Below are 72,089 nucleotides of genomic sequence, written 5' to 3' on the forward strand. Positions count from 1 at the left end.
GGCTATGAGCACTGAAAATTTTCCTTTTTTGGGTCCAAGAAAATGGTCCAGTTTTGGAAAAGATGGAATAATTTTCGGGAAAATAGTCAACCTCAGTAAACAAAATTCTCAAAAACTATTTTTGCAAACGGTCACTGCTCAACGAGCACGGAACTTACTCTCGAGATGCACAACCTCGGATCAGAGGCAATGAAAAATTCCCCCCTTGCTCTAAAGGGCACAGCACGACAACAGAAAGTTGCCCCTGGTTTGGATGGCGACTCATGGCAACGGAAAGTTGCCCCTTGTCTTGATAACGCCGCATCATACTGTAGTCAGCCCTCATTAGTGATGATCGCAACCGAACTCTCGGATGCAGAGAAGACGAAGATGGTCAAAACCAATATATGGACACAGTCGCTTTGAAAGTGCGTGTGGCTGGACTTCAGGATAAAGTTGCCTACGTATCCCAAACATGGGAATCAAGCCTTACGTAGTTCAGGTTAAGGTACACTCGTGTATTAACCCTCACTTTTTAGGCTCTAACTTTTGCCAAGGCCGCCCTTCTGGTTTTCAACCTTGCGAGCTTTGTTCTTCTTTTCTTTTCAATTCCTTTCACCTCCTTTTTTTTTTTTTTTTTTTTGTCTTTTCTTTTTCAAATCTTTTCATTCTCTCTTTTTTTGCATTTTTTGTATTCTTTTCTTTTCTTTTTCTTGCTCTAACTTTTGCCTGAGTCGCCCTTCCGAGTTTTCGGCCCAGCAAGCCTCTCAAAGGGTAAAAGTGTAACAAGTCCATGCCAAATGGTTTTAAGATTTTGAAGCCATCCATATCCAGGAGAGTGGCTGTTGTATTGATTTGCAGAAGGATCCATTTTCAATTTTTCAAGCACATCAGACATTTTTGCCCCTAGTTCGAGGGGTGCTTCTGTTCTAGCTTCGCAAGCTTCTTCTGATGAGGTCTGATCTTCTTGATCTGACTTTCTTGGCCTCTTGTTCGAGGGCTGCTTCAAATTTGGCCACGCAGGCCTCATGTTGTAGTTGATTGTTGAACATTCTGAACTACGGTCCAAGGTTTGAAAGCACGAGCTCAAGTCTTGAGGCTGAGAGCGATCCTAAGCTGCACAATCTCAAGAGTGATTCCACACAGGTCTTCGCAGGACTGCGCAAAACATTTTGTTTTTGAAATTTTTTTAAGAAAACGACAAATTGCTCACGCTGAAGATAGTGCGGAACCAATTTGGATCAAGCCAGGGTCCTTCTCAGTACTCACGTTAACAAACATGATTTCAATCATTAAAGGCTTAGCACGCCTCTCTTTCTCTCAAATGATCAAAGTTTTGCAAATCCCGACGAATTCCTTCCTCTTCGTCTTCATCACCACAGTGTTAAAAAAAAAAGTTTTGAAAAACTTAGGTCAATGTAATGAATTCAAGGTGCAGAAGAGTAAGTGAGATGCTCCGTTATTTCATTCAAATGCTCTGGCGCAACTAGCTCAAAGTAGCAATAAGCACAGAAACATGATAGTCACAGCTGTTTCATTCAGATTTCCTGGTTGCAACTGGCTCCACAGTAGAGACAGACTCAAAAGAAAGCAAAAGGATAATTACAAAACAAAATAATGATATCCGAGGCAACAACCCTGGAATCACCTGATTTCTATACAATGGGATTGACTCGACACAACAAGACAAACCCTTAAGCAAAAAGACTGACTCAAGACAAAGAGATAGACTCAAAACAAGAAAACAGACAACGGAATCGACACCTAAGCCAGAAATCACAAAACTGCATTCGCAAATGCTCCCAACAGTGCGTGCCAAACGCCACATCTGAAATACACTGAGCGCCGCCCGCAGGTGGTCCAACACCTGATCACATACTTGTAGTATCCTCGAAATCCAACAATTCAGTGGTGACAGACTTCGCTGAGGTGGGTGGGAGGATGACCTCATTGTCGATCAAATCTTGCACTTCATGGCGAAGGCGGAAACAACTGTCGGTGCTGTGACCGGTTTGCTGGTGGTACGCATAGTACAAGGCTGCATCATGTGTGAGAGGGAGATTCTTCGGGAGAGGTCGAGGCTCGAGGGGTTTAAGGTGCCCCTTTTCAGCAAGGATCTGGAGCGCCTTAGACAAAGGCATGTAAAGGGCATGGAAGACTCTGCACCCTCGGGACAGGTACTTTGAGGTCTGAGGATTCTTGCTAGACGCACTAGCGAAAGGGTCGGCAGGCACTGCCTTGGTTTTCTGATCTTTTCCAGATGCAGAGTTAGGAGTAGAAGGAACTGTTTTGGCATGACGGGGCCTATCCCGATTTTTCGCCTGGCTTGAACTGCTTCGACTGGAGTGGGGAAAGCATCATCCACAGTTTTAGTCATGACTGCGAGTATTTGTTGCTTATTCATCCCCCCGGCTTTTAAAGCCTCGACTGCCCACAGCAGTTGTTCAACGGGATCAACATTTGTTCCCACTTTGTTCTTACCTCTAGCCTCAGCTTGAGCGAGGGTTTGGGTTGCTATATCAGAGCAAAACCCGATTGTTGTTGACATGTCATTGTTATAGCTTGAGACAACCTCTGGTTGGCTGAGGTCGATCACAATTCACCCCAGTAGCGGGGTCTCCTGCGGTGCAAAATTCCCGGCATACGATGTAGTTGGTGGCGAATTTGACATTCTGTAGGCGAGATCAGCCACAGACCTCTGAAGGTCACCAATCATTCCCATCAACTCAAACGTGGTGGGCTCACGAGCTTGATATAACTGGGGTGTTCAGATCTGGTGCGCAACAGGTGACCTGGGTGGATGCGGTACATCGACATTGGTCTCATCCTACAAGATGATTCCTTGGTCTAATGTGGCTTCCATAACCACAATTTCTTCTGAACTTTGGGTCATCATAAGTCCGCTGAACTGAACGGTGACTGACGGATCAGACATCTGTCTTGCCTCAGCAAAGAAGAACACTAAATCTTTAACCCCAAATCTCTGAACTGAAAGGAAAAACAAGCAGCATTTCAGCCCCAACAGAACAGACACAGGTGTAGCTGAATAACTGTACTCTACTACTGATCACTGTTCCCTAAAAATTACAACCCCAAAAACTGAATCTGATACCCACAGATATAACTGATTCTCAGATTTCGATACTGATGCCCCCAGGCCTGATATTCAGACTTGCAAACTGGTATATGCATTCCCTGTAGAGATACACTCTAAAAGCACATAGCAAGTAAATGAGGGTAAAAACACCCCTATATTGGGGTAGGGTTTCCCTGTCCTATTTTGTCAGGAGCTAGGGTTTCACTACGCACACAGCGGTTTCAAACAACCTATAATCAGGTAAGCAACCTGTCCTAGTTTGGAAAAGTCATTACGGATTCCGACATGCACTAGGTCGAATGGTCAAAAAGGGTGCCCCAGCAACAACCGGGGTTTGTGTTCCCATCGTGGCAAAGCCCGTAACCGGACAGCCTTATAGCATGCAACCTCAGGCTAACTGCTCAGGAATAACAGATGACAAACACGGAGTCCTAGGCGCACCAATGCAAATGCAATGCAAAGAAACACATAAGTGTAGTCAAAACAAGATATCATGAGTTCGAGTCAAGCTCTCTAAACTCCCCAGTAGAGTCGTCAGAAACTGTAGACGTCCTCGCGAACGACCCGGGAGGAATGAATCCCCACCGTTCTGTTCGTTTTGGGCTCACTACAGTTCAGGACTCAAATTTGTCACGGTTTTAAATCTAAACCAAAGAGTCCAAATCCGGCAAATCGTTTTGAGAAAATAGATTTTTAGAAAGAAGTGCCAAACATGGACTGCTTTGCCAGATACAGAGTCGCCACTTAAATATTTTTTATGGGAGAATTTAGGAAACCCTGACTCGTTTGCCTAAGGCCACGTGTCCGTCATCACCAAAGTTGCCTCGGCTCGGGAACTTGGGTACGATTGGGGAAGGTCAGCTATGAGCACCCCCTCTCGCCCGATCAAAGATCGGCCTTTACTAACCATGACATCTATTTTTGAAAACATTATGCGTTCTTATTCCGATTAATTAGCTAATCTTACTATGTGATGCAAGCAACACAAAAGTATAGACTAGATCGCCTATTTTGGAACAAAGTATCGCCTATCCGTTTGTTTGGAAATCGGTTTGAAGTTTGCTACCCGCAAGTAGGCTAAAACATGGATTTCGACGAGTTGTTCCAACTCAAACAATCCAACCTTCACCCGCAGGCATTCGGGCAGTAATATCACATAAGCACATAGCCACATGGTAAGCATGCTGTCATGTTAACACTCACACTCATGCGAGATGCTAAAGCATAAATACTTACAGCGTACTCCGAGCCAAAACAAAAAATCATGTTAGCAATCAAACGTATGATCCTAGTCCATGTTAAATGGCTAATGCGTCACAGGCAAAAATGCAATCTAGAGTAGGCTCGGCTAATCCTAGGATGGCATTTGAAATGCAACAAGTAACATGTATTCAAGTTAGATTTGAAATACTATGCAGTTAGCATGATGCGCCGAGCCCGGTGCATGCAATACTGATGAATGAATGCACGCATGCATAGCATAAGGTATGCTACATTGAATATGCCCTAATACTAACCATTAAAAGCTGGTAAATAAAAGGGAGAAAGGCGTGGGGTTGGAAGACATACACACACTCACGCACGCTTATTACACAATTGCCCTCGCTTGGAGGTTCCGAAAGAATAATACAAATTAATTAACCTACAAGCTAATTAATTAATTACAGACCAATTAACTAGTTAAGCAATTTAACTAAGATAATAAAGCAATAAAACCGCTTCGGGAAGAGGGCCCAATGCACGTATGCTCGGCTCCGCTCGGAAACCCACCGCCATGCACAAGTTGCCTCTATTTTCACTGTTTTCCTCCTCTGAAGACTGTAAAAGTCCCAAGGTACACCCTCTGAACACTGGGAAATGTCACCGACCATGAGGAATGGTCACCGGCCCAAGGTAAGTGGTCGTCGACCATCTATGAAGCCATCGGCGAGAAATGGATAGCCGACCGGCACTGGAGATGGCCGACCGGCCATATATTCCTGCAGGAACCTGTTTTGACAGCAGCAGAGGGCAAAACAAGGCATGGCAATGCATTTCAAAGCAATGTTTGTACCACCACACCCCTTATCATGTTTATGACTCAAAGGAGTATGGTACTCAATTCTCGGACCACCAATCACGCATTTCAATGCATGATGGCCCAAGAAACTAAGTTGTACATTTTGGTGTGGAATGAAATGCACATAAACAAACAATGGAGGCCCAACCTCTATCATAATCAATTTAAGAGGCAAGGCATGCATGCTTAGTGAAATGCAACCTAGGCATGCAAGCTAAACATGTAACATGAGGATGCAAACAAGCATGCTAAGATGAAAATATGTAACAAGTATGCAAGTTAACAAGCATGCAAAGATGCAATGTGAACATGCAAACATGCAAGACATATAACATGTTAAGCAATCAAAACAAGAGGAAATGCACGCCAAATGCAATGTGATTCAAACATGCAACACATGCAATAGGCCAAGTACGTAACAACATGCAAGGCTAGCATGCAAGAACACGCGAATGAGGGTCTTAGACTAGTTTGGGCAGCTCTCAAATAAGCCCAAAACAGTGGCCGAATGCTAAGGAAATGAAGGCCAAAATACACATAAACATGCATGCACACATGGTTCAAAACTTAAGCATCAAAGGGTAACTTTTAAGCACACTTAAAAGGGACAAACATGGACATATGGCATGCATACTAAGTTCTGAAAATCATGTTATAAAGGTGCCAAACCAAGTAAACAAGACAAGCCAAGCATGCAACAATGTCCAAGACTGAAGGGGGGGCTTAAACCAAAGCTATATGAAGCAAGCCCCAAAGGGCCAGGAGGACCTAAAACAGGTCCAATGCAGGTCTAAACAAGACCAAAGACGCACCTAGATGGCATCTAAATGGTCTAAACATGGAAGCACACATAAAGGTCCAAACATGGAGCATAAGACACAAGCCTTTTAAAGCATTAAAGGGGCATCAAATGCAAGCATACAAGCATACCACAAGGACTGAAATGATACTATAAGTGGTGCCAAACCACTGAAACAAGCAAGTAAAGCATGCTAGAGGGGTCAACACTCAAGGCTCACAAGGGAGATTACATGGTAGCTATACAAAGCAAAGCATGGATGACTCAATCAACCAAAAACAGACCTTGGGCACACTAAAATATGCGTAAAAGCTTCACAAAGCTAAGCCAAAACAAGTAAGCATAGTGGTCTAAATGCTAGGCACATGTTAAGGCGATTCATGGCATTATAAGACAAGTATGCTAAGCATGCATGGTGTCTCTAAACCAATTAAAAACAACGTTATATCATGGCAAAATAAGCACAAATAACACTTAAGACATGGCCAACATTCACTTAAACAAGATGCTCACACATGAGGCTAAAATGGCCAACGTTGAAGGCAACAAGGAGAGAGGATGGCCCTCTCCTTCTTACGACCTTAAAGCACCATCCCCACCACTGAAATCAGGAGGCCCAAACAAGGTGGTCCCGGAGCTCACCAAAATAGCACAAAATGGGGGCCAAACAAGGCCTAAGAGGGGTCAAACAACCCCAAACACCAAAACAACCTTAAACAACTATTTTAAGCACTTAAATTAGAACTTTTATATGTTATAAGTTAAGTTCAAAAACAGATGCAAGGATGGCTAAAAGCCTATGAAAAAATGGGGAATAAAGAGCAAAGTTCTTACCCTTGAAGACCCCTTTCAAGAACTGAGCTCCAGCCGCTTCCTCAAGCTTGAATCCACTCAAAAACTCTGAATATCACTCCTCAGTACCTCAGTAGCTAAAGGAAAGTGTAACACTAGGTGTTTGTGCACAAAAGTAAGGACAAACACACACAAATACACAAAGAGAGGAAGATATAGAGATAGAATAAATACACAACCCTAACCCTAATCTCAGACCCTTCCTTGAACTTTTGGAACTTTTGAGGAGGGAGGAGAAGGCCTCCTCTTATAGAGATTCACTCTTGCAAAGCTTACAAAACAAGCTAACCAAGAGTGAAATCCCTCCATACGTGTATGGAGGGGGTGCAAAGTGGGTGCCAGCTATCACAGCTGGCACAAAATATCTGCCAAAAGCAGATGCACAGTGGTCGGCCAGCCAAAAATGACAAATTGATCAAATAAATGGTTGACCGACTAGAAATTTGGCCGATGGCAATAAAACAATGGCCGGTGGCCTCAAGCCATGGCCGGCGAGATGTGGGGATGGCCAACAAGCCATTCCCTGCTCCTCAAAAGCAAAACACAAGTGTTTGGTGCAAAACCAAACACAAAACAGGCAAGTCGAGAGGTCTTGAGGCAAGATGCGTGGCCGAGACCTCCGAGAACTCAAGACAAACACGAACATGGATGATCACCGAGTGTTCAAACGGTGACGTCCAAGTCTTGAGGACGGTCAAAAATGGGGTGTCTACACCATGTCATGCAAAACAAGTATAAAGAACATTCCCTTGGTTACCATATTTTCCAGTAGCCGCAAGCAGGTTGCCTTTAAATCTACCTTTTAGAAAAGTACCATCAAGAAACGATAACGGACGATAGTGGTTATACCCATCCATGCATGCTTTGAATGATATGAACAGCCTATTAAAACGACGTGTGTTGTGTTCATCGAAATCAAGATTAATATAACTTCTGGGGTTTTATTCCATAACCGCATTACTGTACCAACGCAACTGGTCAAATGACACAGAATGATCGCCATAAATTTCTCCTCTGACCTTTTCAACCCCCAACCAAGCTACACAGTAACTAATTTGTAACTCGTATGCTTTTTTGAAATCATATTGGAAATTGGTAAGGCGAGTCAATGGTTTGTCATGCACACATTCCGCAATAACATCTGCAACAAGCTCGAACCCCATCCTCGGGTTCCTGTCAATGCGCACAGGAACCCCACACGTGTGGTCACGGCACCACTTCTTCAAATAAAAATACTCATTCGCATTCAACACCCTCGCATGGATGGACCACAAACACCCCATTAACTCGTTAAACATGCATTCCGCCGTAATACAAATCGAGTCATTCTTTCTGAACCTAAATTGAAACTCACATTCGATGGCGTATTTGTTGAGTATCTTGCGAAATTCCGCTAGTCCACCCTCGAAACATTTCTCGATATGAGTTATGCCACTCGCCCAATCCGCCGACAATAATACCTTACTAGCGTGTTGGCAAAAATTTGGTAACAAATCAGCCTCCTCATCAATATTTGTGACAATTTCTTCACTGTCCCCACCTGAGTCATCGTGCCCATGTGTCAAACTACCTCCATGTTTGACACCCCGAATTGCACCACGGACTACTACATCGACATCGGTATGATCTAGCTAAAATGACTTGGCAAGACATAACATGTTTTGGAAGTTTGACTCGCTCTCCATTTTGAAATTATTGTACCCTAGGATCTTGAATGACAGGGAAACCGAAGTAGGCGTCAGTCCATCGAAACGTTCGCACACATGAGTGGTCAATCTGCTAAACGTGAAATCTGCACACACCATAATAGCAACGTTTTTATTCTCGTATGAACACAACAACATTATACAATCACCCATTCCTACATGGAAACAAGAAAAAAAGTAAATTAAAAAGGCAACTCATGTTCATCAAGTATGCATTACATGTATACCCTTATTATACTTCCCGCTGGAGCGTATCAAATGAAATAATAATTAGGATAATGTGGATGTCGTAACATGATAATCACACACCCCACACCACCATTTCACCCCCCCAATATTCAAAAACAAAAGGAAAAAATAACAAATACATTAGCGTCGACGAACTCAAAAAATATTGCACCACGGACTACACAACACAACAAATGACTCAATACAAAACTAAACCACCCTTTGAACACCTTGCCTTCCCACTTCCTTCACTCCACTATTCAAATATTGATGAACCTTGCAATCCCTACAAATCTACCAATATATGATCTTCCATAACGTCCGCAACAAAACCAACGTAATCAAAGGGATTCATATCAAACCCTCCCAAAAACATTTTCAAATACCAAATATAAAAGGGTACAAATGTCAGAAATACCACCCTAAAAAAACTAAAATGGATCATGTGGAACACAATACAAAAAAAAGGACTCCCGCGTGTATTATTCTACAAGGAGGACTTATTGGCCTAAAACTCTCCTAAATGGGATTTTCCAATAATTTTCTCTTAAAAAATCCCTCATGTAAGAAGTGTAATGTTGAAAATCCAAAATTAATATTATTAATGACTAAGGTAAGGTCTCTCATTTTATTTTCTTCAAGTTATTAAGTCCACAAAAAATTTGTGAGACTAAATTTTGATCGATTTTGCCCCTTATTTTTTCACAACCTTTTTTACAATGGCGTTTCAGTCTGTTGTCTCTCCCTCCAACATGAATTCTTGTTATCTTTACCATTCAAAATTGATGGGTTACCATGCGCAAGCAGAGGAAACCTTTACGCAAAATCCTCAACTCACCGGTGTCAATGAACTATTACCTCTTCATCCATTAAAATAAGTGATTGGCTAGTTTCTTTTTGGTATCACATCTCAAATAAGTTAATATTTTTCCCCACCACTTGATAGTGTCACTATTGTTTCTCCATTCCCAATCTTCTTACCATTTGTTTTGCGGCATGAAACTAGTGCCAAGTCACTAACTGTGCATTAAAATCCCTATTAAGCGATCCAATTTGTGTAAAGAGTTCAGTACACGCAATGAAGCGAACAATCTTGGCAATTGGGCAGTCAAGCCATGTTGGCAAGACCAATGGAAAAAAAGATTAAAAGTCGAACACTATTAAACTTCTTTCATTGTTTTGCTTGGATAATAAAACTTTTTTTCATTAGAAGAATTTTGAGCTTTTCATTAGTTTGATAAAATTATTTCTTTTATATTTCTACATAGGATAGTAAACGTGGTGCTTATGGTGGAATTTTAATGTTTAAATGCTAAACTAAAATATTAAAATTTACTATTTAATCTAACATTAAACACAATAAAAGTTTATCATGTTGACGTTAGCTTAAACACTAAACATTCACCAATATCATTTTAAATATATACATATATATATATATATATATATATATATCCAAAAGGGATCCTAATTAATAAATCTTGATGAAATAATTCCAGTAATACCAATTTGTTGATCACTAAATATCATAATTGGTCATAGTTTCTTCTCTATCCAAGTAAAACCTCAACTATGACTATGAAAGCTGAAAGAGAGTTGTAGACGTGCCCTTGGGCCCCACGCTACAGTTCGGACTCAATTTGTGTCGGTTCTTAATTTGATCTCACAATGTGCAATGTGAGATTGATAAATTACCAAAGAGTCCAAATCAGGCAAATCGTTTTGGAAAATAGATTTTTGTAAAGAAGTGCCAAACATGGACTGCTTTGCCAGATACAGAGTCGCCACCTAAATATTTTATTTTGGGGGAATTTAGGAAACCCTGACTCGTTTGCCTAAGGCCACGTGTCCGTCATCACCAAAGTTGCCTCAGCTCGGGAACTTGGGTACGATTGGGGAAGGTCAGCTATGAGCACCCCCTCTCGCCCGATCCGAAGATCGACCTCTACTAACCATGATATCTTATTTTGAAAACGTTATGTGTTCTTATTCCGGTTAATTAGCTAATCTTACTATGTGATGCGCACAACACGAAAGTATAGACTAGATCGTCTAATTTGGAATGAAGCATTGCATATCCGTTTGTTTGGAAATAGGTTTGAGATTTGCTACTCGCAAGTAGGCTAAAACACGGATTTCAATGAGTTGTTCCAACTCAAACGATCCAACCTTCACCCACAGACATTCAGGCAGTTATATCAGCTAAGCATTTAGCCTCATGGCAAGCATACTGTCATGTTTAACATTCACACTCATGCGAGATGCTAAAGCATAAATACTTACATCATACTGCATGCCAAAACAATGAACTAGTCAGTAATCATGCATGATCCTAGTTTAAAAATGGCTAATGCATCGCATACAAAATGTCATTAGAATAGGCTCGGCTAATCTAAGGATGACATGTGAAATACAACAATTTTGATGCACGTATTCAAGTTTGGAATTCGAAATACTATGCAGTTAGCATGATGCGCTGAGCCTGGTGCATGCAAGACTGATGAATGATGCACGCATGCACAGCATAAGGTATGCTAAATTAAACGTGCCCTAATACTAACTATCAAAGCAGGTAAGTAAAAGGGAGAAAGAAGTGGGGGTTGGAAGACATGCACATATGCACCCACACTTATTACAAATTCGCCCTCGTTCGGAGGGACCAAAAGAATAATACAATTTAATTAACCTACAAGCTAATTAAATATTACAGACAATTAACTAGTTAAGCAAATTAACTAAGCTAATTAAGCAGTAAAAATTAGCCTTGGGAAGAGGGTCCAATGCATGCACGCTCGGTTTCGCTCGGAAATCCGCCACCATGCAAAAGTTGCCTCTGTTTTCCCTGCTCTGCTCCTCTGAAAATGACACAATTCCCAAGGAACACTCTCTGGACATTGTGGAACACCACCGGCCAAGGGGAATGGTCACTGGCCATGGAAGGGTGGTCATCGACCATCCATGGAGCCATCGGCCATCCATAAATGGTCGATCGGCACTTGGTGTAGTCGACCGGCCAAAGCTTCCTGCAGAATCTGTTTTGACAGCAGCAGAGGGCAAAACAAGACATGGCAATGCATTTCAAGCAATGTTTGCACCAACACATCCCTTATCATGTTCATGACTCAAAGGGGTATGTTCCTTGATTCTTGGACCACCAATCGCGCATTTCAATGCGTGATGGCCCAAGAAACCAAGTTGTGCATTTTCAATGTAGAATGAAATGCACATAAACAAACAATGGGCTCAACCTCTATCATACTCAATTCAAGAGGCAAAGCATGCATGCCAATGCAATGCAACCTAGGCATGTGAGCTAGTATGCAACATGAGCATGAGGGCAAGTATGCAAGCTAGGCACATAACCTAAGCAAACAAGCATGCAAGGTATGAAGCATCAATGCTAACCAACAAGCATGCAAGATGGAATATGGGTGTTCAAGCACGCAAACAAGCATGTGATAGGCCAAGTATGCAACAACATGCAAGGCTAATGGACATACAAGACATGATGCAATCAAAGCATGCAAAGTGTATGACATGTAACAACATGTGAAGAGTGGACTTAGACTAATTTGGGCAGCTCTATACTAGGCCCAAAATAGTGGCCAAAAGCTATGGGGATAGGGCCAAATGCACATACAAGCATGCATGCAAACATGGTCCATCACTTAGTCATCAAAGAAGGACTTTTAAGCGCACTTAAAAGGGGATAATCATGGACATATGGCATACATATCAAGCTCTGAAAATCATGCAAAGGTGATGCCAAATCAACCTACAATGCAAACAAGACATGCAACCAAGCCCAAGGACTTAAACTATGATCATATGACACATGAAGCAAATGACCAAATTGAATCAAAACAGTCCTGAATCATGCATAAGTGAGCCCCAAAAAACCACTTAGATGGCATCTAAATGATCTAATCCTAGAGGCATACGCAATAGCACAAGCATGGAGCATAAAACAACAAGCTTTTAACACATTAAAGGGGCATCAAATGCAAGCATACAAGCATGCTAAATGGACTGAAATGGCATGGCAAGTGGTTCCAAACCACTAAAACAAAGCAAGGATGGCATGCTAGAAGGGTCAATGCTTAAGGCCTACAAGGGGGATTGCATGGTAACTATACAAAGCAATGCATGGACGACCCAAATGACCAAAAACAGACCTTTATCATACTAAGACAAGCATAAAAGCTTCACAAAGCTAGGCCAAAACACATGGGCATGGTAGTCTAAATGCTATGCACATGTTAACGCAAATCATAGCATTACAAGACATGTATGCAAGGCAAGCATGGTGTGTCTAAACCAACTTAACATAGTGCTATATCATGGAAAAATAACACTAAATAACAACTAGGACATGGCCAACATGAACCTAAACTAGATGCTCACTCATGAGGCTTAAAATGGCCATTATTGAAGACAACAAGGAGAGAGGGTGGCCCTCTCCTTCTTAGGACCTTAAACCACCATCCTCACCACTAAAATCCCTCAAGATTTCAGTGGTGAGGTGGCCCAAACAAGGTGGTCCCGGAGCTCACCAAAATAGCACAAAAAGGGGGCCAAACAAGCCCTAAGAGGGTTCAAATAACCCCAAAGCTCAAAGCAACCTTAAACAACTATTTTAAGCAAGTAAAAACAAAACTTTTATATGTTATATACTAAGATAAAAAACAGATGCAAGGTAGGCAAAAGGACTATGCAAAAATGGGGAATAAAGGGTGAAGTTCTTACCCTTGTTGACCCCTTTCAAGAACTGAGCTCCAGCCCCTTCTTCAAGCTTGAATCCACTCAAGAACACCAAGAACAGCTCCTCAGCACCTCAGTAGCCAAGGTAAGGTGTAACACTAGGTGTTTATGCACAAAAGTAAGACACAAACACACTTAGAGCAAAAGAGAGGGAGAAATAGAGATAGAATACACACACTATGTAAACCCTAATCTCAGAGCTCTCTCTGGAATTTTTTGTAACCCTAGAGGAGGGAGGAGAGGCCTCCTCTTTATAAAATATCACTCTTGCAAAGCTTACAAAACAAGCTTGGCAAGAGTGAAATCCCTTCATACACGTGTATGGAGGGGGGAAAAGGTGTATGCTAGCTAGCACAGCTGGCGTAAAAATATCTGCAAAAGCAGATGCACAGTGATCGGCCAGCCAAAAATGCTATTTTGACAAAATAAATGGCCGACCGACCATCTAGAGTGCCGACCGGCCAAACATCTGGCCGATGGAAACAAAACACTGGCCGGTGGCCTCAAGCCATGGCCGGTGATGTGTGAGGATGGCCCACAAGCCATTCTCTGCCCCTCCAAGGCAAAACACAAGTGTTTGGTGCAAAACCAAACACAAAACAGTCGAGTCGAGAGATCCTAAGGCAAGGTGCATGGCCGAGACCTCCGAGAACTCAAGACGAACACAAACGTGGATGATCTCCGAGTGTTCGAACGGTGACGTCCAAGTCTTGAGGACGGTAAAAAATGGGGTGTCTACAAGAGTGTGCGAATGGAGATAGACTAAGCGGTGGAGGTAGGGTGGGAAAGGAACAAGGGATGTTGTGGAGGTGGCATGAATAGTAGGAGTGATGGAAATGGTATGGAGAGAGGTAGGTGTGGGATAGCGGAAATCCAGCGCGCCCTTCCATCTTGTTCACAAGTATGTGCAATGTGAAACAAGTGAGGGTCTAAATCTGACACATCCACCAATCTATCGAAATGCCAAACAAAGAATGTATCACTAGACTAGGAGTCGTCATCTAATCTTTTGGAAAAACCTAACTCCTACTAGTATAGGCCATTGTTCATCATAACTAGAAAGTTTGATCTGAGAGTTTAGGTATGAGAGGGGAAAATCATGAATTGAGCACTCCTAGCTCACTTGATCAAGGATCAGCTTCTACTAATTGTTGATATGAGAACCATTACCAAAATATTCATATTCTAATTATTAATGCTAACTTTACTATCTAAAACAAACAAATATAGAGTAATAAATCACCTATTTGCGAGAGCTTCTATCTTCTCTACGATGAAAAATGTTTTATTGAGAGTTCTCCAAGAAAAAAAAAATGGAAAACCCTTATGTGAGAGATAGAGTCACTTCCAACTTAGGTGAACTGCCCTCTAACCAATGAGCAAATATAAAGATCTTTCAGATAAGCAAATAGTCTCATGGTAGCATGTCAGGCATAGTAAAAAAGCAAACACAAGCAAGATGCAAATAAAAAGAAAGAAACTCATCTAGTACTCCTCTGCACCAAACCAAAAAGAAAGGGGTTAGAAAAAAATATATGATCCTATATGCACAAATCCACTAAATACGATAGAACTCACAAGAATGAATCCTACAGACCCAACTGCCACTAAAGTGTCATATGAATCATTTCAGGCATGATAGATCATTTAATCACATATGATTAATATAACAAGATAGCAACAATATCTAGAGAAAAAAAAAATACAATTAACCAAGCTTAGATGCATGAGTCAAGATAAGAGCATGCTAGTAAATGCAAGAAAATAAGCAAAAGAAGATAGAAGACATATGAAATCTATTTCTAACAAATGAGAATAAGCATGAATCTTATTGGAAGAATGAGACCAAAGCCTAGACTCATGATGCAATGGATTTAGGGAGATAAATTCCATCATCTTCACAAAAACTGTACTACAAACATAACTGAAAAGCTAATCTACACAAATAGAGAAAAGAAGAGGGAATAAGGTAGATGATGAGATGAAGCTACTCCTCAAGACATGTAAAGAGGCATGAGATAGAATCAAAGGCGTCAATCCATGAAGAAAGCAAATTCAATCCTTCAAATAGAGATGAAGCTACTCCTCAAGACATGTAAAGAGGCATGAGATAAAATCAAAGGCGTCAATCCATGAAGAAAGCAGATTCAATCCCTCATCAAATGGGAAACTGAACTCTTAAAAGAAAGCAAATAATAGTCAATATCTACCTTTCAAGCATGAAAATGAGTATAGAATGGCCAAATCCATGAACTAATGGATTAGAAGGATAGTTTCAACCATTATCAGATGGACAAATCATGTTTGGATGCTAAGAAAGTGCAAGAAATTGGAAGAAAAAAATGAGATAATGAGGCTACAATAATCAACTATGGGATTTGGTTAATTATCAAGCCCAACAATCAATATAATACAACAATATCAAAAGAAATAGAGTGTTAGGAAAGAGAGAGAAAAAAAAAAAGAAAAAAAGAAAGAAAAACAAACTTTTTACCATCTGCCAAGCCTCAAACAAGGGAAGCAAGGAAAGAAAACTCTAACAATGTAAATCCTTCTCCAAGTCTCCCATTTAAGCTTCCAAGAATCCTCCCAAGAAAGCTTTAACACTCAGCTACTAATGGAGGATGGGAAAAAGGATGTTTGGGCAGAGTTTGGGCAAGATAAAGAGAGAGACTAACATCTTTTAGTTTACATAAAGGGGTGTTTATATAGGCTAAGGAAGCCTTTGGAATATGTCATTTTGCAAAGATATTTGGAATATGTATGTATGACATATTCCAAGATACTAGGGGGATCACTCTGAAGAAATTGTTTGAGACGTCTGAAACCTGCGTCAGCTCAAATTTTTTTGCAAGCGCAAATATTACTTGCGGCAGTAGGAAATGAGTAACTACGGCCACGAATATGATCTCACCACATGATCACCCACGAGTATGATTGTCACCCACGGGAGCAACCACATGTATGATTTTTACTCGCGTGTATAATCTGCGACTTGGCTCATCTGCTAACCCATGGGTGGACCAATAAATTTGCGACTAACTATTTTCTTAAGTATTTTCCCTCATTTCGTTAAATTTGAATTAGTCTTCGCTCACTTTTTTGAAAGAACAAGAGTTTTTGTTTGCGAAAATGTGGAGTTGGACTAAGTCAAATGCTCAAAATGGCATTTTGTATCCTTGAAAATAATTTTTGATAACATTTTAAAGGTTTTGAAAATATTTTGGCAAAAAAGGGTTTAGGGTTAGGAATCCTCTCCATTTAAAAGGTTTTGCTTAAAGCTAATTGGAAAGCATCTTTGTTTCGTTATTGTGGGATCATCTTGGAGGTGCCCCAGTCTTGAGGTCGTAAAAAATGGGGTATCTATAGCAAGGAGAGTCCCCAGAACACTAGATGCATAGGGCAAGGCGATGACTTGAGTTATGGTAGCTGGGTTTGGGGTTAGGCTTAAGGTAAGGGTTAGGTTGTGTTTGAATCATGAAATTTAGTGAGGATTTGAAAAATAAAATGAAAAATTGAGGAAAATATGAATAAAATATAAATTAATTTTTTTCCGTGTTTCCTTTACCTTTTTCATTTCCTTTCCAAAATCATATCCATCTAAACACGACTTTAGGATTTTGGGATATTAGGAATAATTAAGGACAAAAGTGTAATTTTAAGACGTAGTAAAATTGTAATACAAAAAATATGAAGAGTGGGAGTTTAGATAAAAAAAGAAAAGAAAAATTTACCCATAAATCCCATATTGAGGAATGATGATCCGTTTAGTCCCAAATATTTTCTTATAAATCAATTAGTTCTACTGATTTTGGAAATGTGAATTTAATATGTTTTTTGAAAATTGGGTTTACGGTTATACCCTTATTTTCATTATTTATTTATTTTTTCTTTTGTGCTAGAAATGTAAAATACACAACATATGAGAATCAAATTTGGGGTGAATTTTAATATGAGAATCTTTTTGATTTGGAATGGCTTGAAATGTAAGATTCTTCAAACATTCCAAAAGGAGTAGAAAAATGACTTGAAATATAAGATTTTTCAGAAACCACTATGTAAGTTTTAGATAAATGTGTTATTTCGATTTGGAATGACTTGAAATGTGAGATTTTTCAAACATTTCAAAAAGAGTACAAAAACTCCTTAATAAGTTTTTAGGCAAATGTATAATTTCAAACTGCGCGGTTTTGATTTGGAATGATTTGAAATAAGAGATTTTTAAACATTTCAAAAGGAGTACAAAAATCCCTTAGTAAACTTTGGATAAATGTGTAATTTCAAATTTTGAGATTTTGATTTGGAATGACTTGAAATGTGGGATTTTTCAAACATTTCAAAAGAATTACAAAACTCCTGTGGGGATTTCAGTTATTTATGAGTATTAACTAGCATCCACAAGTATAAACTTTAGGGTTATATTGTCATTTCCATACAAATATAACTATTAGGTTCCTTAGATTATTTGGAGGACTTATTGATTATTAAGATATGAAAATAGAATTTTTTGGTGCTTCTTCCTAAAAAAAATAGGTGCTCTTAGTGTTACTCTTTTAGAATTAGGAAGTGTATAATGAGATAAAATACATATTTTAATTTTTGAAAAATATTGTAAATAAAAGGGGAAATAATAATTTGAAAAAATAATTTATGAGTAATAGAAAATTTTATAAATTTTAATGATTAAAATTATAAATATTTTCATGAATCCTTATTTTATTGTGTAAATTATAAATAAAACCCTGATGTTAATTAAAAATAAAAACTCATTTCTCATGTTTGAGAAATTGAGTAATGATTGAGGCCTTCATCTAAAAGATCCCCACAAATTTAGACCACTCATGATGTGGACCTCACACATATCATGAGTGGGCACCACATATATATGGAGAGCCATGATTACTTTGGGGGTGTGGAGTCATTCCCAAATGAGGTCCCAAACATTTCCCTTGAGAAATTACGGGTGTGTTTGATTTGTGTTTGTAGAGTAGTTTTTTAGATAAAAAGTACGAAAACTTGTTTGGTTTATCTTTTTTCAGACATAGTTTTGAAAAATTGTTTTGGAGAGAGATTTTTTAAAAAAGTGATTGATTTGATGTGTATGAGAGAGAGAGAGTGATTTTGGAAAGTAGGTAATCAAACAAAATTTTGAGATTTTTTTTGAAAAAATTTGTTTAGTTTGATTACTCTTAAAAATTTATTTGTAGAGAATTTTTCTTATATTTTTTTTTCTAAAAAACAAACCAAACAAGGCCTACATCTCACCTTTGAGATTTCCAATCACATTATAAATGGCCTACTATGCTAATTAACCGTTAAGTCAGACTAAAGTGTATAATGTAAACAATAATTTTAAAAAAATATATTTATAGTACTAATCTTTATGAAGTTAAACACTTTACTTATTTATTTTTCTTGTCAACTAGTAGCACCACTTTATCCAACCATGGCACTATGTTCTCTCACTTTTAATCAACACCACCTTTGTTAATGCCTACAAACATATTTAGTGTGTCATCCATGAGGATTAGAGAATATTATAATGATACAGAGAGATAAATTTGACAATAAATGGATGAAAATTAGAATAACATAATAATTTCATTTTGAATTATTTTTTTTTTGGTTAGGTTAGTTACACAAAATTTGTTGGTAAGAATATATTTATAATTTTCAAAACGTGAAAGAAAAATTTATATTTTTAACCAATTTAAAAAGAAAAAAATTGTCCTTACAATTTATCCTAATTATTTTGAAAAGACACCACACATTTGTAAATTTTAATAAAAAGTGGATCTAACAAGATAAAAGTGCAAATAGAAAGTGGAGGTGAGAGTTGAGAAATTTTTTTTATAAATACATGCCGTTTGGTAACACTTACATTTTTAATTTTCTATTTATATTTATAAAAATTTTAAAAATTCAAATAAAAATTTATTTGGTAAAATTTTTGATTTATAAATCAGTGGTCTCAGTTTATAAATTTGGCTAAAAAATGAAAATACAAAAAATGTGTTTCCGTTTTAAGTTTTTTTTTTTTTTACCACCTAACACTAGCCATCACCCGCCACCATTTTCTACCACTGTCTTCCGTCACCACCCCCACCACCACCACTCACCATCCACTTGCCACCACCATCACCCATCACCCGCTACCACCACCCACTTGCCACCCATTCGCCGCCACTACCACCCACCTCTCGCCACCACCATCACCACCACCCACTACCCACCTACCATCCACCCATCACCACCTACCACCCTCCACTACCATCCACCGTCCGCCATTACCACTCGCCACCTACTTGCCACTACCATCCACTACCCATCACCACCAGCCACCTGCCACACACCCGCCACCACCACCACCACCACTACCATCACCCACCTGTCACCACTACCCACCATCACCACTCGCTACCACCACCTACCACCCGCCATCGTCACCCACCCACCCACCACCACTACCACCCGCCACCTACCTGTCACCATCCACCACCGCCTACCATCCGCCGCCACCACCGCTACCACCCACCACCCACTACCCGCCACTCGCCCACCCGCCCACCTACCACCACCACCCCCGCCCACTTGCTACCACTCAACACCCGCCACTGTCACCCACCCACCCACCACCACCACCTGCTACCTACCATCCACCACCCGCCATCTGCCACCCATCTGCCACCGCCACCCGCCACCACCATCACCACCCACTCGCTACCACCAGCCACCGGCACCCACCCACCCAGCACCACCATCCACCCGTCACCACCAGCTACCCACCACCCACCGTCACCACTTTCCACTACCGTCTTCCACCGCCACTTGCCACCACTTGCCATTTCTCACTCTTTTTTATATTTTAAATTTTTTTAAAACATTTTGTCAATTATTAAATGCGTTTGTAGTTTATATTTTTTTAAAAATAAATAAAAATTAATTTATAAAATTTTTATAAATATAAACTGAAAATCTAACGTTATCAATGACAAATATCTGTAATGAAATATAAACGAAAATGAAAGTATAAACGAAAATGAAAGATTGTGTATTGATAATTTTTTTTTTGCCCAAATCGCCAAATAGAAACTCCTTATTAAAACAACGTAGTGGCGTACAAATGAAGAACGTAGTGGCGTATAAATGAAGATCGCGGGACTGAATTATCTGCACCAGGCTAATGTAAAATAAAACATTTGATAATTTGGAAGCAATAGCTGATTGAGGAATGAGCAAAATGGCGATGGTATTGCGGAGGTTAATAGAGGTCGGAGGCGTCGTGACAAGTGTGCTTCTTCTTCTTCTTCTTGATTGCGGTGCTGCTTCCCAAGTGCCTGTGCCTCTCGTTTCTCGAATTGCCTTCGGATCCTGCGCCAACCAAAGCGCTCCCCAGGTTGCTCTAATTCATCTTTAATCATAATAATTGTTCATTTTTGTTAATTTTATTTATTTATATTCACTTATCAGGCTACACACTACTGGCTTAGTTTTCTAAAAATATATACAAACATGCAATCTGAAGAATACTCATTCGGTGAAGGAATTACCATTCATTCCATTCTATTTTATATTCCCCTCAACCAAACAATCCAATTAGATTTTGTTTTTTGGCTTAAATTAAATAATAGCAAAGCATGCACCACTGATTTGATTGAAAAATTCTAGTCCTCCTGAGCGAGAGCCTTTTGAAAGGGTAGGTTTGGACATCAAGTTGCGAGGAGGTCCTCAAATTTTAACACCAACTTGTTGAATATTTTGTTAAGATTCATGATGTTCTTCTACTTTTAAGTGTTTAAATTGGCTTTGCAATGAGCTGCCATTTTGTTCCTAGCATAACCTGATTTTGCATCAAGCTTTACACTTGGTACATAAACGGTTCTGTACTTATTTGCCTGCAATCAAAGTCATTATAGAGAATATTCTGCAAATTTGCTTTAGGGGATTCATTTAACCACCTTATCCTAAATTTTTAGTTTCTTTCTAAATTTCTGCTCAAAATTTTCCTCATGGTATATGATTGAGTTTTATTATATAATAAATTTCCTAACCCATTTCTCTCTCTATAATGAGTCTCTCTCTCTCTCTCTCTCTCTCTATAATGAGAGTTCTGCCTTGGGATTTACCACTGGTTTTGTCCAGTGTTCTCCAATCATCGTGGTTTCTACCTGTGATTAATCCTTTCCTACCTTTCACCTATTAGATTTCCCAACCCAAATTTGGTCTCACTCTCTTGCTCTGTCCCCTCTCTCTTGTTCCATCTCTTGCTATTGCTCATCCACTCTTGTCCCCTATGCTCTTGCCCCTCTAGGTATCACTTGCTTCTTTCATGGCTTGACAATCCCATCCCCCATAGGAGCATGATGGCATCTCTCTCGAAGAAGTTTCTGGCGAGAGTGTTGAGACCTCTAACCTTTGTTTGATCGGGAAGATTTTGGCTCCTGAGATTCTCAACAAGAAGGCGGTGTCTAATATTATTAGACGGGCCTGGAAAATATGTGGTGAACTATCTGTATCTCCATCGGATGATAATGTGTATCTTTTCTAGTTCAATGACAGTGATGACCGGCACAAGGTGCTCCGAGATAGTCCATGGTATATCTCCATGGAACGATAATGTGTATCTTTTCTAGTTCAGTGACAGTGATGACCGGCACAAGGTGCTCCGAGATAGTCCATGGCCGGTTATGGGAAATCTTCTAGCACTTTAGCCTCTAATGATTGGCCAGACGGTGGAAGAAATGAATTTCCATTGGTGCCCATTTTGGGTCCAAGTTCATGGACTACCACTCAATAATCTCACTAAACATAATGGTGAGATTCTGGGGAGGTGCATTGGGAGACTAATTCGTGTGGAAGCTCATATTGAAGGACTATTGCTATACCGTAATTTCCTTCAGATAAGAGTAGAAATTGACACACAACAACCCTACCAAAAGGAATTTGGCTCCAGAGATCTCGAGGGGGAGGTGAGTTCTGGCTTACTTTTAAATATGAAAAACTTTTGGATTTCTGTTATGATTGCGGGAGATTGGGGCACGAAAGCAATGTATGTAAATTTGTATCAAAAGAACAAGGTGCTTCATCAGGTACGGACCCAATTTGCAGACCGGAACTGCTAGTCCAACTGGCATCCACATTGAGCACTACCGTCGACAGGTCGATGAGCTGGAAAAAAAGGGTTGCTTTTGGCCTGAAGAACATAATCGTCTCTCCATCGGAGAATTCACCGGCGCGTGCTAGTACCACGATTGGGCCTTCAAATTATGCAGACCTGTCATCCCCAATTTCACCTTCCCGTACAGAGTCATGCACTACGTCTCTGTCCTCTCAACGGACAGTTAAGGTCGGCTTGCTAGGTGGAGATCGCCCTAATTCACCATCTGTCCAAACAGTAATTTAGGTGCCTCTTGTTTTACCTAATTTGGGGCAACAAAAATTACCTACGCACAAGGATAAGGATGGGGCAACTGGGCTGGATTTCTATTTGGGCCCTATCAGTAGTTCAACCCATAGAATTGAGAGGCCTTTTTCTCCAAACCTTAAGCCCAACTACTTTGTTACAGAGCCTCTAGATAGCCCACAAAGTGACCAAGCCCATCCTTTAGGAGGAGGGGATCCTAGTGATGAGTTGCCATCTTTTGTTCTAAGAAGCCCAATCTCAACTCTGATATCTCAAAACCCACCACATGTTTTAGATGGGCTCTTGTCTTCAGCCTTAAAGCATCTAAAGCTCAAAAGAAAAGGGGCTAAAGACAAGGACCTACCTCTGCGGCACTCGAAGTGTTAAAGTATTGAAGGACCAAGCCTTCCTATTCACAGTTCTTCCCAGAGCTTGCTTCTCCCTCCCAGTGCTAGTAGCATAAAGAAGTAAGTGTGTGTGTCAATTTCCGACCACACTGCCAATCAAACACTTAGCTGGAGAACACTGGCAGAATAGATTAAGCCTGAACAACCTATCACAGAAAGATAAGAATCTCGCGGTGGTTTGTCTACCCGGGGGCACTCCGACGATCAAGTCAGTTATCTTTCAAAGATAGCAAAAGTGCTTAACTCACTATTCAGAGTATAAAAAGCATACCTTAGATCCATGGGGGTGTCTCTCTTTTATAGCCAACACAAATCTAGTCCCAATAGAAGCCTAGCTCTAATGGACTTAGGATTACTGCTAATCTTGGACTCCCAATAGGATTAGGATAAACTCTCTAATAGTCTTATCTTTACCCAAACTGAAGTCTTCTGCCATTCTAGGACTCTTGTCCCTTATCCGCTTATCCCGAATTTTGGTATTCTCGCAGATAACCTCGGCCTAGCTGAGATCATCTCGGTGTCGTGACCAAGACATGTGGCACCCCGGCTGGCACTTCGGTGACACCTCGGCCATGTGTCGTCATTCAAAATTTATGTCCCCACAGTAAGCAATTTGGGAAAATCCAAGATTGAGAAAAGGAGAATTTCCAGAGGGAGAAGAGCTACCAAGCTGGAACAAGGTCTAGTGGATGTGGAAATTTCAAAGGCTATGAGAGTCATTGATGTAGCGTCTTCCTTCCCTAATGAGTGTAAATTCAGTTTGCTTTGATTTTGATGAGAATGTATCTCAAGTTTCTAGTACTTGTTTGGATTTGGAATCAGGTGTTCATGCATGGGCTATGATGGTTGGCCCTAAAAGCCACATGAATCATGCTGATTTTGAGTTGGAATTGTCAGGGGTTGGGGTGACTCCTAACATTCCAGATCTTACAAGGGTTATATATGACCCATCGTCCCTCAATAATTTTCCTTGTAGAAACCAAAAATAAGCAATTAGTTCTAGAGAGGATTCGTCGAAAGCTCCACTTTCTAAACAAAAGCTATGTCGACCCTGTTGGGTTGTCAGGAGGTCTTGCTTTGTAGTGGAAGGAAGAGGTGGACATGAATGTGAGCTTCAAGTCCCCAAATATTTTTAAATGCACAGTATCTATGGGATTGATAGCTTCTAGTTGGCTTGCCACCTTTGTGTACGCTCCTCCTCGCTGGGCTGATAGAAGAGCTTTTTGGCAATATCTAAAAAAATTTGGCTTCTTAAAATGGGTATCCTTGGGTCTGTATGGGGGATTTAAATGAGGTGGGTAGTCATGGGAGAAACCGGGTTCTGCAAGATAGAATAATGCTAGAATGCAACAGTTTCCAGACCTACTATCTGAGTGTGAGTTAATGGACCTTGAGTTTAAAAGTGCACCATATACGTGGACTAACAACCAATCGAGTGTCAACAACGTGAGGGAAAGACTAGACAAAGCTTTGGCAACAGTGAGTTGGGGACAATTGTACCCCTATGCGCAAGTGCATCATGAAGCAATGGTGGGGTCTGATCACTGTCCCTTCTTCTACACTGTCACATACCTCCCAAGAAGATACCACACCTGTTCAAATTCGAATCCATGTGGACTACTAGCCCGGATTGCTTTAAAGCTCTATTATCAGAATATTACGATTTGATTCGCAATTTTTGCAAAATCGATATGAATCTATGGGTGAATCTATTTTGAAAGTGAATCTCTTGTGAATCGCACGATTCACAATCGATTCAGGGTTTGATTCACTTTTTATGATTTATGCAATTTTTAAAATTGTTGTGTCCGACAAATTTTCGATTTTTTTTCTCTCCATCTTTTTAGTAAAAATGACATAATACAATTTCTAATAGCGTTTAATACCAAAATAACCAACATATATACATGATTTGTTGTTATTTTAGTGATCATGGAGTTTTTAATAGGATCCAATCAGATTTAGTCAGACCCAACATATTTTTAACCTTTCTTCTCATTTTTTTTTCCTTTAAAAAATTATAATATATTTTCTAAAGATGTTTAAGATTAAAGTTACACTACGAATTATCTATTGCTATTTTATTAAATTGAATATAATTGAATATTAAATGTGTGAGGTCAGTTATACGTTTTAAAATGTTTTAGGCTTTAAAATAAAAAATTCTGAAAAATTCTTTCTTATTATTTACTCACTGTTACTTAGAAAAGTATGTGTGCTTATTGTACAAATATTAATATTGTTGTTGATTATTATTACTTTGGAAATTGATAGTTTGTCTATTTGGTTATTATCTTTATTAAGAATGGTTTATAAGAAATATCTAAAAAAGTAAAAAGGTAAGATAGTGATCTTACCTAGGAACCTTTGTTAACTTCTTACCTATTAGACTACGCGATTACCATTCAAAATAACATTTTCATTGATTTAAGTCTAAATATTTCACAGTCCTAATATATATTTAACATCTAATGTGTACATATATGTTTTTAAGTAATTTAGAAAAAGTGACCGAATCTTTACGATTTATAATTCGATTTGATTCGCAATTCAGTACGAGGCCATTTCGACCCATGATACGAATCCCGATTTGACAACTATGCTCTGAAGTGATCCAATCGTCCTGGCTATAGCTAACATAGGGTCCCCAATGTATCGCTTCACACAAAAGCTTAAGAAATGCAGAAGAGAGCTGTCCAGTTGGAGCAAGGAAAAATTTGGGGACAACTGAATAAAAATAGGTGTTTTGAAAAATGCACCACTGAAGATTCCAGCTCAACCATACACATATGATAACTTCGTTTGGATTTGTAATATTCAAAGTGAGTTAGAAGTGGTGCTGGGAAGGGAAGAGATGTATCAACATCAGCGGTCTAGAGTCAATTGGCTGAGGTATGGAGACAAAAACACAACGTTCTTTCATGCCACTGTTATCCAAAGGAGGCAAAGAAATCAGATGGTTAAGCTCAAGACTGAATTTGGGGAATGGTGTGATATGGATGAAGCCATAAACAACCAGCTATTCTCTTACTTCCAAAAGCTTTTTAAGGCTTTGGAAGCTAGAGACATGACAGAAGCTTTATCGGTTGTTGATTGTGAGGTCACTGAAGCCATGAATGCAGACCTTACCAAGCCTCTCACTGATGCTGAGATAAAATTGGCAGCCTTCCAATTGGGCCCCCTCAAAGCCCCATGTCCAGATGGCTTTTCAGGTATTTTCTACCAAAAGCATTGGCAAGTGGTTGGTCCAGAAGTTTGTTTAGCAGTCCGGAGTTTTTTCAATGAAGGGTTTGTGTCAAGAGAATGGAATCTCACTAATCTTATCTTCATTCCAAAAGTGGCGGCTCCAGAGACACTTAACCATTATTGCCCTATTAGCTTTTGCAACTTCAATATGAAAATCATCACAAAGGTTTTGGCTAATAGGCTCGAGAATTCTCAAACAGCTTGTCACACCTAATCCGTCAGCCTTTGTACCTGGCCGTTTGATTCAGGACAATATTCTGATAGCGCATGAAGCATCCCATTTCTCGAGAAATCAGAATCGGGAGAGAGGTTGGATTTATCCTTGAAATTGGACTTCAACAAGGCTTATGATCGAATCCAATGGGATTTTCTTGAAGTGGTTCTCAGTAAGTTGGGGTAATGGGTGAAGTGGGTGATGGAGTGTGTCACGACGGTTAGTTTCTCAATCTTTGCCAATGGGGAGAAAAGAGCTGTTTTCACTCCTTGTGGACTTAAAGGGGACCCTCTATACCCTTACCTCTTTCTACTTGTGGCCAATGTCCTGTCCAAATTGATAGCTCGTGGTATTTATTCTAAGGCAATCTTGGGACTAAAGATGAGAACTTGTCCAATCTTATCTGATTTGTTTTTGGCCAATGTCCTATCCTCTTCTTCAAGGCTAACACTGTTGAATGTCAGAATATGCTCCATATTCTTCAAGTGTACAGCAGGGCTTCGGGCCAGCTTCTCAACCTGGACAAGTCTGAAATTGTCTTTTCGGCCAATGCTTCAGAGGTGCTTAAAGAGGGGATTTGTGGAACAATAGGTATCAACAGGCCCAGACCAAACATCAAATATCTGGGTTTACCTACGATGTGGGGGCGATCGAAAGCAGATGCTTATGGTTTTTTGATTGAAAGAATGGTTTCTAAGATGCAAGGGTGGGAAAACAACTTGCTTTCTCATGCCGGTAGAGAAGTTCTTATTAAAGCAGTGGTGCAGGCTATTCCGTCCTACGATATGGCTTGCTTCTATCTCCCCCAGAGCTTTTGCCACAAGTTGGATGTTGCTATTCGAAATTATTGGTGGAAAGGAGATCTGGGAAACAGAGCCAAGTGGGAATCTATGTGCTTACCAAAATTGGAAGGGGGTATGGGATTCCAGAATTTTTTCACAATTCAATCAAGCTTTGCTTGCAAAGCAAGGTTGAAGGTTAATTAAACACCCCGATTATTATTGGGCAAGAATATTTAAAGGCCTGTATTACCTGAATTCAGACTTCTTGCATGCGTCTAGAGGGGCCAGAACATTATGGGCATGGGCAAGTTTGTTGAAAGGCAGAGAACTATTGCTAAAAGGGTCTCGGTGGCAGATTCACAATGGAAACTCAGTAAGGTTTTGGGATGATTGTTGGATTCCTACAACCAGTAATTTCAAGATATCTTCCAATAAACCCTCTGATTGTGATATTTTTCTGGTTTCAGATGTTATAGACCAAGTCCACAAGCAATGGAAGTTGGAAACAATTCAATCCATCATTTCTGCAACTGATCTAGAGGCCATTAAATCCATTCAATTATCCTTTGAAGGTTGTGATGAAGCTTTGTTTTGGCATCCAAACAAATCTGGAATTTATACAGTGAAATCAGGGTACCAGTTAGCCAAAGTTTTATCATCTAGTTCTCCCCCTGACCAACCTCCTTTCTCCTCCCCCCTAATTTCTGGAAACACATTTGGACTCTTCAGGTACCACAAAAAATCCGCCATTTTTGGTGGAGATTTTGCAAGAACTTGCTAGCAACTAAGGTAAACCTATCTAAATGTAGATGTGCTGCATCTAACATGTGCTCTGTGTGTCTGAAAGAAGAAGAATCAGTGGAACACTTATTGTTTGATTGTGGTTGGACAAAGGCGGTGTGGTTTGGGAGCATGTTAAAATTGGACCAAATTACAAATTTTGAGAACGAAATTAACATAATTAAAACTTAAAGGACCAAAGTAACAAGAAACGAATGCTTTAATCACCAAAAATGTCTTTTATCCTAAATCTAATATAAAAATTGAAATGCTATACAAATATAGATCCAACAGGTATTGAGACACAAGCCGAATTATCTATTAGACTTCAATTTTATATATAAAATATACATTTCATTTGATGTGATTTTTATTTTTTCAGTAATGCCTTTTAATTGTCCTATCTAATAACTATTTAAAACAATTAAATTTTTTCATCATTCATCACATTGCTCTCAGTGAGAATGTAAAATGGAGAAATTAGGATTGAAAGTTAGGAGGAAGAAGAAGAAGAGAGAACTTTTGTATATATTGAAAACTAATTAATTCCCTCAACTTTACATCACTCAAATATATATAAAAAACCTAAAGTAGCAATATGACCATCGTACCCTCAACTTAAGTAAATATTAACAAGAGAACAAAAATAACTAAAAGAACTATTCTAACACTCCCCCTCAAGCTGGAGCATAGAGATCAAACATGCCCAGCTTGGCAGACAAACGAAGAAATGAAGGCCGAGCCAAAGGTTTGGTGAGAATATCACCCAATTGATCCTCAGAACGAACATAAGGAGTCACCAGTTGCTTGCGGAGTAAGAGATCACGAATAAAATGGCAATCAACTTCGATATGTTTGGTGCGTTCATGAAACACAAGGTTATTGGCAATGAAGATAGCAGCCTGATTGTCACAAAACATGCGCATAGGAGTGGAAACAGAAAAGCCAAAATCTTGGAGAAGAGACTGAACCCAGAGCATCTCAGAAGCAGTATGAGCCATGGCGCGATATTCAGCCTCGGCACTAGGACGAGCAACGACGGTCTGTTTCTTGCTACGCCAAGTGACAAGATTACCACCAACAAAAGTACAATAGCCTGAGGTGGAACGGCGGTCAGTCGTATTACCAGCCCAATCAGCATCACTGAAGCCAGTGACAGACAAGGAGGAAGATGGGTGATAGAGCAACCCCCGACCTGCAGCACGCTTTAAGTATTGCAAGATACGACATACAGCCACAAAATGGGGTTGGCGGGGAGCATGCATAAACTGACTGACCACACCCACAGCATAGGTAATATCTGGACGAGTGACAGTGAGATAGATTAACTTGCCAACCAACCGACGATAACGACCAATATCAGGAAAGAAGTCACCAGTGTCACCAGCAAGCTTGACACTAGAATCCATGGGAGTATCACTGGGGCGAGTGCCTAAGAGACCAGTCTCAGTAAGAAGATCAAGAACATACTTCCGTTGAGAAAGAAACAAGCCCTGAGAAGAACGGGCAACTTCAATCCCAAGAAAATACCGAAGATGGCCTAAGTCTTTGGTGTGAAATTGTTGTCCCAAATACTGCTTCAAATCAGCAATATCATTGGAGTCACTCCCTGAAATGATGATGTCATCCACATAGACAATAAGAACAATACTCCAAGTAGACGAGTGGCGAACAAAAACAGAGTGATCAAAAGTGGAACGGTGAAAGCCATAGGCAAGCACAACAGCACTGAAGCGATCAAACCAGGCACGAGGGAACTGCTTAAGACCATACAAGGCCTTCCTCAATCGACAAACAAGATGCTCTTGGTCGGGAACAACATAGCCAGGGGGCTGATCCATATAGACCTCCTCGTGGAGATCACCATGGAGAAAAGCATTCTTGATATCCAGTTGATATAAAGGCCAAGACTGATTAACTGCAACAGAGAGAAGAATCCGAACAGAGTTAAGACGGGCCACAGGAGAAAAGGTCTCCAAGTAATCAACACAATAGGTTTGGGTGTAGCCTTTAGCTACCAGGCGAGCCTTAAGTCGCTTAACAGTTCCATCAGGAAGATACTTAACAGTATAAATCCAACGATAACCCACAATAGATTTGCCAGATGGCAGAGGAGTAAGGTCCCAGGTCTGATTTTGATGAAGAGCATGCATTTCCTTATCCATGGCAAACTTCCAACTAGCGATGGACATAGCCTCAAGATAGGTGCGAGGAATGGAAATACTAGACAAGCTACAAGCAAAAGAGTGAAGACCAGGAGAGAGGCGATCATAAGAAACGAAATGAGCAATAGGATGTTGAGTGCAAGTGCGTTTACCTTTGCGTAGGGCAATAGGAAGGTCATCAGATGGTAGAGCAGCAGGTGGAACAGGGGCCTCAGACGAAGGAGATGAACTGGTCGGGCCATAAGACACAATGCGACGAGCTTGAGACCGTTGATAAACCTGCAAAGGAGGGGTAGAAGTGAGAGGAGAGAGAGAGGATAGAGGAGTGGATGTGGAAGGAGCATAAGAGGGAAGAGTAGGAGTGAGAGAGGCTGGCTCCCCCTCACGAGAAGAGAGAAGATCAGTAGATAACTGTTGCCCAGAGGAAGAAAAAAACGGAGTAGACTCAAAAAACGTTACATCAGCACTGACAAAGTAGCGACGAGACTCAAGATGATAACACCGGTACCCTTTTTGAGTGTGAGAATAACCTAAGAACACACACTTGCGTGCACGAGGAGATAACTTATCCAACCCAGGGTCAAGAACATGGACAAAGGCCGCACACCCAAAAATGCGAGGAGGCAAGGGAAAAGGAGATGTGGTGGGATATAATAGAGAATAGGGAGATGTGTGTACAACACTAGAGGGCATGCGATTGATAAGCAAACAAGCAGTGAGAACAGCATCGCCCCAAAGCTGTTTGGGGACATGCATATTAAACATCAGGGCGCGAGCAATATCTAGCAAATGGCGGTGTTTCCGTTCTGCAACACCATTTTGTGGGGATGTATGAGAACAAGTAGTTTGATGAATAATACCATGAGCATCACAAAAGGTAGTTACAATAGATTGCACATATTCTAAGGCATTATCAAACCGAAATAGCTTAATACGTTTGCCAAATTGAGTAAAGATTTTATTATAAAACTTAGAGATGATGGAAGGCAAATCAGATCTTTGTTTCATTAAAAACAACCAAGTCATCCGAGAGTAATCATCCACAAAAATAACAAAATAAAAGAACCCATTAACAGTGGGAGTTCTAGAAGGACCCCAAATATCTGTATGGACAAGAGCAAAAGACTCAGACACACGACTAACACTACGACGAGGAAAAGAACTACGATGATGCTTCCCAAATTGACAGGCTTCACACTCAATCTGAGAAACATGACTCAAACCCGGAACAGCTAACTTGAGCTTGGCCAAGGAGGGATGACCCAAGCAAAAATGCCACTGAAGAGGAGATACACCTGCACTCAACACAGCAGATGGAGGAGGAGACGTCTCAGCGTCCAAAAAGTATAAGCCATCCTTCTCATGCCCCGAACCAATCATCCTCTTGGTCTGGAGGTCCTGCAAAACACATGAAGTAAGAGAAAAGGTTATCGAACAATGGAGAGCTTGAGTCAATTGGCTAACAGAAAGCAAATTAAATGGAAATTTAGGAACATAAAGACCAGAAGGTAAGGACATGGATGGAGTGGGATGAAGAGGACCTTGACCACAGACAGGCCGAGAAGATCCATCAGCAAGTATAATGGTATGATCAACAGGTCTAAGAGTATCAAAAAGAGAGGAATTACCAGAGACATGAGAACTAGCACTAGAGTCTAGGAGCCAAGGCTGAGAGGACTTAGCCACACATGCAATATTACCTGAACTAGCCATGGTAGCAGTAGAGGAAGAAGGTAGACTAGGCCGCAGAGACTGGACAAGGGCAGTAAGCTCACTAATTTGAGTAGTGAGTGTCTCATGCGAAGTAACAGGAGAAGCATCCGAGCCAATAGACAACAAGAAAGACTGTGAGGAGGGGACATCCATAACCTGATGGACATGATCAGGTCTGCCATGCTTTTGCCAACACCAAGGTTCAGTATGACCTTGGGAACCACAATGAGTACACTTGCGATCGGCACGTATACGAGAACCAGGTCCACTACTGCTTCCACCACGGAAACCACCACGTGAGCCACCACTATGAGAACCACCTCCACGAGAGCCCCGTGAACCAGAAGAAGAGCTCCGGGAACCAGAAGAACTATGAAAACCCCCGCGAGGAGACCCATGATCACCACTACTAGAAACCAATGCAGAAGATGATAAAGAAGAGGACCCAGAAGTGGATTGTGCTTGTCCCAATGAAGAGCGTAACAGCCTAGAATAGGCATTGGCAGTTGAAGGTAGAGTGTCACTGGCAAGAATCTGATCTTTGAACCCTCGCAACTCAGGATCTAAGCCAGAAAGTAAAGAAGCCATCATAAACTCCTCCCAATGTTGTTTCTGGGTGGTCACATCAGTAGTGAAAGGTCGATGCTGCAGTAACTGATCCCACAAAGTCTTGAGACTACTATAATAATCAGGGAGAGACCGGCCAGATTGACGCATAGCAGAAATCTGTTCATATAACTCGTAGACCCGAGAGACATTACTTTGATTTGAAAAAGACTCAGCAAGGGAGTCCCAAATGGCCTTAGAGGTATCACAAAATTCCACGGTAGTAGCAACCTGTGGTTCTAGACTGTGCCAAATCCAACCCATCACACAAGAATCCTCACAACACCAATCATCATAATCCTTATCATCAGTAGGAGGAGGGAGTTCACTAATATAGCGGGACTTCTTCTTACTGCGTAAGAAAATCTTGACAGCATGGGCCCAAGCCAAATAATTAGCACCATTCAATTTCTTTGTAGTGATAGATTTAGGCATGTCATCATCTTTACCCATAGTTATAGCCTTAGCCTCAATCTCAACCATAATGATCAACCAGACTTGCAAACAGCCAATACCCACACCCACAATCACCAATATAAACACAGAACTAGCTCAACAACCAAGTTTGGACCCAAATGAGACCAACACATCAACTCACCAGTAGCAATCAATAAAGAGAGGACAAATATCCCTTGCTAGAAGGGTTTCAGCCCTTATATAGGAGCCTTCAATAGGTAGAACCGAAGAACACAAGGTGACTGGACCAGAAACAGCCAAAAATCGAACAGAATATCAACCCAACAGGAGTAAAACGACAAATTAAGATCAAGGACCCGTAGAGGGGTGATTTTCGGCTCCTAGGGAAGTGAGCCCAGCAAGAAAAACCAGGAAAAAATAGTCCCAAAGGCAGATTAAAAAAAAACAGTCCCAAAACACGAAATAGTTTCAAAAATCGAAAACTCACATCAGGGATGATCAAAAAATTCCACAAAAATCACCATAAATCTCAGGAGGCAATTTCGAGTCTAGGGATAAAGGACCCGTCCGTACACTGCTTACGTCATGCTGACGTCATCGTACGGCTGGTGACATCAGCACGTCTCGGTCACCTCAAATCGATCTTTAGAATCTGTAGAACCCTTTCTAATGAAGAAGAGATTGCTCTGATACCAAGTGAGAATGTAAAATGGAGAAATTAGGGTTGAAAGTTAGGAGGAAGAAGAAGAAGAGAGAACTTTTGTATGTATTGAAAACTAATTAATTCCCTTTACATCACTCAAATATATATAAAAAACCTAAAGTAGCAATATGACCATCGTACCCTCAACTTAAGTAAATATTAACAAGAGAACAAAAATAACTAAAAGAACTATTCTAACACTCTCAATCATTAAACCATCTAATAGTTTAAAAACAAAATTGCACCCATCACAAGTAAGTACATGTATCCCAATACTCATAAATTTTTTTCTCAAATTGCCAAAAGATAGATTGTTGAAGATGCCCATTTTATTTCTGGCAGTTGCATGATCAATTGCTTCCAACATTAATGGTGTTATCACGTAGAGTCGAGACTTCCCAAGTAGTGGAACATCAAATCAAACAAAAAAAATCAATCAAAGAGAAAGTAGGAGTAGTTACCATAAATCTTGATTGTCACGGATTTAGATGACGCAGGCATGATAATCTTTGAGGAATTCATTCACTACGATGGATTTGTAGACAACGGTATATGAAGTAGACTGACATGAAACAAAATTGGTAATGGACTATCAATGTTCCAAACGCAATGATAAATGTTCTGGTTATAAATGATTTGGTTATTTGAATTTTCCTTTTGTTCCAAGCGTTAGCAGGGGCAATTGAAAAGACACAATCATTCGAATCAACATATGGCAAATTGATTATGTAATTCTTTTTCCTTATTATGGGCATTTGTGGAATATGGAAATGTAGAAAACACTCAGATTCCTGCCACTTTTTAAAGTAGTAGATATATATATCTGTATCAGATATGTTGTAGATTGTGATTAAGTGGCATTTTAAGTTATAACATATTTAATGGATAACAAAATCCTTTTTCAAGTTCACTGAAAATTAGTGGTTGTCTGCAGCCTATATGGAATGCAATTATAGACTTTGATCCTCAAATTTTTATCTGGCTGGGTGACAACATCTATGGGGACATTAGGCGCCCTTTGAAGTTATTTGGCAAGGAAAGGACGATTGGGCCCTGGAAGAATGTTCCAAGATTCATTCCTTCCTCTGAGCATGAAATGCAGGCCAGATATGATAAGGCTAAGAGGAATGATGGGTACAATCATCTTCGAGAGAATGTGAAGGTGCTTCACTCAAACTTATGCTTTACTATATTATTATACCTGCCAATTTTTTGAATGATACCTTTATGGTGAGTCTGGTAAGCATTTATTGATTGTGGCACTCGTACATTCTCTTCACAGTTTTAGATAAAGTCTCCTGACCTAGTTATGTATGAATGATGTAGGTAATTGGCACATGGGATGACCATGACTATGGATTAAATGATGCAGGAAAAGAATTTGATGGAAAAATTACCAACCAAAGGCTTATGCTGGATTTCTTGGATGAACCTCAAGATAGCCCACGGTGAGGAAAAAATCACAATTCAGAGTTATTGCTGTCTATACTTTTATATTTTTAATGTTTTATTTTTTTTAAAACAATCTGCTTAAGGGTAGTGCATATTATTTTCAAATTATGCAAGTTTGTAAGCAGGGAGGAACTAATTTTCTTGACCTGCTAACACTAACGGTTGCCTTGCAAAAAGAAGTAGCAAGAGTTGATTTCTTTGCATGGGTGCAATGCAGCTGCTGAATTTCTCTCATGTCTGTTGTTGCAGGCGCAAGCAGGCTGGTGTTTATGCATCATACACATTTGGCCCTGCAGGAAGACAAGTCAAGGTTGAATCTGAATAATTTTTAGCAACTTTTGCTGTTACTTCTTTTCATTTAAAGCTGAATTGTTCTAGAGATGCATCCTGTTCATTATAATTGTCGATATGTTTGGTATCCTAATTATAATCAGTATGTTGCTCTTGGAAAATCCATTTTTGTGTTCCATGCCCACCTCAATTAGAAAACTGCAGTATGTGCATATAGGTGAGACCTAAAGGCATACCTTGTTCTAATTATGGGTTATAAACTTCTTCAGGTTATTCTCCTAGATACCAGGTACCACAGAGACCCTTTGTTTAGTGATGGAAGTATTTTGGGGAATTCGCAATGGACATGGTTGGAGAAAGAGTTGAATGGTCCTGCATCAGCCATCACTATTATTGGATCTTCTATTCAGGTATGTAAAATGTTTTGTCCCTAGTTGTTACAGAAGTATTAGGTTAATCTCCAAGGGCTAGAAGACATGCATTTATCACTGTAAACAGGCCTATTAATTGCTTAAAGGTGTACCTTTGCATATGTAATTGATGTGCATTAGCTTGATCTTGCATATATTTATTTTGGCATTTAATGTTATGGCAAATTTATGACTAATTTTTTGTAGCATTCATGTAGTCCACTGTTTTGATTTGGATGAACTTTTCTGTAAGAATTGTATCTATAATAACTTCATTCCCCATCAAGTTTAATGCCTTCTCCCTGTTACACGTTATTGGGTAGAACTCACCCCAAAAGCTAGCTCTTAAGGTGAGGGTGCCCTCACGCTTATATGCTTAATATTATTTTAGTATTCGGGCGATGTGGGACTTCGCTTCACACCCTTCATCACGTCCAATGTGCTCACTCGGCAGCACCTGCTGCAGCGTGCAGGCCAAGGACACGCACCCTACCCATCCCTGAATACTTCGGCTCTGATACCATGTAACATGATGGTCTTGGATAGAACACACCCCAAAATCTAGCTCTAAGCACTTAAGATGAGGGTGGCCTCATGCTTATATGCTTAATATTAGGGACTTCGCTTCACACTCCCAACTAATTTCATCATAGTCGGGCCCTTTCCACTTAACCATAAATTCCTTGAATATCTTCCTTGTAGAGGTGGTCATTAGATCGGCTAAGATTGCTTCCACACTACTATTTTGTGCTTTGGGCATGACAGTCTCCCATGTTGGCACATTGCACGAGCAGTTTTCCATGTTGGGGTGATGGGGTATGTGAAAGGCTAGATGCTTTGTATTCGAGTGGCAACCCCGTTGGTGCCTGTCACGGTCCTGTAACCCAAGTCCGTGAACTGGAAATAAGGAATGATATAGGTTAAGAGAATGGCTTAAGATGACCCAATAGAAGGACAATAAGGTCAAAGAGGCTATCCAAGTACAAAGGTTGGTCCCAAACAGGCCTGGTCAAATGAAACAGGTCAATATAGAAAATTTGGGCTAAGGTCACCGCTTGAGCGGAGAGAAGACTGCTTGAGTGCTCAATACTGGCTTGCAACATTGGTGTTTAGACAGGTAGCTGTTTTGAGGGTGAAATTGATCACTCAACAACTGCAAACCAGCCGGCGTGCACATGCAGGCGCCAGCGCCCAGTGCCATGCCTAGCACGCCAACGCCCAGCCACATGCGCATGCCAGCGCCTACCCAGGCCTGCCGTGCGCACATGGCCTCGCACTTGCCCATGCTTGCAGGCATGGGCCCACACCTGCCAGCCTTTGTGTGGGTGTGCGCCCAGCTTGCACCAGCCAGCACCCATGCCAACTGCAGCACCTGTGCACCAGCAGCTTTTGGCCACTATTTGGAGGACCAAAATGGACTCTTTTTGCCTTGTAATTTTTATGCAAGTATTATAGTATGAAAGGTGTCTTAGGGCCAAAACTTGTAATTTTTCTCATTTTGTAGAATTTTTGAAAATTCATTATGATTCCTCAAACATAAAGGATGTTTTCCCCTGCCACTTTGTTAGTGGCTCAAAAAGCGGGGCATTTCCCTAAATAAGCTAAAATAATAAATTAATTCCCAAACTAAGTCTAGTTTTGAAAGAATTCCCAAAATAAGCTAACTCGCGGTTCACAATCGCGATTTCAACATATTTGCACCTATCTCGCGTGAAAGTTGGTAAATCTTAAATTCGTGGTCACAAAAAGCGCTTTTGATTAAGAAATCGCGGTTACAAAACGCGATTTTAATTAATTTTTTTTTCTTCTGAACTCGCTGTTCTGAACCACGATTTTATCAAAAAAAAAATTTCTTCTGAACTCGCTGTTCCTAACCACGATTTTATGAAAAAAAAAATTTCTTCTGAACTCGCTGTTTCGAATCACGCTTTTAGACCAAAAACTTTTTCTTCAATACTGATTTGCCAAGACCAACTGATGGCTAATGTAAAGTATACACAGTTGGACTAATAAAGCTATTTCATATAAAAAAAAAATAATAATAAAAAAATCTAACAAATAAATTTCTAAAAATAAAAATAAAAATAAAATTCTAAAAATTTACGCTACCTTAGTGTTTAGGGATAAAATTTATTTTTTTTATTTTACTAAAATAAAAATAAATAAATTTTAAGAATTAAACCCTAAACCTTAAAATAAAAAAAATAAAATTTATCCGTAAACACTAAGGTAGCGTTTGGTAACGTTTACGTTTTTTGTTTATATTTATGAAAATTTTATAAACTAGTTTTTATTTATTTTTAGAAAAACATAAATTACAAACGAGTTTGGTTTGAGCAAAATGTTTAAAAATTTTTATAAAATAATTATTGAAAGAAAATAATTATTTGAAAATTTTATCCCTAAACAATTATTTATCCCTAAACAAATAATTGAAAGAAAATTTTATAAAATAATTATTGTTTAAAAAAATTTTATAAAATTTAATTGAAAAAAAAAATTATTTGAAAAAAAAAATTAATTGGGAAAAAAAATATTTGAAAAAAAAAATTAATAGAAAAAAAAATTAATTGAAAAAAATAATTGAAAAAAAATTATTTGGTCTTAATTTCAAATAATTGAAAAAACATAAGACCAAATAATTGAAATTAAGACCAAATAATTTTTTTCAATTAATTTTTGTTTCTATTAGTTTTTTTTTTCAATTAATCTTTTTTTTAAATTAAATTTTTTTGAAATATTTTTTTTCCCAATTAAATTTTTTTTCAAATAATTATTTTTTCAATATTTTAGACTTGAACAAACATATTTTTTATTTTACGTTTTTAAAATATTTGAAACATTTTAAAACTAAACGCATTTAAATTTTATAAATTTTTTTAAACATTTTGTTCAAACCAAACTCGTTTGTAATTTATGTTTTTCTAAAAATAAATAAAAACTAGTATATAAAATTTTCATAAATATAAACAAAAAACGTAAACGTTACCAAACGCTACCTTAGTGTTTACGGATAAATTTTATTTTTTTTATTTTAAGGTTTAGGGTTTAATTCTTAAAATTTATTAATTTTTATTTTAGTAAAATAAAAAAATAAATTTTATCCCTAAACACTAAGGTAGGGTAAATTTTTAGAATTTTATTTTTATTTTTATTTTTAGAAATTTATTTGTTAGATTTTTTTATTTTTTTATTTTTTTATTTTTTTTTTTATGAAATAGCTTTATTAGTCCAACTGTGTATACTTTACATTAGCCATCAGTTGGTCTTGGCAAATCAGTATTGAAATCGTGGTTCACAACCACGATTTCAGCAGAAAAAGTTTTTGGTCTAAAAGCGTGATTCGAAACAGCGAGTTCAGGAGAAATTTTTTTTTTCATAAAATTGTGGTTAGGAACAGCGAGTTCAGAAGAAATTTTTTTTTGGATAAAATCGTGGTTCAGAACAGCGAGTTCAGAAGAAAAAAAAATTAATTAAAATCGCGTTTTGTAACCGCGATTTCTTAATCAAAAGCGCTTTTTGTAACCATGAATTTAAGATTTACCAACTTTCACGCGAGATAGGTGCAAATATGTTGAAATCGCGATTGTGAACCGCGAGTTAGCTTATTTTGGGAATTCTTTCAAAACTAGGCTTAGTTTGGGAATTGATTTATTATTTTAGCTTATTTAGGGAAATGCCCCTCAAAAAGCTATTATCTTACAGGGCCAATTTTTATTTCAAAATTCCAGCCTGCAATGGCACTAAGTTGGACACTTAGGGTTGGTTTGGTATAAACTAAATAATACAAAAAGTCAAAAAGTCACTATCCTATTTAAGTCACATCATCTTATTTAAATCACATCACCTCTCTAACACATCACATCAAACCTAACCCAAACCCAACCCAACCCATATAAGCCAATAAGTCAAAAAGTGCACTTTTTTAGAACATCCCAAACCAATCCTTAGTCTTAGCCAAGTATGAATACACACACACACACACAAAGTGCTATAACAAATAAGAGAATAGGCAACAAGAGATTACAGGAAAACCCCAACCTTTATTAATTGCACCAACAATACAAAGGGTGCCTATGGAAACTCTTACCAACACTTAGTTAATTTTCGAGTTCCATGGCTTATGCCTAAATAGGCTTACAATCAGTTACAAGCTTACAACTAGCATTATAAGGAAAGCATGCCAAGTGGCATGGCAGTTGACACCCCCAACTGCCTAGGGACTTAGGATCATTTCTGGGACATAACTGCTAGTAACTGCTGTTAACTCCCTGCCTTGATTCCAAGTGTCCAAACTTGCCTTGTCTTTTGCTCAACATGGGTAACTGCTGCCAGACAAGCATAACTGCCTTAAACTGCCCATGTTGTTTGCCTTCTCAGTCAGCCACGAATTTGGTTGTCTTGGCCCCCAGACCAAGTTTTGCCTACTGAATGCTTTGAACCCCCAAGTATGCCGCAGCCCACATTTGGGTCATGTTAATGCCTTGCATTTGTGCCACTGCTGCCCATACTTTGGCCAAGGGTCCTGTGCTGCTGCCTCAGCACTTCATCAATGTTTCACCTTGCTGTTTTGGCATGCCATCATCATGCCGTGGTCTTGGTTGGACATTGGTGCAAGGTGCTGCCAATGTCAACCATGCAGCCTTCAAGTAGAAGGTGCTAACAAACCACCCCCACCAGAAGAAGCCAACGTCCTCGTTGGTAGGGTCTTCAAGTACTCCTGGACTTGTTTTCCAAATTGCCACAATGTTACGTCCTTTTCCCAACTTGCATCTGATTCGGGGGAACCCTTCCACTTTGCTAAGTAATGGGTCCTTCGATTCTTTTTGCTTTGACCCTCGGTCTTGTGATCAAGAATCTGTTCCACCGCCTTGTCAAACTGTTTTCTGATCATCGGGGGTGCTCTCCGAGCTTGTTTCCTTGTCAAGTTTGTTTGATCCTCATGAAATGGTTTCAAAAAACTAACATGGAAAGTTGGGTGGATTTTCAACCGATCAGGCAGCACTAGCCTGTATGCAACATTGCCCACGCGTTTTAAGACTTCAAAGGGGCCATCATATTTCGGAATTAAGCCACGGTGCACTGTCTTACTGCTTATCTTCTTCTAGATATGTGGAGTAAGCTTCAGTAGCACTTTGTCACCCACTTTGAACTCTAAGGGTCTTCGCCCTTTGTCAGCATACTTCTTCATTCGCTTGCTTGCTTTGGCCAAACTGTCTTGTGCTTCTTCCAACAATTCTAGTTTGGTCCTTGCAAAGCGGTATGCTGCTGGACATCTACCACCAGAGCCTGTTTTAGCCACTTCGTGAGGAGTTAGGGGTTGCTGCCCCGTGGCCAATTCAAACGGGCTCATCCCGGTTGCAGATGATCTATGCAGATTGTAGCAAAACTGTGCGTGGTCCAACAATTCGACCCAATTCTTTTGACTTGCGGTCACATAATGTCGGAGATACTCCTCTAGCAATCCATTCATCCTCTCGGTCTGACCATCCGTCTGAGGGTGATTTGCTGTGGAGAACTTTAATTCGAAACCCAGCAAATTAAAGAGCACAGTCCAAAACCTTCCCGTAAACCGGGTATCCCTGTCGCTTATTATGTCCTCAGGTAAGCCAAAATATTTTACAACATACTTATAAAATATATCAGCAGCAACGTCCGAGGGACAAACATGAGGAGCAGGGATAAAAACAGCATACTTAGAGAAACGGTCAACAATTACCATGATGGAGCGCATCCCATTGATTTTGGGAAATCCGGAGATAAAGTCCATGGATATGGAAACCTAAGGCTTCTCAGGGACAGGTAGTGGTTGTAATAACCCAGCTGCTTTCTTTCTTTCGGTCTTGTCCAATTGGCACACCATGCATGTTTTGACATAAGCCTCTACGTCTTTTTCCAGTTTTGGCCAAACATATGAACGCGACAAAAGAGCCATCATGCGTTGTTGCCCCGGATGACCAGCCCACTGCGGGTCTTGTGTTTCTCTAAGAAGTTCCATTCGTAGTCCCCCAACACTTGGGACATATAGCCTATCTCCTTTGCCATGGAGAAGACCATCTTCGAGCTAATACCGACGAGCAATTCCATCCTTTACTTGCTGTGCCAACCGTTGATATTCTGAGTCAATGGCAGCACTATCCCTGATCCTTTCCAGCAATTGTGATTCAATGTTGGAGATAGCAGCCACATATTCAATTATCTCTTTCCGGCTTAAGGCATCAGCAACTAGGTTATGTCGTCCAGGCTTGTGTCGCCATTCAAAGCCATATTCTTCAAGGAATTCCTGCCAACGGGCCTGTCTTGGAGACAACTTTTTCTGAGTTTTGAAGAATGTATTAGCCACATTATCAGTAAGAACCAAAAACTTCGATCCCAACCGATAGACCCTCCAAGTGAGTAGGCAATGCACAACTGCCGTCATTTCCTTCTCATGGGCTGAATAATTCTTCTCAGCAGCGTTTAGTTTCCTGCTTTCAAAGGCCACTGGGTGTCCTTCCTGCACCAGTACTCCTCCGAGTGCTTTGTCTGAGGCATCCGTGTGTACTTCGAAAGGCAACTCGAAACTAGGCAGTTGCAAGACCGGTTCACTTGCCATTGCACTTTTCAGTTTGTCAAAGGCCTCTTGACAATTAATGGACCAATGCCATTTGTGGTCTTTCTTTAGCAAATCAGTGAGGGGAGCGGCCTTCTTTGAATATCCCTTAATGAATTTCCGATAGTAGTCTGCCAAGCCTAAGAAGGATCGTAACTCCGCAACATTGTTGGGTGAAGACCATTCCATGATAGCCTGCACCTTCCTTCCATCCATTTTGACATGGCCTTGGCAAATGATATGGCCAAGAAACTTAATTTCCCGCTGGGCAAACTCACATTTTTCCTTCTTGACATACAACTGGTGTTCTTGTAACCGAGTGAACACCATCCGAAGGTGGGACAAGTGATCCTCTAGGGACTCACTATATATTACAATATCATCCAAATAAACAACAAACTGATCGACATAGTCATTGAACACATCATTCATAAGATTACAGAATGTAGCCGGGGCATTAGTTAACCCAAACGGCATTAAAGGAACTCAAAAGACCCATACCTCGTAACACATGATGAGTCACTCGGACTTGCCAATAGCTAGCACGTAAATCCAATTTTGTGAAGTAAGTGGCTTTGCACAATTGATCAAATAGGTCTGCCACCAAAGGGACTGGATACTTGTTCTTTATCGTCACTTTGTTGAGAGCCCGGTAATCCACACACATGCGCAAACTTCCATCTTGCTTCTTTTGAAAAAGCACTGGGGCACCGAAAGGGGCTTTGGATGGCTGAACCAGTCCAGCATCCAATAAGTCCGTCAATTGCCTTCGCAACTCCGAAAGTTCCATTGGGGACATTCTGTAGGGTGCCTTCGCTGGAGGCTTAGCACCCGGAATCAACTCTTTTTTATGATCAGTGGCACGCCGAGGAGGAAGGGACTTTGGCAACTCCGGAGGCATCACATCCTCAAATTCCCTCAACACTTCTGCCACTTCATCCGGCACTTCTACTGATAGATCAGGTTTGATTTCCACCAAGGCAGCAAGATAAGTCTATGCGCCCTTTTTCAAACCGTTGTGCACTTGAATGGCTGAGAGGGTCTCCATCTTCCTCTTTGTGCCCTTGCCTTTGTCTGATTTACTGCAACTAGCGACAAAGCAAGGCTTGTCTTCATCCGAAATAAGTATCCCACCCAAATATGGCATCAAAGCCACTTTTGCAGTGACAAAGAAATCATTTCCTAAGATGACATTGAAATCATCCAAAGGAACCACCATCAAGTTAACCCGTCCAGTCCATTCTCCAACTGTGATCGATACTTTGGAAGCCATTCCTTGTACCAATTGAGCCGCCAAGTTTACTGCCTTGATTCGACTGGTACTTTGGGTAACTTGCAATCCGAGGGTCTGCACAACTTTTTTTGACAGAAAGTTATGCGTGGCGCCGGTGTCTACCATCGCCGAAATGTCGGTACCCGCCAATGCCACCTTGATGTACATTAGACCAGTAGTAGGGACTCTGTCCGCATGAATTGCATTGAGCAATTGTAAGGGGTTTACCCTAGTCGGCCCCTCAGAATCCGACTCCTCTTTGCCATCTTCCGCGACCATAGCGTTAAGGTTCTCACGCTTGGGACAGTCTTTCGCTCTATGGGGTCCATCACAGATGTAACACCCTTTATTAGATTTCCCACTGTTGGTCTGAGAAGAATCCCCCTTCTGTTTGTACTTGGAACCCTCTTTCCCCTTCTTGAAACCAGACTTCTTCTCTCTCGTCTTCTCTTTTCCTTTCTTCTTGGGTTTGCTGGTTTCTGTAGTGGGTTCCTTGCTTAACTTGTAGTCAAGCAAACCATTTGCTGCAGCTATGGCAGAGGGCAAATCTTTGACACCGAGTCTCCGAAGTTCCAATTGGGCCCAATTCTGCAACTCAGACATAAAATTGAAGAGTTTATCTTCCTCCGACATGTTCTTGATGTCCAGCATCAAAGAACTGAATTCTTTCACATAATCTCTCACCAATTCGGAATGCTTCAACCGCTTCAGGGCGTCTCTTGCAACCCAAGATGTGTTGCAAGGAAGGAATTGTTCCTTCATTTCCTTCTTTAGAGTCTCCCATGTTGAGATCTCTGGCCGAGCATTATCCCTGACACGTGCACGCCACCAGTGTTTAGCATCACCAGTAAGGTACATGCTTGTGATTGTAACCTTCTCTCCTTCAGGCACATGAGCAGCCCTGAAATACTGCTCCATGTCCCACAGAAAATTCTCAAGTTCCTTGGCACTTCAATTCCCACCAAAAGCTTTAGGGTCTGGAACTTTAATTTTCGAAGGAGTCTTTTCTGAATTTGTATGCCCACAGATAGCCTTCTTCAGAAGGGACAGTTCATCCACAACTTCTTGAAACTTGTCTTTCCAGGACTCCGAAATGGCTAGCACATCTGTCAACATGTCTTTGAACCGATCTGCTGTCGAGGTCTCAAGGGCAAGAAACCCTAAGGCCACAACATCCAATCGATCTGTCAGTGAGCGGTTCTCGTCAGTAGGGTCACCAACAAGATTTTCCAACCGCGTTACTCGTTCTTTTAAGGCATCTATGCCAGAAACCATTAGAGCATAACCGTGCTCTGATACCAATTGTTACAGGGTCAATTTTTGTTTCAAAATTCCAGCCTGCAATGGCACTAAGTTGGACACTTAGTCTCAGCCAAGTATGAATACACGCACACACAAAGTGCTATAACAAGTAAGAGAATAGGCAACAAGAGATTACAAGAAAACCCCAACCTTTATTAATTGCACCAACAATACAAAGGATACCTATGGAAACTCTTACCAACATTTAGTTAATTTTCGAGTTCCATGGCTTATGCCTAAATAGGCTTACAATCAGTTACAAGCTTACAACCAGCATTACAAGGAAAGCATGCCAAGTGGCATGGCAGTTGACACCCCCAACTGCCTTGGGACTTAGGATCATTTCTGGGACATAACTGCTAGTAACTGCTGTTAACTCCCCGCCTTGATTCCAGCTGTCCAGACTTGCCTTGTCTTTTGCTCAACATGGGTAACTGCTGCCAAACAAGCATAACTGCCTTAAAACTGCCCATGTTGTTTGCCTTCTCAGTCAGCCACGAATTTGGTTGTCTTGGCCCCCAGACCAAGTTTTGCCTACTGAATGCTTTGAACCCCCAAGTATGCTGCAGCCCACATTCGGGTCATGTTAATGCCTTGCATTTGTGCCACTGCTGCCCATACTTTGGCCAAGGGTCCTGTGTTGCTGCCTCAGCACTTCATCAATGTTTCACCTTGTTGTTTTGGCATGCCACCATCATGCCGTGGTCTTAATTGGACATTGGTGCAAGGTGCTGCCAATGTCAACCATGCAGCCTTCAAGTAGAAGGTGCTAACACAGGGGAGTAGAAGGTTAGTAAGCTTCCTTGAACTTTTGTTTTTGACTTAGCTTGTATGCCCTTTGTAACCTTGTTCAACATATGTAATGCAATCTTTTGCTTAATAAAAAGGCTCATTTTGATACAAATTGGAAATTATAGAGTCCGAATATACTGAGTCTAGAGGGGAGTGAATAGGCTATCCAATTAACATTTTCAATTTTATGTTCAATTTAATCAATTTAACCAATTAACACATGAATAATCAATCACACATGAACACAAGATTTAACGTGGAAATCCCAAAAGGATAAAAAATCACGGTCCCAATACTCAATGAAATCCACTAGAAGATCCAAGAATACAAAGACAAAGTGGAGAGGACTTACAACCTTCACCTAGGTTTACCTAACACAATGACTTGTAGTAACTCCACAAGCATAGTTTGACCAAGCCAACATTCTTGATCTTCAGAACACCATGAAGCTTCAACTTTGATCTCTGTTCATGAACGGCTTCGATTACCCAATTGGCCTCGAGTGTAGAATGAACAATGCAAAGATATGTAGAGGTTTTGAGGGTTTTTGAAAAACTATCTCAAAAAAATTCTCTCATAAATATGGGAATTGAAGTTCAGAATTATTCTAGAGATCTCACAAGTTTTGGCTATGTGTAAAATAAATTATGGAGGCGTTTATATAGAAAAAAAGGTTTTCCAAAACCAATTGAGGATAGTTTTTTGTATTCCTTTTAGAACCAATTTAGGATAGGTTTTTATGTTCTTGTAAAACACTTTTTGTGAAAAACCTTTTCCAATGCAATTGAAACATACATGCAAACCTTACCTGATCGGGTAATGGAGCGAAACTTGATTCCTTCTATGATAGGATAACTGAGTATGACACTTTTATGAAAATACCCTCATGCTTCTAAAATATTCTAACACTCCAAAACAACTAAATTTGTCATTAAAAATAGCCAACCAAATATATTCTATTACAATATCACCCTTTGGCATTTTTGTGACAAAACATTACAACTCAATGAAATTAATACAATTGCAAGAGATTGACATTAAATCCTATGCTACCCACAAACATAGAATTTGAGACGATTTTCTGAACTGTAATCAACACAACCAACTTTATGTTCCTGAAACACACATAACAAATATACCTTGTGAATCGCAAAGTGATAGGAATAATCAACATCAATCATTATAAAATTATAGTAGATATCAGAAGTATGAGCAAATAAGAACATATATTTTACTCTGAAAGTATCACCACCATCATTAACTTTCTCCCCCTTTTGTCACAACAATCCAAAATGGATGAGAAGAAACCACAATTCCTAGTTCAATAATGGATAAACCATAAGAATGTACAACTCCCCTTAAATCCTATCAATTTCTATCAACTCTAAAAGAAGATTCTAAGGTAAATTTCTCCCACAACTACCCCTAAGGAATGCACCCTGCAAAATTTTTCAAGCACTCAAGCAAGCGGGATTTACAAATAAGAACAACCTCTCAAAAATAAATGCACACAAAATCTCAGATATGTTAGATAAATCAGCGTACCCGAATCTGTGTTCTATGTACAATCAAGCAAGATGACCAACAAGATGACCAACATGCTTGGAGAATGATAAATCATGAAGCATAACAAGAGAAGAGAAACATGAACAAGTATTTATTGAGTAAAACAATCAAGCTCTCATCAATCAAGTGAATGGTGCATGTGATCAGTGTACCAAGAAAAAACTCAAGAATGCGGAAGTTTCTTAAGGTGCTACATAAAGTTCAGTGAACAATCAGACACAGATTGCAAACCCGGGATTTGGACCTAAGACATGAATACACCTTTTTCTTTTAAAAAATTACACCATAGTTTTTTTAAAAAAAATTTGTAAGTTACAACGAAGTCCCTTAAGCTTTCTAGATAACCCATGTAGCGAGCTTTAGGCCAATGAATCCCAAACCAGATGGTTTTAGGGCACTAGGTGCGAAGACACCCCTACGAGCTTACTTACTCTAGTTAAAAAGGCTACAAACTTGAATGAATATTAGCAAAGCAAACCCAAAACTCCCACTGTTTGTTGCAAACACTTGAAGCGTAGTGAGGCAAGAGGCCCGGTCACTTGGTACAGAGCTGGGTAAGTTGTCAAAGGTAAGCGACAAATGTGGGTCAATCAGGTCAATGCTTACAACGCTTTACAAAGCAACTAAAGAAACTTTTGATTATCATAAGATTTGCTCATATCACACTTCTCACTGTGTAGGTGTTATGACATCAAACAGCATAAAATAATTATGCCAATGTATTCAAGATAAATAAGATTCTGGTATCTCACACAAGCATGCAAAATAAAATAATATTAATAAAAAAAAAATACAAGAAATCAAAGTATGTCCTAGCATGCAACCATTAAATTCTAACATTTTTTTTTAATAAAAATAATGCAAAGAAAAAAAAAAATGTAATGAATGGAATGTCAACTCTAGATGAATGATAAGGAAGCCTAGCACACTAGAGTGACCTACTTTGACTAAGTTAGTCAAAAGAAAAATGAAGAGTATCTTTCCTAACCCAAACTTTTCTAACCTTTGACTCAATGGGTTTCGAGACACTCTTGGGGGATGAACTTTGCCTAACAATCTTGAATTTCTTTTCTTTCTTGTTATTCCCAGGCTTCCTATTGGCAAATTGATTGTGATTAATTGAAGGACCCTGCCTAGCAACAGAAGACAACCTATTTGCCTCAAAACTAAGGTTCCTAGATTGGTTTGCTAGTGCCTCTAGATGACGAAGAAAACCGGTACTCCCCTTATTTGATTAACCTCTCGAAGGATTCCTAGAAGACCTATTTTGTTTCAACCTCTGACAATTAGGACAAATGTGACCCTTAATACCACAGTGGTGACACATAGGAACAAATTTGATAGTATTTTTCACTTGCTTCTTAGGTTCAGACTTAGGAGGTTCTAGAGAATGGCTATAGGAGGTACTAGACCCATCATCCGAGATTTTGAGAAACTTGGGCTCTGTTTGGAACCGTTTTCACATTAGTTTTCAACGTGGTAGTTTGAGTATGATGTTTGGATGGAGTTGTGGAATTAATTTTCCACAACTCTGCAGAAAGCTCTGTGTATTCTGTTAAAATCGAGTGCGATTTTCAATTTTTTTTTAAAAAATTTGGCCTAACGGGACGTCCGGCCGGTTGACCGGAACAGTAATTTATTTATTTATTTTTTATTTATTTTTTTACAATTGATATGTTAATTTTTATATATTCGAAAAAAATATTGTCTGAATTTTTAAAAAAATTTTATGTGCTTTAAAATAATTTTTTGGTTATGAGTTGTAAATTTTTGTATCAAATATCAAATGTCACATCAACAATTCCCCACTCAATTCAAAACTATTTTCAAATCTCTTTACCAAACAAATTTTCTACACTCAAATCATAATTCCAAACCTCACAAACTCAAAATACAACTCATATTCTCAAATCATAATTACAAAGCTCTACCAAACGCAACCTTGGTTTCCTTTACATCTTTCCCATTAAATCCTAAACTAGTTTTTATCATATTGTCCTATCATCATAATTTTATCAAGTTTTTCTTTTCCACTAGATAGTCTTTTCAAAGAATCTTTGGTTGTTACTAATTCTGATTGAAGTTCTGCAACCCTAGACTCTGAACTACCTAGTTTTTCTCTCAAATCATTCATATCCTTATCTAAACCAACAATTTTATCTGCCATTACAGTTCCATGAGTTTTAAGACTAAGGATTTCAGTAATTTTATCAACAATATCAGCTTTAAGAATTTCTACTTTCTTTTCAAGAGTTCTAAAATTTAGAATTCAGATTCAACTTACTCTTTTTAATTCACAAAATTCATCATACAACTCTTTGTAAGCATCTTGGATAGCCTCATCAGACTCTTCTGATTCAGACTCTGACAACGGAACATGATCAACTCTAGTGGTCAAACTACGTCAATGAGCAACCGTTGCTCTGATACCAATTGAAATTACAAAGTCCAAATATATTGAGCCTAGAGGGGAGTGAATAGGCTATCCTATTAAAAGTTTCAATTTTATGTTGAATTTAATCAATTAACACATGAATAATCAATCACATGAACACAAGATTTAACGTGGAAAACCCGAAAGGGTAAAAAGCTACGGTCCCAACACTCAATGAAATTCACTAGAAGATCCAAGAATATAAGACAAAGTCGAGAGGACTTACAACCTTCACTTAGGTTTACCTAACACAATGACTTGTAATAACTCTATGAGCACAATCTGACCCAATCAGGCTTCTTGATCTTCAAGACACCACAAAGCTTTAGCTCCAATCTCCATTCACAAACGGCTCTGATTGCCCAACCAGCCTTGAGTGTAGAACGAACAATGCAAAGATATGCAAAGGTTTTGAGGGTTTTTGACAAATTATCTCAAAAAAAATTCTCTCATAAATATGGGAATTGAAGTTCAGAATTATTCTAGAGATCTCACAAGTTTTGGCTGTGTGTAAAATATTTAGGATACTGTAAAACAAATTATGGAGGCATTTATATCGAAAAACAGTTTTTCAAAACCAATTTAGGATAGGTTTTTGTATTCCTTTTAGAACCAATTTAGGATAGGTTTTTATATACTTGTAAAACTCTTTTTGTGAAAAACTTTTTCCAATGCAATTGAAACATGTGTGCAAACCTTACCTGATTGAGTAATGGAGCGAAGCTTGATTCCTTGTGTGATAGGATAGATGAGTACGAGACTTTTACGAAAATACCCTCACACTTAACACTCCAAAACAATTAAATTTGTCACCAAAAATAGCCAACCAAAATATTCTATTACACAAGTATTGTGCATTGTTGTGGCTTCTTGTTGCTTACTTTACTTAGCTAGTTGATTGTTATATTGTGGCACATCTCCAACCTTGTTGCTCACCTACTAACTTCTTGTGTTTGCTTGCCGTTGTAAACACCCTTGTGCGAGCTTGGCCGGATAGTTAAAGAGAGTAAACTAGCGCCACACACGTCTGCAGCCCTTTGGCAAGGCTTCCGCTTGGTTGGCGTGTAACACTAGGCTAGGGTGATAATTAGAAAAGAGTTTCTAATTTCACCAATATGAGTTATATCAGTTAGATTGAGCACATATGATGGAGTTGGGGGTTCGACAATTTTTTATATCCTATTGGCTTGTTCAGGACATTATATGAAGGAATTATGAGAGTTAATAGGACCTTACCTTCATTAAAGGTTTAATTGTGATAAAGTTTATTTCTTGTAGGACAAGACAGACTAATTTTATGGAACAATTTTATCTAGTTGTATAAATAAGAGTCTTCATAAGAGCTACCACTCCTACACTCGTAAACTTGTGAAGTTTGAGAGTACCTTTGTATTCAAGTTTTGCTTTGTGTGGATACTTTTAGAGGTTGGACAATTGAATGGTTTTGGATTCGAGTGGACTTCAAAGATCAAGCGTGGAATTGGATTTTGTGCTTGAGGTATTTATCCTAACTATCTCTATGGATGGTTGAGTTTGAGGGTTGTATACATCACAAACATGATCATGGGTTTTAAGAATTGAAAGAATTTTTTTAAAATTTCACCATGCATATGCTTCCTTTCACTCTTGACGTGGCTTGCTTTGAGCTCGTCAAAGGCTTTGTGGCACTCGTCCATCCAAGCCGAACCCTTATTCTTTTTAAGCAACTATGTCAAGTGGGTGGAATCCTTGAGTGGCCCTCCATGAACCATTGATAGCAGTTGGCCAACCCCAAGAGCAATCTCAATTTTAAAACACTAATTGGTGGCTGCCATTCTTGATTGCTTCAATTTTGTCCTATTCCATCTGATTTGAATACTCTCATGCTCAACTATATGCCCTAAGATAGTTGTACAGAAAAGAAGGTGACTTCTTTTCTTTGGTGACCAAAAAGAGTTTGGAATAGGCATTTTAAATTTCACAACAGCATTTGATCTCATATTAACCAATGCTTTCTTTAGAAGAGCGAGAGACACTTGTAACTGGTCCAATAAGAGTCAAATAGATTTTTTAGTAAGAAAAAAGGACCGCCAAACTTGTCAAGGTTGTTCCCAGAGAGACTTTGATTACAAAATAGACTAACAACACTAGATATATACATTGCAGGGTGATATCGAACTAGAAAGACCCTGTTTGGTGCAACTTATGGGGCTGCTTATTGCCTTTTTTTATTTTCTTTTATTTTGGAGGGCAACTTATGTGCACAGCTTATGAGGCATAAATAGCATAAAAAGCTTAAATAAGCTGATTATTGAGAAGAAGGGGAAGGGGTGCTTTTAGCTTGTGATTATGATTATCAACTTTTAACTTGCAAGAAACTGCACCAAACAGGCTCTAAAACCCACGAACTGTTGGTGGAATCTAAAAGGTGAGAAATTAGAAATGTTTGGATAAAATATTTAAAAAATGTGGAATTTAAAATGTGATACTAATAACATATGGAATACAATAATGGAATGCATTACGAAATATTGAAAGAGTTGTCAGGGACAAAGAGTTATGATCCTGTGAGGATGAGCTAACTCATTAGAGGAATCCCTTCTTGTTGTTGGCTGCTTGTCTCCTAAATAGCTGCAATATGATTAAACCAGCTAACAAAAATTGGATTAGTTGGATTGACCCAAAACAGGTTAAATTTTGGTCGGTTGGTTGGAATTTGGGCCATATAATCTTGTTTCAATCTGGTATGGAACATTCTGTATGGAGCAGGCTGGAAGCAGGATATTTCATTTGGTTTTAATATGGTGTGCAATATGCTTGGATCTAATGACTCATTAGATCCAAGCATATTAATGAGAATACTGACAATTATTTGTCTTGCATTTATTTGTTAGAGTTGAAGCTCTAGCTAAGTACATGACAAGAACCTTAGCTTTGGTTTCTAGCCTAAATTTTTTTGATCCTCCCTGTTAATGCCCTTTTTCATAATTAACTAATGGCATTACTTGCAGCCAAGTTGGCAGCTTTTATGAGTCCTACCAGTACTCATTGCATGTTTTTCTTTTAATGTTTGCCCAAAGGATGGATTGGTCAGTACGTGGCAAACAAACTCTAATTGCAATCCTGTGGTAATTTTAAGTGATGAGTAGACATGTCTCATGATGCCAATTTTATATTCATAAGCTTTGTAGTTTTCTGCTTCATTTATTGCTTGAAATTTTGCAGTTTTTTCAGTCAATTTTATTTGCACAATGTGCACATCTATTTCTTCTTTCAGGTTATATCAAATCTCTCTGCAGTAACTGGCCCTTTGTTTTATATGGAGTCATGGGGACGTTTCCCGAAGGAGAGGATTCATCTTTTTAAGTTGATTGCTGATAGTAAGGTGAATTATCTTCTGCTTATTCTGTAACTTAAATGGACTACTTCAAGTTTAATTTATTTGAACTGAACCGCTTTCACTCATGATCTACTTGCCATATGTTTTTCACACTAGCACTGGGACTCTAGGGAAGATTAAGAAGAAGTACGCCCAGTTTAGTCCCATTTGATAGGGTCTGGGAGGAGTACATTGGTTACAGACCTACCCTTTGGCATAATCTGCACAAAGTGGCTGCCCAATTTATATTTTCTTCTTTTCTTTTCTTCATTCTGCTCCAAAATAGGATATAAGCTACCTGCTATGCTATACATTTGAATTGCTTTAGTCCAATAACTCGTGTGCATTTTTCTTTTTTGCATAGAGGGATGGAGTCTTCTTCATAAGCGGAGATGTTCATTTTGGAGAAATTACACGATATGACTGTGCTAGTGGATATCCCTTGTATGACATAACCTCAAGTGGGCTTACCCAAGCTGTTGAGAAAGCAGTCCTGCCACCGTTACATTTCCTAGTGAGGTTCCTGGCGTGGTTGACACCAAGTACCTTGAGAGTAATGGACAAAAGCTGTAGATCCAGGTCATGCACATATGGTATGCTTTTCCCCTCAATTTTTTCAACTTGGACCTTCAAATTTTGACCTTCTAAAATGTAAACATCTTTTAGGGCAACCAAATTTTGGAGCGATAGAGATAAATTGGGATGCTACTCCAGTGAGTTTGAAAATTGAAGTTAGGGATGCAAATGGATTGCCAGTTATGAGCATGAATAGCACATTACTAGAACTCCAAGCAAGAAACTCTAAAATCACCGTGGAAGCAGGAGAATATCAGAAATATTGCTCTCTTGAAGTTAATCTACCTTGGATTGTCAGATATCGCTTGGTTATTTTCTTCTTTTGTGCTTTAGCTGGTATGCGATCTTGAATTTGCAACATTTTTCAATATCTATAATTGCGTTCTGTTTGATATGATGGCTTGCTGAGATTTATTTGCTCTATATGAAATTTTGATTGTCCTACAAACCGAGAAAAACTGAGTTTGGACTAATAGACTAATAGCCCAAAACAAAGTCTAAGTGTTCCATGATCATCAAGAAGCCTTTTTGGTCCAAAGAGAAGTGTCCATGGTAGTGTTTAGTAGTTAAGGGTGTTATGCTAATTTCAATAATTGTTGGACATGGGCTGTAGGGGTCGCCCATGGTCTTATTTCGGATCAATTTATTAAATGGGTCATTATATATAGGTTTTGTTAAATCTAGAATAATCGTAGTGGTCAAAAAGGTCCAAGTTTCTTATTTTGAAGTTGGAGTAGAATTAGAAGTTATCAAAGTTTTCTATTATAAATTATAGTTGAAATGGAATTGGATGTCATAGTCATAGGAATATTTGTAGTAACCAAATATTCCTAGTTTCCAAATTTGAGTCAATAGTCTTTATAGAAGTAGGAAAGTCTTTAGCCTATAAAAATATGTGTAATCTAGTAACCAAATATTCTTCTTCTTCTTCTTCTTCTTCTCCTCTCTCTCTCTCAATTTTACCCCTTGATGTAGTCACCTCGCCACCTATTGATCGGGGAGGAGGATGAGTAAGCAGAGGTGGAAGGTGAATGGGGTATTGAAAGTGTTGGTGGTAGTGTGTTCAACATCAATAGGGTGGCTCAGGTAGGTGATTGATGCTATTATGTCTATGGAATAGGGCTATTCACGGGTCGGATTGGCTCGGTTTTTTGGGCCACCGCTAACCGAACCGATGACATCGGTTTGAAGAACAAAGCAACCAAACTCGTCTGGTCTGACCATTGCTTCGAAACTGGCATCTTCGGGTTGTAGAAAAACCAGTCGGGCTTTGGTCAGTGGTGCAACTCCAGCATCTTCCTCAATTCAACAGCATCGTAGGAAAAGGAGGAGGGGAGTGAGAGTTCTTGGGAAGAAGATCAAAGAGGGTAGAGGGAAGGAAATGAGGTTTCAAGTCAGGATGATAAAAAATGGAGGGAGGAGACGGTTTAGGGAGGGGGCGATCAGAGGAGATAAAGGGTTGAGGGGGAGATAGAGGAGAAAGTGAGATACAGAAAGGGTACAACCATTTCCGCTGCTGCGATATCTCTACCGTGAGCTTAACCCACCACCACCATCTCATACAAAATATCTATATATTTTTTTTCTGTATAGAATATACACATAAAGGAGAGATGAGAGAGAGAGTTTCTCTCTTGACTGAAGTAGTGAGAGAGAGAGTTAATGATAAGAGTGAGAGGAGAGGAAAAGTCTGAAGGAAATAATTAGAGAGAGAGAGAGAGAGAGTAACGTAAATAATGAGAGAGATGAAAAAGAGGAGTTATTGATAAGCGTAAAAAGAGAGGAAAATCTAACAGAAATAAGAGAAGAGAGAGAGATAGGAGACGAAAGGACTCTTGAATGATGGAATGGAGGAATGCTGCTGTATGTTGAAACTTTCTAATCGAGAGAGATGCATTAAATGTGAGAAGAGACATGACCTTGGAAACGTTCAAAGCTATTCAATTTTGTTAATTAAAACATCTTCTCGAATCGGTAGGGTTTTAATCGGATTAAAGGTTTTAAATCCGATGCCCGAACTGAGACTTGATTTCCTGATTGATTAACACCAGTATCCGACCAAAGCAGGCATCGAAATTGACCGCAGCGTGATGGGTCGGTCTGGGTTGGTCACTTTTATGAACAGCCCTACTATGGAAATGTAGGCAAATTTGGTCTCTGTAGTAGTATATATCTATGTATGATATATATATATATATCAATTGCTGGTTGCTATTGGTCTCATTCTTCAGTATACTATATACAACAACTATATAGTGTATGCAACTATATAGAGGGGAAGAAAGTATAAATATAATTGTAAACCAAATGTGGTTTATTTTGCTTATGTGTCGTCAATTCTTAGTATTTTTTTTATTACTTTTAATTCACAATTTTTAAGTGACATGTGTCACGGGTAAAATGGATATTTAAACAATTATTACATGATGTCATCCAAACCATTATTCTTACAAACGACCAATGAATGGGTGGGGGAAGTTGTATATGATTCCTAAAATAGAAAAGAGATCTCTACCATTTCCAAAACCACATGGGGCGCATTGTATTAATGAAAATCTTAAGGGAGGTTAGTGTAATCTACTTTTTTTTTTTCCCTTCCCCTTCATGTCTATGGATTATTTGCATACTCATCTTTTGGATACGGATTTCTATATTGTTGCCCCCTAAGTAGCACATACATAGAGACCCACGACATAACATTGACATTTTGACACGTCAATTATAAAAAAATACAGGACATGACATGCTTGAAGGCTTCAGGGGTTCTTGGAACTTTACCTAGAGTCTTGGAGAGAAATGTAGAGACTGTAAATAATTCTACACATGTAGATAATTGTCTTGTGCATTCTAGAATGGTCAATTTGAGGATTTAATAGAAGTATTTGATTACTTTCTATCCTTAAGGTTCTAGATTATTCATTTTAAGCTTGTAAAGAGCGGGGGGAGAGAGAGAGAGAGAGAGAGGGGGGGGGGGGGGGGCTTCATTTGCCCAAGCCATCCAACTTCCAAGGAATACAAGCTCTCTTGGAATCTTCTTCAAAATTCTCTCTAGTGAAAGTTCTTCCTCAAACTCTCTTGGTGTGTTAGCTTCTCTTAAGCTCCCTTCCAAAGTTAGGATAACTTAAGTGCATGCAAGTAGGTGACAAGCATCTAAGGCCGCACTGTAAGCTCGAATATCTAAGGCTGTGACAGTCGGTACCCATTTAAATAAGTACCACCTCCTCGACCACACCTTCACTACCACCATCTCCACCTCCACTTCCATTGCCACTACCGCCACTACCACCACCACCACCTTTACCTGTATTTTCACCACCACCACTTCCATAACTCCACCACTATCACTCCACCACCGCCACCACCACCGCCACCACCACCACCACCGCCATTACCACCATCTATTGGGAAAAAAAAATCAACGAAGCAAACGAGATGGTTAGGTTCATTTGTCCAACTCAGCTAATTCAACACTCAACCTGCTTAAACCATTTATTACATGGATGCGTAGGCCTGTGCAAAACACCGCCCAATTCACACCGAGCCGCCCGCTAACTGCATGTTAGTTTTAACCGCGGTTTGAAATTTATAATTCGCCTTCGAAACCGCTCCGCTCCGCTATATGTAATACATATTTTTTTTTTACCTCTAATGAAATATCAAAGTAAAAATAAATGTGAGAGAGATTAAGATGTGAAATTTGTTGTAAATTTAGGTTACACATGAAAAATATTATGTAAAATTAGTTAGTGTTATATATATAAAAAATATTATACAAATTAGTGTTATATATTATGCAAATGCTTGATAATTGTTTAAAATTATTCTTTAATCAACTAGCAAATTGAAACAACGCAAACCGTCCAAATCGCAATTTGGTTATTTGCCAATCCACTATTCACGGGTTGGTTTATAATTTTACCCACAAACCACACCGAACTACACTGTGCACACCCCTATGGATGGGTTTAGATGGAGTGGTTTTAAATGCATAACCTGTTTTGACTCGTCAAAAACCCACCCAAACCCATCTATTTGCCACCTCTAGACTAATAGCATAGTTATGCCATTTATGGAAAATCATGTAGTGTGTATAAATTTCTTTTCGAGTGTCTTTAAATGCACCCCACTCTAAAATTTGAATTTTGTTTTTTTCTCTTTGAACACTCAAATTAATCCCAACCCTACCACCAACCACCTTCGTTGTTGGGCTTCCCTTCCCTTCCCTCCTTCCTACTGTCCACCATCCCTCCCTTTCTTTCCTCGTCAACCGCCCCCCCTCACCTTCCCCACTACACCCTCCCCTTCCCGTCCCTTCCCAACGTCCCCTACTCCCTTTCCTTCCTTCCCTTATGCCCCCCACCTCTCACCTTTCTCCTTTTCAAACCCTAACTCTAACCCACCACCCTATTGAGAGAGAGAGAGAGAGAGAGAGAGAGAGAGAGAGAGTCACAGATGGGTCAAGGGAAGAAGAATGGGGCGGCAGGGGGTTGTAGTAGAAGAAGAAGAAGGGGGAGGAGGTGGCGGCAATTGGAAGGGGGTGCTGGCGGAGTTGAGAGCGTGGGAAGCGTTGGTCGGAGCTAGGGAGGGCTGGCTGTGGCTAGGGTTTGTGTTTGTTCCTTTTGGTAATTTGATTTAGAGGTAAATGGTATTATTTATTTATTTATTTATTGAAAAATAGGGTGTCCAACAATTTTTTTTTGCATTTACAGACTCCTTTATTTTCTATTCTTGGGAGATCATGCTTAGTTTGCTTTGATTTAGTATTTGCTCATTTTTGGTTTTCTATATTAATGCACACTATCTTCTTGTTTGGACATTTTATAAGTTGACATCTATTGTGTAAATTTTGTGCGGTCTTGTCTTGTTGAAGTCAACTACTTTTAGATTGCTTAATTCAATGGTAAATAAATAAAAATAATAAAATGATATGCCGAATAGTGGGGAAAAAGGATAAGAAAGACAATTTTATGGTATTGTATGAAGGAAGATCTTGGCATTCCTTATTTTTGAAGGACAAGATATTCATCAAATAAAATAAGGGATCATGCACTTGAGAAGAGAAAAAGGTACCCATATTATGCTCGAATTATGTATGACATGGTCACAGGATATTCCAACCTGGGAAAGGGTAAAAACTTATGAAGTTAAGGTTTTGTGTTTAATAGAAACATGATGCATGTGGCAGCGAATGTGGTATCTCAGAGTTGAGATTGATTACACAAAAAGAATCTGGACACCCCAGTGCCAAAAGAAAAAAAAAAAGAAAAAAGAGATTATACAAAAAGAATGAAAACCTGAATTTATATTTGTAACAATGCCAAAGCACAGGGTTACCAACTCAAAATTCCTATGTTTTGTTATATTTGTTTAGCAATTTCTTAAGTTAAGCAATTAACATCTTCTGAGAAAAGTAAACTTGCTTCAAGTCATCATCTTCTTCTTTCCTTTTTTCCCATTTGACTTGTGAAGAATGGCTCTGCTCTTATCTTGTGTGCATAAGATCATTTCAAAATAATGAGGCTAAGTGGACACTGTATAGCCTTCTTGCTTTATGACTGATAAAAGAAATAGCCTTCTTGCATTGTGGATTCATTGTCTCTGGCATGTTTCTTATCAGCTCAACGAGATGTTTTTAACTGGATGAAGAGGAAAATTAACAATCAGCAAGACCCTGCATCATATTTTTGTGTATTTGCTACTTCCTTTTCATGTTTATGTTCCTTATTATGCTGTTTCCCATCCAATGTGGCAGTGTTGCTGCTTGCGCTGATATTTTTCATCTATATGGTTACATCAGTCTGCATGCAATGTCTCCACAAATGCAAGCTTGATTGACCAAGTGAGTTATCTTGATTTTACAACCAAGTGTACATAATTTAATCATTGTGGAATCAATTAACAACTAAATCAGAGATGTTACTGGTTACTAAGGTCTTGTAAATTTTGTTTTATTGGATATATATATATATATATATATTTAAATTGCATTAGCAGTATCAGAGTTTTAGATTATGTATGTCACCTTGTTCATACAAGCTATAAGAATAAATGTTCGTTTTCTTTACTTTTTCTTTCTAGAAGACGACTAGACGAGCTAGATTGCAATCCAGGATCTTAATAACATATTATGAGCAACTGCAACAAATTTTGAGTTTTGTACAGGCAATACATATGTACTTCCAATGGATTCTGAACACGTTGGGGATTGACTAGAATTGATTTAAATAATGACCAGGTTTAGTAAGATATTACAAATGTTCTCATGCCCGTTTGATGCTCATGTATCTGGTCTCTGTATTGACACTTGACAAAATGGTTATCCAAATAAAATGTAAGGAGCAAACCAAATCAAAGCCAAGCATTGTGTTCCATTCAATTGGATTTAGCTACATGAATTATTTTTTGCCATTCTTCTATTTCAATGGTAATATGCTCAGTTAAATTTAGTAAGTTCATGTCTTTTTATACAATCTTGCATGTCAATTTAAGTCTTTCCTCTTTTATCATTTCCTTTATAGTGATCATATCACTTTTCCTTATCATGGCATCTATTGGTACCCGACCATTTTAATATATTATCATTATACGTTATAGTGATCATATCACTTTTCCTTATCGTGGCATCTATTGGTGTTCGACCATTTTAATCTGTTCTTTGTATTGACACTCGACTTGATAGCATGGTTATCCAAATAAAATGTAAGGAGCAAACCAAATCAAAGCCAAGCATTGTGTTCCATTCAATTGGATTTAGCTACATGAATTATTTTTTTGCCATTCTTCTATTTCAATGGCAATATGAATCTTTTTTTGCCATTCTTCTATTTCAATGGTAATATGCTCAGTTAAATTTAGTAAGATCATGTCTTTTTCTACAGTCTTGCATGTCAATTTAAGTCTTTCCTCTCTTATCATTTCCTTTATAGTGATCATATCACTTTTTCTTATCGTGGCATCTATTGGTATTCGACCATTTTAATTTATTCTCATTATACTTAATCTTCAATTGGTATTACTCCTATCATTTTACGAATTTTAATTCTATCTTTCATGGACTTACCTTATATGTCTTATCATCCTTATCTTAAGCACTAACTTCTTGTTTCTTATTTGTCCAGTAAAGCATCGTTGTTTTTATAATCATTTTATAATTTTTTTTCTTCAATTTTGTTAGTATATGTCGATTGTATGATATGCCACAAACACTCATCTAGTTTAGCCAATGTACTTTAATTTATTAAGTCACATCATCTTCAATATCTTTAGTGATAATCAAATCTGGTTAATGAAATTGTTCACTTTTGTATCTCTTGGTTTTTAATCTTTGTTTTCTACAATTTATATTGGGCAAATTACACAAATAGTCCTTATAGTTTGGGGCTTGTCACTTTGGTCCCTGACTTTTTAATTATAACACATTTGACCTTGAAGTTTGAATCTTCTTTCAAATAAGGACAATTGAAGATATCATTAGATTTTTCAAGGATAAAATTGTCAATTTGATAAAATATAAACTAATTTGACAAAAATAAATGTCAAACAAATATTTTTGAATTTTTAAAAATTATTTCTACATACTAAAAATAAAATTATGTAAAATTGATAAATCTTTACATATTTATTTATTATTTTATCAAATTAATTTTTATTATGTATTTGGATGATGATCATGTAAAATTAATTTTAAAAAATTAATTATGTAATTTTTATTAATTTTACATAATTTTATCATTGGTGGATAAAAATAATTTTTAAAAAATAAAAAATATTTTTTTGGCATTTATTTTTGTCAAATTAGTTTATATTTTATCAAATTAACAATTTTACCCTTGAAAAATCTATTGATATTTTCAATTGTCCTTATTTGGAACACGATTCAAAATTCAGAGTCAAACGTGTCACAATTGAAAAGTTACGGACCAAAGTGACACAAGTCCCAACCTATAGGGACTATTAGTGTAATTAACCCATTTATATTAGAGTTAATTACTTAAAAGTCTTATTTACAAATGTTATAGTAGTTTAGGTTTTATCTAAGATTTTTTGAACCAATAAATCTTATTTAGTAAAACTGAAAATATTATCAACATTATCAATTTTGCATAATGTTTCAGATAATTATTTCACTAACTGATAGAAGAAAAAAAAAACATGAGAGACTAAATGATTTTGCTCTTTTACTTATTGGTTTGATTCAACTATCTAATAAAACTGAGAACATTATCAATTTTTTAATTTTTAATTTTTTTTTTTGTTTTACATATTAATGTTCCATCACCATACTCCTTTATAGACACAAAATTTTTAATTTTACAAAAAAAAAAATAATTTAGCTTTTTCAAAAAAAAAAAGTTTTTTTTGGCACACACACACATATATATATATATATATTAGTTTTTTCAATTTGAAAGTTGATGTTTTTAAATTTTAAAAATCAAAATAAATGTCAAATCATCATGTTTTATAAATAATCATAAATAATGAACAATCATTATTTGAAGAGTAATTTCGACTATTTAAAATTTAATGGGACTTGAAAGTTTAAAACATCTTAATTAAGACTTAATAAAATATAAGTTCATAAATTAGAACTTGTGTATAAATACCTTTTTATATTATTATTGCTACTATTAAATTTAGTTATGTTCAATATATTCTGTTTTAGTCCTAATTGTTTTAAACATTTTTTACTCAAGTGTTTCTCTTTGAATTACACTTTAAATTGCATCCACTATGATAAAATTATCTACAAATAATATACATGATGGGACATCATCTTGTATATATCTATCTTTAGTCAATTCATCAATGACAAAGGTAAATAGGCAAGGATTCACGGTTTTTGAAAACGTGCCCAATGCTAGTAAAAATCGTAGCAATGAGAAAGGCAATGCGGAAGGGAGAGGAAGGGGTTGGCGTGATTGCAAGATTTCGTTGAAAATATGTGTATGCTGAGAAAGAAGATGGGGAGCATTTTAAAGATGTTGAAAGGAGTGAGAAGAAGAGGAAGAAAAAGGAAGTGACAGGTGGCACGATGGCGGGGAGGATGAGAGTGTTGGGTAGCAGCGGTGGCGGCGACAGAGGTGACTGGGAATGGTGAGAGTATAGGGTTGGAATTATTTGGAGTGTTAAAAGAAAAAAAAAAAAGAAGAAGAAGAATTTGGTAATGGGGTGCCTTGAGCAATGGAGTGTTCAACCTAATTTTTAGGATGCATTTATCCCTACCAATGTAATTTGTCCTCTTTTTTTTTATTATTTTTATTATAAGTATTTTTTCGAGATCAGTCCATCCGAAATTGTCAAAGGCAGTTTCGAGAACTTTTACAAAAAATAAAATAAAATAGTTTTTTACTGTTTTGATTTGATTTGATTAAAAATTTAATCTATTCATTTTTTTAAAATTTTATATTCAATATTGATCATGTTTGAAGGAATCTTGAAAAAATGAATCCATAAATATTAATTTTGTTAAAAACGGATTTATAAAACTAAAGTTATGAGATTTAAAAAAATTTTAACACAAAAATAAATACAATGGTAAATTTATCCAGTAATGTTCCGTAGCTCGAATTTTGGTGGCTCGAGTGACCCGATTTTTCACTTTTCATCCTCTCTCTCCCTTTCTCTCCTTCCTCTGTTTCTTCTCTTCTTCTCCTTCTACAAATCTTCGTTGTCTTTCTCAACCAATGCCCTCTTCCCGTTGTCCAAATCTTATGCAGATATGCCTACATATATATATATATATATATATTGTATACAAGTGGTGGTGTTGTGGGTTGCGTAGAGTTGGAAATGGCAACCCCACAGTGCTTTGAGAACCCACCAAGCCTGAGCTCAACATGTGGATCAAGGAATCTCCAAGAGATTGGAGGGCTTAAGACCCATGTCATTGGTCCCTAAGACTCCAAGCTTGCAATCCTTCACATTTTTGATGTTTTTGGTAACTGCCATCTCCATTTCTTCATCAATCTTTGTTACTTTTGTGTTCAATTTCTCAACCCAATTCTGGGAAAGCTAACAAATCAAACCCAAAAATCTGGGAAAAGAAATAAAACCCAAATCAGTCAAACCCAAAAATCAAAAATCAAAACTAATCAGTCACAAACCAAATCAGACAAAATCAAACAAAATCAATTAAACCCAAAACAGAGGGGGAAGAGAAGGAGCTCGTCGTGGACTCCGACGGTGATCCGGATTGTGGGTGTCGGAGAAGGAGGTAGCTTTTGGAGTGAAGAAGAGAGAGAGAGAGAGAGCCAAATCAAACCCAAATCAAAAATCTATTTTCTCCTTCTCTTCTCCTGTCTTCTGTCTCCTTCTTTCGTCTGTTCAGAGACAAAACATAAGGGGAAAAAAAAAAAAAAAAAAACCCCTAAAATGACGTCGTTTTAGTTGTCGAGCCATTCGGGCCAACAATGTTTCGAGCTACGAAACATTATTCAAATTCACCTAACAAAAATGTGCGTCTTTATATGACCTTAGCAGTTTTGCGCATAATGTAATTGCCAAATAATTTAAAAAATTAAATTTATGGCTAGTCTCTTAACTTTTATCACAAAAAATATAATTTGATTATTTATAATTGTAAGAATGCACATCCTAACTTGGTCATTTATTGATTTATTACTTTTAAAAAATCGTAATTTTCTTCACAAAAATTATGGTCTTGTTTGGTTTGATTTTAAAAAAAAATTTTGAATTTTTTTTTGAAAAAATAAAATTAGTTTAACTATAATAAATATTAAAAAATTATTTTGAAATTTTTAAAAATTATTTGAATCAACTTAAGAACTGAACCTATATATATATATATATATATAAATTTTATTTATATTGACATATCTTCACCTAATTGGTATATTATAATAGACTTGATTGTATTTAATAATTTTCCATATACAAGAATTATTAGGTGACTGAACAAAGTACTAGAAACTTGAGTTGGATTTTATAATAATTTGTATTGATTATTGTGGAAGGTGAAATTATTTCCATAGGGAAAGCGAGATAATGCGCTTAATCTTTTGTACTCTATAAAGAGAAACCAAACGTCAGTGATCACTCTTGACTAGGATAGGTCGGGAGGACCCTTCGACAATCAAATTAGTACATTGATCGGCCATAACACAAATATTTAAAAGGGAAATAGTTATGAAGTAGAAACTAATCTAGATTGAAGTAGAATTGGATTTGTTACCACTCATGCCTTTATGCTTTGCCTGCTAATGTGTAGACAATGAGGCGCCATGGCCCCCCCTTTTGAACTGATGAATTGTGCTTGTATAATACTTGTTTCAAGACATAATACACTCTTTACTCCAAATGACCACCATATAATGAGATGGCTTCCTTGCGTTACAATTTACAACGAATTCCGGAACATCATGTGGCATTATTTATGTAATATTTTAAATCAATTATGCAGTAAAATTTTTTATAGGTAATACTTGTTGATTCACTTTTTAGGGATAAAATTATAAACTTGATTAACTCAATGAGTTAATCGTAACTAACTCAGTAATAATTTTCTATCAAAAATCCTAACAACATTATCAATGGGATTGAATTGACACAAAATAAAAAATTAATGATTAAAATTGAGGCAATTGAAAGTGGAATGACCAAAATAACACAAGGCTAAAATGTAAGAACTACCACTATATTTTGCCTTATTTTCTATTAAATGTCTTGGCCCCCCATAGATAAATTCCTGGTTTCGTCCTTGCCTACTTACCCATTTATAGTTGTTCTGGCTCGAATCTCATCCGTTGGATCTTATTTTAATCGAAAGGTTCTGTCCATATCTAGCTTTGGTCGGGCAACTTGCCAAGTTGCCTTTGTCCTTGGTTGTTGGATTTTTGTCGCATGGAAGGCCTGAATGATGTCAGATGTTATTGGCCAGCTTGCTTAGCATCACGTCCGTAGGATCAATTTGATCGGACAACTCCACCTCTTGCTAAGCCCAGTCTATGCCTTAGTCTTGTTTGTTGTACGCTTGTCACCATTGGATGATACCTAATTGGATGACTCTCCTTTATTTTATCTTTTATATTTGCTTGTACCCCCACGCGTCTTGATTGGATGCCAAGTTGTTGCCAGCTGTCTTTCGTGGGCTTTAAGGGACGAGTTTGGACTTTCTACTTTTTGTTCTGGGCTAGCATAATTGGGTTTGGGCTTGGCCTCATGTTTTTTCCCTCCACAATTATGTTTAAACTTGAGTTTGACTTAATCTGTATTGGTTTGCATTAAACAATATTTTATTTTTGTTTGTTTTATGTTTAAATGTTATAGACTTGTTTATTTTAATTATTTATTATTGATTGACTTACTTATTTTTAATATAGTAGAATTGTTGTTCTAACCCGAGCTACATTGGGTTGGGTTCGGTTGAATTGATTCTAGTGTATGATTGATTTGATTTTGGGTTCAAAAACTTAAGGCTCATCATGATTGGATTGATTTTAATTTTAAAGTTGTTTTGAGAAGTGACTATTTTAATTCATTTTTTTAGTTTTTACAAAAATGGCGTACAAAAAATTAGGTAGCGTTTGGTTTAGTTTTAAAATCATGATTTGAGATTGGAGTGGTATTTAGAGTTTGTAAGTTGTTAAATCATGATTTGAGAAGAGAAAATTTGTTTGGTCATGAGTTTTGAATTTTTGAAATGAGTTTTGAAATAAGAAAAATTGTTTGATTATGAGTTTTGAAAAGAATTTTTAAAACTTAATTCAAAATTATAACTCGGAAGCAAACAAACAATTCAAAATTCTATTGAAAATTCTATTCAAAGCTTATAACGAAACTTTTTTTAAAATTCAATTCAAAAAAATAATTATTGAAAAAAAAAATTATTTAAAAAATTCAAAAAATTTTGAAAATATTTTTTTATTTAAAATATTAATATATATATTATTTGTTGTTAAAAAAAAATATTTAGCTAGTGCTTTAAAATTACTTTTGATTGGAATTTTTTAATTATTTTGTTTAAAAATGTTTTTTTTTAAAAAAAATTACTGTGGCAAATTAATTTTTAGTTAAATTTTTTTCTGGTAATTTTAAATAAATGGCCAAATAATTTATCATTTTGGTCTTAAAAAAATAGGCTGGGTTTGGTAAGGCTCTGAAAAATTGATTTCACCCCTTAGTTTGAGTGTAGTGTTTGGTTAGCACTTTCAAAAATTGGTTTGCACTTTCAAAAATTGGTTCCACACCCACTCAAAACACGTCTACCTGGATGTCCGACCAATCGATTGCAACAGTATTCATTTTTTTTTGCACCTATTATTTTTATATTTTAAATAAAAAATATTTTTAGAATGTTTTAAAAAAAATTTATGAGTTTTGAATAGAATTTTAGGTTGTGTGTTTGGTTATGAGTTGTAAGTTTTTGAATCAAATATCATATATCACATCATTCATTTCAAACTCAATTCAAAACTATTTTCATTTTTTTTTTCAAAATTCATAACCAAACAAATTTTTCACACTCAAATTATAATTTCAAAATTCACAAACTCAAAATACAATTATATTCTTAAATCATAATTCTAAAAGTCTGTCAAACGCTACCATAATTTCTATATTTTAAACATATCAAAAACAAATATAAATTCTTTTTTCCCTAAATAATAGGTGGCAATTGCCAAAAAAAAAAAAAAGAAAAAAAAAAGAGCATTGTTCCAGTCAACCGGTCGGACGACCGACCAGACGTTCAGGAGGATGTTTGGGCAGATGACCGAGTAGACCAAAAAATTCAAAAATTGTCTGGGAAAATGTCTGGCCGAACGACCGGGTAGATCCAATTTCAAAATTCAAAAACTCAATCTGCCAAACATATTTTGAAAAGAATTTTCAAACGTGGGTATGAAATTAATTTTGAAAACTACATCCAAACACAGTACTGAAATATTCCACCCTTAAACCAAACACAGCCGTAATTTTTTAATAGTTGCTTTTTGATAAAAATAATCTATTGTCAAAACATCCCTTACCTTAGTATCAAAACTAACCAATTCGACCCATCAATACCTCTAATAAGTGCACATCATATCTGTTTTTACTATACGTATGGGAAAATTATAGGGGATTATTTTTAGGGTCCTTAGTATTAAGATTTTATAGCATAAAGGACATCTAATATTTTCATAATGTCTAAGGTCCCTCAACATCGATCTAGAGAATTTCTCTCCAAAGAAATTCTGGGAAGGCCAAAGAATTTCTCTAGTTTTCGTAAGAATTTCTTTGGATTCAAACCACAAAATTTGTCTACCTTCTCAATCACAATGTGCAATACACAAATCAATCACCTAAATAAGCAACAACAACCAATATATATATATATATAGAGAGAGAGAGATAGAGACTCATTGAAAGGAGAATTTCTCTAGGTTCAAACTAGAGAAATCCAAAGAAAATTGCAATTTCTCTAGCTTTATTCACAAAGAATTGAAATTTTTCTGACTTTGTTCACAAATTTTTCTGTGTTTGTTCACAATTTTAAATTAGAGAAAATTATTTTAACCAAACCAGAGAAATTTTACAATAATGATTTTCATTGCCTAGACTAGAACTTCATCACAAATATGAGTATGTAGAGGGTCAGAAATTAAACTCTAAATTAAGTATAGGCCTAAGTGTTGAGGTCGCCCTTTTGTGAAAAAAGAGCATAGGCTAAAGTCCAAGGAAAGTGGGCCAACAGAAGGCCGAAGCAGGTCCGACCCGCCAAGGGTTGAAACGGAATCCATGAAGGAAAATGCCCAAGTCAAGTTGCAGAGGCAACACATGCAACGGTCAAGTTGCAGAGGCAACACATGCGGTGATCAAGTTGCAGAGGGAACACTTGCGGCGGTCAAGTTGGTAAGGCACTTTGCCTCAGCGTCGCCATTACCTAATAATGTCGGTTCAGCCGCCATCTGAAGTTGCTGAGGGAAAGAGAAAGTCGAAGCAACTAAGTTGCAGAGGCAACACTTGTGACGGACAAGTTGCAGAGGTATTTTGTCCCAGCGCTGCCATTCCAAGTATTGTCGGCTCCGCCGCCATCTAGAGTTACTGAGGGAAGGAGAGGACTGAAGCAACTAAGTTGGAGAGGCATTACTTGCAGTGCCCAAGTTGCAGAGGCACTTTATCGGTACCGCAATCTCCAATATTGTCAGTTTTGCCATTTGACCTTGTCGCGGAAATAGCTACCACAGCAACTACAGCCGCCGCAACCAACTTGTGAAGAGAATATCTCACCAAGGTGATAGTAGCCTTTGGAAAAAGCTTCCCCTCTGCAGGTAGAGGCTAATGCTTGGTGCTGATAGCAGGCCCCAAGGCATTACTGGCCTAGGGCTAATAGCAGGCTCTAAGTTCATTACCTTGGCACTGATAGTAGGCCCCAAGACTTACTGGTTGGAGTTGATAGCAGACCCAGAGATACCAGTTCATCGCGACAGCCCCGTAAAGATGGGAGCAGGGTAGCTCGAGCGCGAGGGACTCCCTTTCCATTTACCCAGGTCACGAACCTGCCTTAGTTGTACAGGCAGGACTAAGGAAGCCCGCTTGGGCTTGGTACTAAGGCACAACATGGCTGATAGCAGGGTTGGTCGTGGCCTTCGCTCTGGAAAGTTGGGGAGTTTGTGGTTAGGTGGCTAAGGTTGGAGGCTTCGCTGAGGTGAGCACGAACATAGTCGATAGCAGACTAATGCAGTCCTGAGAATGCATGTACTGGCCAAGTAGAACTGAGAAGGCAAGTGTCGCGGCAAGGCTTACCGCTGCAAGTGCACTTGCTGAGGTTTGAGCCGAGAAGGCAAGTGCAGCGGCAAACGCTCCCGCCGCAACTACACTTGCTGAGGCTCAAAAGGGAGTTGCAGCGCCAAACACTCCCGTCGCAACTACACTCACTAAGGTTCAAAAGGGTAGCTGCGGAGGCAAACATATAGTATACAGTACATGCAGATGGACATGTGGCACCTTCAGCCTGGTGGCTCAAGGCAGAATATTCTGTGTGATCCTTAAGGACACTTGTCTTCTCTTTATTTGGCCATTTGGTGTCCTCTTGGTACCAAGGAAAAGCCTATAAATAGGACCCATTTCCCAAGGTTCAAGGGGAGGAATTTTGGGGATTTGGAGGAGATGCTGTCCATTTGTGCACTGTCATACATTTCTTCTTGAGCTACCTGCTTCACCCTTACCTAGCTACACACTCTACAACTCCCAGAAAGTTGATACTGCTCATTCTCCAGTCATTCCACCATTCTTGGACCATTAGCATAGTTTTTCCTCTCTAATCATCTTCCTAACCTCGTACCCCTCCCTGCATTTTTGGCAACTCTGCTAGGGAGACTGCTTTGTTGATGGTTCATACCCGTAGTGGCTTACACACTTCACTGGAAAAGATGGTAGAGGATGAAGTTCAGCAACCCCCATGACAGCAAGGCTCTTCCAATGGCGGGGCAGCACATGCGGAGGAGTGTGACCACAGTGATGTAGTTGAGGCAGTCCAGTCACTCCATGACACACAGAGGAAGATCCTGGTAGCTTTGCAAACTCTCACAGACCAACCCCAGCGCAAGCACCTCCATATGTAGCAGTCCCAAACCTAGTGCCTAACCTGTTTCCTGAGGTTCGAGCTCCGATCTAGGTACCTCTGGTGGTACCTCAAGCGAACGATACGGCTGTTGGTTCAACTACCCAGGAGCAGACTGGACCATTCTAGCCCATTCACTTTGTTACTCTAGCCGATGTGCAAGCTATGCTCGTGTAAGAGCGCAGCAAGAAGCAACTACCATCTCTCTCCGACCCAGATGTGTAACCCCCATACTCTTAGGAGATATTGACCATGCCATACCCAACTGGGTATACAGTGCCCAAGTTTATTAAGTTTGATGGGAAACAAGGTAATGCTAGAGAACACATGGTGAGGTTCATTGAAACTCTTGGTGTCCATGACAGTGACCACTCTTTGCACCTTTGGGAGTTCTCCAAGTCATTTACTAAAAGGGCTTACAGCTGGTATGTGAACTTGGCTCCTAACTCGACCAAGAGTTGGGAGGAGATGGTGAACAAGTTCCACACGAAGTTCTTCCAAGTCCAAGAGAAAGTTACAACCCTCACACTTGGGCAAGATGTCCAAAAAGAAGGCGAAGATATACTGGACTATGTTAAGCGGTTCCAAGATAAGGCTATTGACTGTCATGAACCAGTGGATAAGGCCTATGTAGTCAGCATATGTGTGGAGGGTGTCATATGTGACTACAAAATTTTCTTGGTGAACCATATTCTGTCTACCTTTTCAGTCTTAATTAAGGCAGCTAGGAACCTCAGTACCACTGGTCCTTTGCACAGATCTCATGACAGCCACCGCTACCTCCGTAATAGCAGAGTTGCTGCGGTAACCTTTATAGGAGGGAGTAGCTTGCAAGGGGAGGCGTCGTCCTCTCAGAAGAGAAAGAGTTATGAGGACAGAAATCTATATCCTTATAGCCTTGAGAATGTTAAGGCCTTGGTTAAAGAATGGGTAGCTGATGGTGAACTTACTTTGTCTCCGGTTGATGTCTGTAGACACCCCATTTTTGACCGTCCTCAAGACTTGGACGTCACCGTTTGAATACTCGGTGATCATTCATGTCCGTGTCCGTTTTGAGTTCTCGGAGGTCTCGGCTACGCGCCTTGCCTTAAGATCTCTCAACTTGGCTGTTTTGTGCTTGGTCATGGACCAAACACTTGTGTTTTTGCTTCTGAGGGCAGGGAATGGCTTGTTGGTCATCCCCACACCTCATCGGCCTTGGCTTGAGGACACCGACCTAGTTTTCTTGCTACCGGCCAAATATTTTGGTCGGTCGGCATTTCTTTTGGTCGGCCGGCCATTTTTTGTTGGTCAATCGGCCATATTTTCCAGCTGACCCCTGTTCATCTGCTTTTGCAGATATTTTTATGCCAGCTGTCATAGCTGGCATCCACTTTACACCCCCTCCATACATGTGTATGGAGGGATTGGCCTCTTGTTTAGCTGCTCTTGGAAGCCTTAGAAATTGGATTTCTATAAGAGGGGAGGCCCTCCTCCCTTCTCAGAGGTTCTGGAATTTAGGGTTAGAGTTCATATATATATATATATATATATATATCTCTTCCTCTATATATTTGTGTGTG

General features: G+C 38.5%; 1 protein-coding gene across 2 annotated transcripts; it reads left to right on the forward strand.

Annotated features, from left to right (window-relative positions):
• The first annotated feature begins 20,522 nt into the window (after positions 1-20,522).
• Positions 20,523-60,410, forward strand: LOC114289648 (uncharacterized). 2 transcript variants are annotated; one of them, XM_028233423.2, is made up of 10 exons: positions 20,523-20,877; positions 34,852-35,079; positions 35,244-35,365; positions 35,619-35,679; positions 35,930-36,070; positions 53,286-53,393; positions 53,752-53,980; positions 54,054-54,299; positions 59,716-59,802; positions 60,042-60,410. In XM_028233423.2, exons 1-9 carry the CDS (start codon positions 20,713-20,715, stop codon positions 59,796-59,798), a joined length of 1,383 nt encoding a protein of 460 aa, XP_028089224.2. In that variant the 5' UTR covers positions 20,523-20,712; the 3' UTR covers positions 59,799-59,802; positions 60,042-60,410. The 2 variants fall into 2 exon arrangements, with proteins under 2 accessions (XP_028089224.2, XP_028089229.2); XM_028233428.2 differs by having other exon boundaries at positions 60,045-60,410.
• Positions 60,411-72,089: the final 11,679 nt, after the last annotated feature.

This window comes from Camellia sinensis, chromosome 6 (genome assembly GCF_055761805.1).
Source record: "Camellia sinensis isolate YWXY chromosome 6, ASM5576180v1, whole genome shotgun sequence".
NCBI classification, from domain to species: Eukaryota; Viridiplantae; Streptophyta; class Magnoliopsida; order Ericales; family Theaceae; genus Camellia; species Camellia sinensis.

Bases quoted from the DNA above. Each gene is read 5' to 3' on its own strand.
- LOC114289648 (XM_028233423.2), top strand. From the start codon at position 20,713: ATGAGCAAAATGGCGATGGTATTGCGGAGGTTAATAGAGGTCGGAGGC. The intron at 35,080-35,243 runs GTGCTTCACTCA...TGAATGATGTAG, and splicing joins ATCTTCGAGAGAATGTGAAG to GTAATTGGCACATGGGATGA. The intron at 36,071-53,285 runs GTATGTAAAATG...TTCTTCTTTCAG, and splicing joins TTATTGGATCTTCTATTCAG to GTTATATCAAATCTCTCTGC.